Below are 65,960 nucleotides of genomic sequence, written 5' to 3' on the forward strand. Positions count from 1 at the left end.
ATCACTGTTGTAGATTTTCAAATGGATGGCCACATGAACAGGTATTCGGGGACTGAACATGCCTTATAACTACTGTTTTTTTGACTTTTTGAAAGAAGAAATCAGAAAGGCATGGTGTTTTGGGTAAGGTACTCTGTGGGGGAAAACAGGAAGGAGGACAGAATTTGAGACATAAATAAATTAATAAAATAAATAAATACAAAAATAAAGCAGAATTCAAACTATACAGGAAAATCGGATTTAATTGACAGGAAACAGTGTGGTTTTATATAGAAACCTAATTACTAAATTTTATATACTTTAATCAATCTAATGACTAATTCTCAAAAAATTAGAAAATTGAAAAAAAATGTTAAAAGTAACTTTGTAGGTTTACCAAATCATAGCAATAATGTTTCTAGAACTGTACACTTTCTATGCAATTATCCAAACCAGAAATCCAGTTGACATTTGGTTATTACATATCATATGTCATTCTATTCTGTGATAATTCATTACTTTTTTTATCTTCTGTGGCCACACCTTTGAAGATAAATAATAACTTTGCTAGAATATCTCTAAATTTGGATTTGCCTAGTGGTTTTTCTCTTTTAGGTTGAGATTATACGTACTTGACACAGATACCAAAAAGTGTTTCTTGCTTTGTTTAACGCAGTTAAACATTAGGAGGATGCCTGTCATCTTATCAACACCCAATTATCGAGCAATGAAATTATTTTAAATTATTTTCCTTTCATAATTAAAATATTTTAATATATTTTTCTTTTGTATTTCCTTTTAAAGTAATAGAAGTTAAAAGAGAATAACTTAATGCCTATGGAAATACTGTGTGTCTCTTCAATACTTTATGCATTGCTTTCAACTTCTCGTCATTTTTTTACCAACATTTTGACCTGAGTGGTCCTTACTGCATGTAAGTAGACTCAGAATAATGAGTCAGAGGAGAATATAATTATTGTCTTTCTGTTTGGGTGACTCATGCCTAAAACAATACTGTAGTTTTAGTGTCATGGTAATTTTTTAAAGACTTCCATATTTTCAGCACCCTTAAATGGAATTATATTTTTCTTTAATTATATTCATAAGACTCAATATTATAACTTTATACTATTTTATTTTCTTCTTAAATAGCTACCGGAATCTAATTATCTAACGCTAGCTAACTTTTATATTTGCATTCTGTCACTTGTAAACCCACAGAATGCTATATTTACATTTGAATTTGTGCAATAAAAATGATTCATGAGAAATCCTGAGGTTTCACAAAAAAAACCTTACTAAAGCTAAAAGCACACATTGCACCTGACATGATAATAGTAGGAGATTTCAACAACCCACCCTCGTTTTTGGAGAGATCTTGGAAACAGAAATTAAGCAGAGATGTAGAGGAAGTAATAGAAGTTATGAACCAAATGGATTTAACAGATATTTAAAGAACATTCCATCCTAAAATATAAGGATATACATTCTTTTCATAACCTCAGGGAACCTTCTTTAAAATTATACACATAATCGGCCCCTCAACAAACCTTAACAGATTCAGGAAGATAGAAATAATCCCATGCATTCTATCAGATCACCACACACAAAGACTGGTCTTCAACAATAACGATAATAACAGAAAGCTCACATATACATTGAAGTTTAAAAATGCTTTACTCCATGACAACTTGGTCAAGGAAGAAATAAAGAAAGAATTAAAGATTTCTTAGAAATTAATGAAAATGAAGATACAACATTCCCAAACATATGTGACATAATGCAAGCAGAGCTAAGAGGAAAACTTATAGACCTAAGTGCTAGTGAAAAGAAACTGGAGAGAGCATATGTCAGGAGCTTGATAGCACATGTAAAAGCTCTAGAAAAAAAAGAACTAATTAAAGCCAAGACGGGTAGAAATCAGGAAATTATCAAACTCAGATCTGAAATCAAGGAAGTAGAAATGAAAGGACGATACAAAGAATCAACAAAACCAGGAGCTGTTTCTTTGAGAAAAACAATAAGATAGATAAACACTTAGCCAAACTTATCAGAGTTCAAAGAGAATGTATCCAAATAAAAAAATTAGAAATGAAAAGGGAGACATAACAGAATGTGAAGAAATATAAAAAAATCAGATTCTACTATAAAAAATCAGATTCTACTATAAAAGCCTATATTCAACAAAAGTGTAAAATATAGAGGAAATGGACAATTTTGTAGACAGATACCAGGTAACAAAGTTAAATCAGGAAGAAATAAACTATCTAATTAACTCCATAACTCCTGAAGAAATAGAAGCAGATATTAAAATCTCCCAACCAAACAAAGCCCAGATCAAGATGGGTTTAGTCCAGAATTCTATCAGACCTTCTTAGAAGATCTCATACTAATATTGTCCAAATTATTCCACAAAATTGGAGAGACTGAGCACTATCACATTCCTTATATGAATCCTCAATTACTCTTATACCAAAACCCCACAAAAAATCATCACAGAAAGAGGACTTCTGACCAATTTCCTTTATGAATATTGAAGAAATAATACTCAATAAAATTCTTGCAAACCAAATCTAAGAACACATAAAAAAAATCATCCAACAGGATCAAGTAGACTTGAACCCAGGGATGGAGGGATGGTTTAATATAGGAAAATTCATAAATGTAATCCATCATGTAAACATACTCAAAGATAAGGAGCACATGATCATTTCATTAGATGGTGAGAAAGCATTTGAAAAAAATTCAACAACCCTTGTGGATAAAAGTTCTGGAAAAATCACGAATTGAAGGCTCATTTAAAACATACTGTAAAAAATATACAGCAAACCTGTAGCTAACATCAAACTAAATGGAAAGAAACATAAACCAATCCAACTAAAATCAGGGACTAGACAAGCCTGCCCAACTCTCTTCCTACTTATTCAATACTGGACTCCATGTCATAGTCAGAGAAACCAGACAACAAAAGGGAGTCAAATGGATACAAATTGGAAGGGAAGATTTCAAAATATCACTATTTGCAGATGATAGGATAGTATATACTTAAGTAATCCCAAAAGTTCCACCAGAGAACTTCTTAACCTGATAAATAACTTCAGCAAAGTGTCAGAATATAAAATTAACTCAAACATACCAGGACCCTTCCTCTCCTCAATGGATAAACAGGCTGAGAAAGAAAATAATGAAATCACATGCTCCACAAAAATTTCAAATAATATAAAATGTCTTGGTGTAAGTTTAACCAAGCAAGTAAATGATCTGTATGACAAGAAGTTCAAATGTCTGAAGAAAGAAACTGAGGAAGATCTCAGAAGATAGATAGAGCTTCCATGCTCATGGATTGACAGGATTAATATAGTAAAGAAGACCATTTTGCCAAATGCAATGTACACATTCAATGCAATCTCCACCAAAATTCCTACTCACTTCTTTAATAGAGATAGAAAGAGCAATTTGCAAATTCATTCAGAATAAGAAAAAGCCAGGATAGCTAAAACTATCCTCAACAATAAAAGAACTCCTGGGGGAATCATCACCCCTGGACCCAAGCAGTATTACAGAGCAATAGTGGTAAAAACTACATGGTATTGGTACAGAGTCAGATGGATAGACCAGTGTAATAGAATTGAAGACCCAGAAATGAACCCACATACCTATCATTTGATATTTGGTAAAGGAGATAAAACCATCCAAAGGAAAAACATAGCATTTTCCAAAAATAGTGCTGGTTCAACTAGAAGTCATCATGTAGAAGAATGCAAATTATCCCATTTTTATGACCATGTACAAAGCTTAAGTACAAGTGAATCGAGGACCTACACATCAAACCAGATACACTCAAACTAACAGAAGAAAAGGTGGGGAAGAGTCTTGAACACATTGCCACTGGAGACAATTTGCTGAAAAATTAACATTAACTTATGCTCTAAGATCAAGAATTGACAAATAGGACCTCATAAACCAGCAAAATTTCTGTAAGCCAAAAGACACTGTGATTAGGAAAAAACTGTAACCAAAATATTGGGAAAACATTTTTTACCAATCCTATAACTGATAGTGTTAATATCCGAAATATACAATGAACTTCAGAAGTTAGACTCTAGAAAGCAAAAATATCCTATTAAAATGGGGTACAGTGAGTTAGAAAACATTCTCAGCTGAATGTTATCGAATGGCCAAGAAACAACTAAATAAATATTCAACTTACTTAGTCTTCAGGGAAATTCAAATCAAATCAATTCTGAGAATCCACCTTACACGAGTCAGAATGGCTAACATATAAATCTCAGGTGACAGCAGATGCTGGCAAGGATATGGAGGAAGAGTAAGACTCCTCCATTGTTGGTGGAATTGCAGACTGGTACAACCCTTTGGTAAATCAGTCTGAGGGTTCCTCAGAATATTTGACATTCCATGAACTTAGGACCCAGCTATACCTCTCTTGGGCATATACCCAAAAGATGGTCCAATGTACAACAGAGAAATATATTCAACTATGTTCATAGCAGTCTTATTTAAATTAGCCAGAATCTGGAAAGAACCCAGATGCCGTTCAACAGAGGAATGGATACAGAAATGTGGTGCATCTACACTACAGAATATTACTCAGCCATCAAAACAATGACTTCATGAAATTCATAGGCAAATTGAATGAACTAGAAAATATCATCCTGAGTGAGATTCTTCAATCACGAAAAACACACTTGGATGCTTTCATTGATTAGTAGATATTATCCAAAAACCTTGAATTACCCATCATGTAATATGCAGACCACATGAAACTCAAGAAGGATGAGTAAAATGCAGATTCTTCACTCCTTCTTTAAAAGGGGAACCAAAATTCCCATGGGAGGGGATAAGGAGGGAAAGTTTATAACAGAAACTGAAGGACCTGCCATTCAGAGCCTGGCCCATATATAGCCCATACATATAGAGCACCAAATGTAGATAAGATGGATGAAGCTAAGAAGTGCAGGCTGACAATGACTGGATATTGATCCCTCCTGAGAGACACAGCCAGAATATGTCAAATACAGAGGCAATGCATCACCAAACCACTGAACCAAGAATCAGACCCCAGTTGGAGGAATTAGAGAAAGGATTGAAAGTCCTGAAGGGATTTGCAACCCCATAATAATGACAATGCTAACTAACCTGAGCTTCCAGGGACCAAACCACAACAGAAAGACTATACATGGACTGTCCAATGGTTCCAACTGCATGTAGCAAAGGATGGTCTTGCTGAGAAACAATTGAATGAGAAACACTTTTTTCTGACAAGGTTGGAATACTAGTGTAGGGGAAAGTGGGGAGGTGTGGGGAGGCCGTGGGTGGAGATGTGTACTCCCTTATAGAAGGGTAGGGGGAAAGGTTAAGGGGCTTATGGACTGGAAACCTGGAAAAGGGAATAACATTCGAAATGTAAACAGGAAATATCCAACAAAGAGACAGAGAGAGAGAGAGAGAGAGAGAGAGAGAGAGAGAGAGAGGTGGAGGAGGAGGAGGAGGAAGAGGAGGAAGAAGAGGAGGAAGAGGAGGAAGAGGAGGAAGAGGAGGAAGAGGAGGAAGAGGAAGAAGAGGAAGAGGAAGAAGAGGAAGAAGAGGAGGAAGAGAAGGAAGCGGAAGAAGGAGGAGGAGGAGGGAGGAGGAGGAGGAGGGGGAGGAGGAAGAGGAGGAGGAGGAGGAATTGAAAGAGAAAGAAAAATAAACTTCCATTCTTCCCCATTCCCTCTCTTCCTCAGCTGTTGTTTAGGCAGTCATGTTAGTGAGATGCTATAAGTGTAATTTCTGGTGTTACTTTGAGACACCATCTCATAGTAAACTTTAGTCTCTTACAATCTTCTTGCCCCTCTTCTGTAATGTTCCTCAAACTTGAATCAAGTGACATTTTGTAGATAGAGCCATTGAGACTGGGCTTGAAATTTCTATCCTGCATTTTGAATGGCTGAGATTTTTACTGTGATCTTTGTTTCAGAGACTGTAATTAATTCTGTATATAAGGACACATGGCTTTGATTGTTTTTAGGTATGATACTGGCTTAAGTAAGTAAAGGGCAGTACATTCTCCCCCATAACCACAGGTTCAATAGCCTTATATATGTGGGTAAATTACCAGTACCATCCATGTTCATTGATCAGGACTTAAACAAAATTAGAGAGCTGTTGGCTATCATCAAGCTATTTTTGCCACTGCACTGCCCTTATGGTTATCCTGACATGTTGTTCATTTTGTTTGATTTTGGGGAAATATCATTTAACAATATAATCCTAAATCCTTTTAAGTCATTAAATGTCACAGATAGTTATTAGCTGTCATACTACGTAAAATTGGCATCAGGATTCTGATGATGAAATATTCTCTGTTTTATGCAAATGCAGAGTAATAGTGAACAAAGTTATGTACCAAACTTCATGCTTCAGGTAACTAATTGCATGTATTAAATTGTATCTAAGATAATTTCATATTACCTAGGTATCAAGTGCATAATAATTATGAGTAAATTATTAATTAAATATTAAAATAAGAATACTAGAGTTACCAAATGGACATGGAAAATAAAATATATTAGAATAATGAAATATATTTATTAAAAGCCAAATGATGAAAACATTGTGTATGTAAAAGCAGCCTGGAGCTATATATCACCTTAAAGTGTTATATTGTGTTCCAGTGAGGTGGTTTAGCAGATAAAATTTCATGCAATAAAGAACCAAGAAATTAATTTGATACCTACACGTAAATGTTTGGAAGACTCCTATATTTACTACATGACCAGAACACATAAAAGGTTACACATAATATTAATAATGAGACTAATGAGAACAATTATAATAGGAAAAAGAAAAAAACAAAACTCTAGGAACATTTTAAAGAATAATGTATTGACCTTAAAATAGAAAATTCAACACATTTTCTTAGTACATTAACTATTCAAAGAAAAACTAAAAGGCTTTTACTTCATTCTATATGAAAGCAAAAACACAGCAGATGGATTGTGTAAAGAAAGAGAGAACTGCAAATTGTAAAATTAATATAGTCATTCCAGAGGAAAGAAACAGACACTAACCCAACGTTCTGTAAGTAAACATTTGAAGGATTTAGTGCATAATAATAACATATTTAATCGGACACATCTTACGATGATAAAGAAAAGAAAGCTGCAAAAATAATGCCTGAATGTATTCATATCACTTAAAATGTGGCAAGATGTCTCAAATTCAAAGATACCCTAAAATACATCACACAATTATAAATAATTTGATTTTACTATGGAATAAGTAATGTAGTATTTGCTTAGTGTTTAAGAGCACTTACTGCTTTTAAGAGCAAACACGTTCATTTTCCAACATCGATCAAGCCACTTCCAATCTGCTGTGAAAGCAGCTCCAGGTTATCTGACATCTTCTGGTCTCACCAGGTGCCTGTGTTCATGTGCACAAATCTATACATAGACATTCACACATAACATACTATTAAAATAAAAAGATTCATATATGTATTTTCTGCACAAATTATGAATAGTAAGCCTCCTACATATGCAAACACAATTGTTGCAATGTAATAAGAAAGGAGAAAATTCGCAAATAGGATGAAGAGTAAATTTACCATTAATGCTTACACAGTTCAATAAGCAAAAACACTAAACATCACGATTGAAATGCAATGTAGATGTTAAAAAGAATCTAGCATTTGAATTTATGAGTGAAAATATTTATAATATATTTATTATATATAATATATATATTATATATATATATATTCCTAATTGCCTTTCAGAGTTTAGCTAATTAATATAAAGTGATCATGTTCAGAGTTCAATTCCTGGCTGTCAGGACCAAAGCCCATGGATTTTAGATCTTGATGTCCTAGGATTTTAAATATTAATGACATAATTGATGGCAATGCACAACCCTAAAAGTCTTACCATATAAGTCACAAAGACACTATAATATATGCTGGGCATCAGGTTAGAACTTTTATGTTTAAATGTATTCAGAGTTTCAAAAAGTGAAATGGTTGAGATTAAGAAAGGCCATTTTTCGGTTTGCTTTTATATCTCCAGTGTGCAGTTTGATTTTGGTGGATCATTACACAGTTTTTCACTTTATTTTATTTGAACAGGTGATATAAGTTAACTGTACAGATTAATGAGCCTCAGTTTGATATATCCATAATGGAGACAGCATGCACTGACTAATGTAACTACCTTCTTACACTGACTTTTTTTTGCAATTTACTACAAATTAGGATACTCTATTCTACTTTTAGGGAAAAATGACTTACATAGAATATAAAAATCCATAATATATTTTCAGAACTTTTTTTTATTTTGGAATTTTTATTTATTATTCACACATGTATATAATGTACCTTGATCACACCAATCATTAACTTGGTTCTTCTCTCTCTCTGGATAAATTCCCTTTCTAGCTTCATGTTCTTTATATTTTCCTGTTTTATTTTCTTTATAATCCATTGGTTCACTGAGTACTGCCTGCTGGGATCTTCCCTAATTCATTGTCTTAATTGTGTACAAGACTTGTGCATTCTACTGTAGATGCAGTGAGTCCATAATTCCAATAACTGTGTCATAACTAGATGTCATGATTACATCCTCTCTCCTCAAGTTCTGTCTTCTCCTTTTCTGCAATGTTTCCCCAGCCTTATGCTCAGCTTTCTTCTTCTCACGGTCTTAGCACTTATACCAGTTACACAGAACTACAGTAATTGCTGCCCAGTACACCTATACATTTCTCTGACCACAGGCCATAAAAGCAGTAATGTATGGACAAAAACAATGAGAATTGGAACGCAGTTTGACAACATGGCCATTTAGCAAAACAGGAGTAGTAGGATCCTCTCTGTGACCATGTGAGCCATGTGAAAACTGTTAATGTTTATAACATGACATCTGACTTTCCTTCTATAGAAGAGGCTTCAAATTCAAACAAACAGCAGTTGCCCACTTTCATAAGATTTAGATAATTGTCTTCATACTTCTGAACTTTCAACTTTCAAAATGAAGTCTAGTTTCATCAATATCCATGCCAATGATAAAATTTTGCTATTTGATGATTAAATAAAGGTCTAGTGCCTATGTAATTTATTTTTCCAATTTTGTAACATGGATATTGTGAACAGTGAGAAGGTAAAGACATTTATGGAGTTATAACTGGAATAGACAGATTCCATCAGGTACATATTCCTTCGGTGGTACTGTTGAATCACAAATAATTTCACTGACATTTGTATTTGTACTTCAACAAAGATTTGTGGGTTTAGTATTTAGTATTTTTCATGTAATTTTTGATAATTACTGTGCCATTATTTTAAGCATTTATTCAAATATATAGCATATTTAATTCCATTACTTTATTTCTGATGAATAAGGTATTTTGTGTCTTATAGATATGATCCATGTCATATAAAGAGCCAGTAAAGTTTTCTGTTCTCCATCGTTATTAACCTAGTATCTCTTTATGACACTAAATTGTGTAGATATGCCATATTTCCTGTATCCATTCCTCTGTAGAAACGCTTCTGGGTTCTTTGCACCTTCTGGCTATAATAAATGAGGCTGCTATGAACATAGTGGAGCATGTGTCTTTGTTATATGTTGGGGCATCTTTTGGGTATATGCCCAAGCGAGGAGTAGCTGGGACTTCAGATAACTCAATGTCCAATTTTCTGAGGAACCTCAAGACTGATTTTCAGAATGGTTGTACCAGTCTGCAATCCCACCAACAATGGAGGGGTGTTCCTTTTTCTCCACATCCTCACCAGCATGTGGCCTGATTTTGCTGTCACATGAGTTTTTGATCTTAGCCTTTCTGATTGGTGTGAGGTGAAATCTCAAGATTGTTTTGGTTTGCATTTCCCTTATGACTATAGATGTTGAACAGTTCTTTAAGTGTTTCACTGCCATTCGATTGTGAATTCTTTGTTTGGCTCTGAACCCCATTTTTCAATATGGTTATTTGTCTCCCTGTAGTCTAACTTCATGATTTCTTTGTATATTTTGGATATTGGCGCTCTATCTGTTTTAGGATTGGTAAAGATCTTTTCCCAATCTGTTGGTTGCCACTTTGTCCTAACAACAGTGTCCTCTGCCGTACAGAAAGTCTGGAGTTTTGTGAGTTCGCATTTGTTGATTCTTGATCTTAGAGCATGAGCCATTCCTGTTTTGTTAAGGAAATTTTCTCCACTGGCCATGTGTTCTAGATGCTTTCCCACTTTTTCTTTTGTTAGTATGCGTTTACCTGGTTTGATGTGGAGGTCCTTGATCCAGTTGTACTTCAGCTTTCTACAGGGCAGTAAGAATGGATGCATTTGCCTTCTTCTACATGCTGACCTCCAGTTGAACCAGCACCATTTGCTGAAAATGCTCTTTTTTTCCCATTGTATGGTTTTGTCTCCTTTCTCAAAAATTAAGTGACCAAGGGTGTATGGGTTCATTTCTGGGTCTTCAGTTCTATTCCACTGGTTTATTTGCTGATTCTGTCTCAATATCATACAGTTTTTTTTTTTTTATCACCGTTGCTCTGTAATACTTCTTAAGTACAGGAATTGTGATTCCTAGGGAAGTCCTTTTATTGTTGGGGACAGTTTTAGCTATTATGTGTTTTTTGTTATTCAAAATGAATTTATGAATTGTTCTGTCTAACTCTATGAAGAATTGGATTTGAATTTTGATGGGGTTGGAATGAATCTGTAGGTTGCTCTTGGTGCAATGGCCGTTTCTACTATATTAATCCTGCCAGTCCATGGAAATAGGAGATCTTTCCATCTTCTGAAATCTCCTTCAGTTTCCTCAGAGACTTGAGGTTCTGCTCATATGCTCATATTTTTTACTTGCTTGGATAAAGTCACCCCGAGATATTTTATATTATTTGGGGCTATTGTGAAGGGTGTCATATCCCTAGTTTCTTTCTCCGCTTGTTTAGGTTTTGTGCACAGTTATTTTTATACCCAGCCACTTTGCTGAAATTGTATATCAGGCTTAGTACTTCTTTTGTGAAACCTTTGGTGTCACTAAGTATACTATCATATCATCTACATACAGTGTTATTTTGACTTCTTCCTTTCCAAACTATATCCCTTTGACTTCCTTCAGTGTCTGATTGCTGTGGCTAAGATGTCTAGAACTATATTGAATAAGTTTTGTGAGAGTGGGTAGCCTTGTCCATTCCCTGATTACAGTGTGATTGCTTTAAGTTTCTTTACACTTAGTTTAATGTTAGCTACGTATTTGCTGTATATGTTTAGGTGTGGGCCTTAAATTCCTGTACTTTCCAGGACTTTTATTATGAAGTGATGTTGAATTTTGTCAAATTTTTTCCCAGCATCTAATGAAAGGATCATGTGGTTTTCATCTTTGAGTTTGTTAATATAGTGGATTACGTTGTTGGTTTTCTGTACATTAAAGCATCCCTGCAAGCCTGGGATGATTCCTACTTAATCATAATGGATGATTGTTTAAAGTGTTGTAGGACTAGGTTTGCAAGAATTTCATTGAGTATTTTTGTGCTGATATTGATAAGGGATATTGGTCTGAAATTTTCTTTCTTTGTTGGCTCTTTCTGTGTTTTAGTTATAAGAGTAATTGTGGCTTCATTAAAGCAACTTGATAGTACTCCATCTGTTTCAATTTTATGGAATGGTTTGGACAGGATTGTTTTGAAATTTTCAATGAATTTGGATGGATATATGCACTAAGCCCATCTGTTCCTGGACTCTTTTTGGTTGGGAGAGTTTTGATGATTGCTTGTATAACTTTGGGAGTTATGGGTTGTTTAAATGGTTTAACATTTCCTGATTTAGTTTTTGTCTCTTGTATTTGTCTAGAAAATTGTACGCTTTCTCCAGATCTTCAAGTTTTGTTGAACATAGGTTTTTGTTATACAATGATTTCTTTTAATTTTTTTAATTTTTTAATTTCCTCTGATTCTGCTGTTTTGTCTCCCTTTTTTTTTTCCTTTTTTTCCGAAGCTGGGGAACGAACCCAGGGCCTTGCGCTTTCTAGGCAAGCGTTCTACCACTGAGCTAAATCCCCAACCCCCTTGTCTTACTTTTTAATATTTGATTTTGTTAATTTTACACACTCTCTGTATCCACTGGTGAGTCTGGCTATGGGTTAATGTATCTTGTTGATTTTCTCACAGAACCAGGTATTGGTTGTGTTGATTCTTTGTATAGTCCCTTTTTTCTACTTGGTAGAATTCAGCTCTGAGTTTGATTATTTCCTGCCTACTACTAGTCCTGCAGTTATTTGCTTCTTTTTGTTCTATATGATTTAGGTTTGCTCTCAAGCTGCTGATGTATGCTCTCTCCTATTTCTTTCTGCAGGCACTCAGAGCTATGAGTTTTTGTCTTAGCACAGCTTTCACTGTGTTCCAAGAGTTTTGGGTATGTTGTACCTTCATTTTCATTGAATTCTAAGAACTCTTTAATTTTTTCCTTGACCAAGTTATCATTGAGTAGAGCATTGTTCAACTTCCATGTATATGTGGGTGTTCTTTCCTAATTGTTATTGAAGAACAGCCTTAGCCCATGGTGGTGTGAAAGATGCCTTGGATTATTTCTATCTTTCTGTGTCATTTGTTGACTGCTTTTTGACTGATTGTATGATCAATGTTGGAGAATGTGCCAAGAGATGGTGAGAAGGAGGTATATCCTTTTGTTTTAGGATAGAATGTTCTCTAAATATCTGTTAAGTCCATTTGGTTTATATCTTCTGTTAGTCTGTCTATGACTCTTTTTAATTTCTGTTTCTGTTATCTGTCTAGTGATGAGAATAGGGAGTTGAAATCTACTGCTATTATTGTTTGAGGTGCAATATTTTCTTTGAGCTTTAGTAAGGTTACTTTTTTGTATGTAGGTACCCCTGTATTTGGAGCATAGATATTTATAATTTCAAGTTCATTTTGGTGGATTTTTCCTTTGATGATTATGAAGTGTCCTTCCTTATGATTTGTGATGACTTTTGGATGAAAGTGGATTTTATATGATATTAGAATGGCTACTCCCACTTGCTTCTTCAGCTTTGCTTGAAAAGTTTTTAACAAGCCTTTTAGTCTGTGGTAGTGTCTATCTTTGTTTCTGAAATGAGTTTCCTGTAGTGCAAAACGTGGGGTCCTCATTACATATCCAGAGTGTCAGTCTGTGTTTTTTTAGTGGGGAATTTAGTCCATTGATATTGAGAGATCTTAAGGAATAGTGATGATAACTTTGTCTTATTTTCATAACTGGAGGTTAGTTTATGTTTGTGTGCTTCTCTTCTCTTTGTTTTGTTGTGAAAAGATTAATTTCTTGCTTTATCTATGATTTTACTTGCCTCCTTATTTTGGGGTTTTCCAGTTAATGTCCTTTGTATGACTGGATATGTAGAAAGATATTGTGTAAATTTGGTTTAATCATGGAATATCTTGGTTTCTCCATCAACGTTAGTAGAGAGTTTTGCTGGATACAGTAGTGTGGGCTGGCATTTTTGTTACCTTAATGTCTGTATGACATCTGTCCAGGATCTTTTGGCTTTCATAGTCTCTTTTGAGAATTCTGGTGTAATTCTGATACGTTTGCCTTTATATGTTACTTGACCTTTTCCCTTACTGCTTTTAATATTTTTATTTGTTTTTCACATTTGGTGTTTTGATTATTATGTGATGGGAGGATTTCCTTTTCTGGTCCAATCTATTTGGAGTTCTGTAGGCTTTGAATATGTTTATGGGCATCTCTTTCTTTAGATTATAAAAGTTTTATTCTATACTTTTGTTGAAGATATTACTGTCCCTAGATTTGGCAGTCTTCACCCTCTTCTATATCTGTTAAGCTTAGGTTTGATCTTCTCATTGTGTCCTGGATTTCCTGTATGTTTTGGGCTAGGTGCTTTTCAGTTTTACATTATATTTGACAGTTGTGTCAATAATTTCTATGCAAACTTCTGCTCCTTAGATTATGTCTTCTATATCTTTTATCCTGTTGGTGATTCTCACATCTATGACTCCTGGTCTCTTTACTAGGTTTTTCATTTCCAGGGTTGTCTTCCTTTGTGCTTCCTTAATTGTTTCTATTTCCATTTTTAATTCCTGGGTGGTTTTGTTCATTTCATTTTCATGTTTTGCTGTTCTTCCCGTAGTTCTTTAAGGTAGTTTTGTGTCTCTCTTTATGGGATTCTACTTGTTTACTTCTGTATTTTCTGTTGTCCTGTATTTTCTTAAGGGAGTTATTTATGACCTTCCTAACATCCTCCTTCGTCATGATAAAATGTGAATTTAAAACTAGATCTTCCTTTTCTGGTGTGTTTAGATATCCAGTGTGTGTTTTGTTGGGAGAAAGGGGTTCTGATGACTCCAAGTAGTCATGATTTCTGTTGCTTGTGATTCTGTGCTTGCCTCTAGCCATCAGGTTGTCTCTGGAGTTAGATTGGCTTGTTCTTTCTGACAGTGGCTTGACTGTCTTGTAGGCTCATGTGTCCGTACTGCTGTAGACTTGTTTTCCTGTTTTCTTGTACCTAGTTATGAGAACAGTGTATTCTGATCTAGGCATGTAATTGCTCTTTTCCACTGACTTTCAGCTGTCCCTGTGGGCTAGAACCAGAGCGAAATTCCCATACTTCTCCTAGGTCCCTCTGTTGGGGGAGGGGGAACAGATGGCACAAGATGTTTTCCTCTTGAGTCAGGATTATGGGCAGAGAGTAGTCTGCTCTGGTTTCCCAGGAGTGTCTGCTTCTCTGAAGGTCTAGTTGCCCCAACTTCAGGATTTGGGTACAGGGATCTGTTTGACCAGTTCTGTTCAGTTTTGGCACTGTCTGGAACATGGTGCTCCAGTAGCTTTACTCCTCCTATATTCCTGTGTCCAGAAGCACTATGCAGTTTTGTCTTGGGACAGAGACCTGGGCAATGCTGGGCAGAAGTAGGAGTCTCTGTGCCTACATTAAAGAGCCAGCTAAAAACTGGAAATGCTTATTCCCAGAGGAGTTCTGCCTTTGCGTATCCTGAGTCCACCAGTCAGCTCACCTCGAGCAGAAATGTTGAATTCACCTCTTGTCTCAGGCCTGAGCTCACTTTTTGTGCTGACTTTCAGCTTACCATGAGGGCTGCAACCAGAAATGTCCTTCCCCTACTGCTCCTAGGTACCTATGCAGAAGAGGCCCAGATGGAGCTAGGTTTTTTTTTTCTTGAGTCATAATGTGAGCAGAGATCTCAGAGGTTTCTGCCCCTCTGATGGTCTTAGCAGGGCACAGAGCTATGTCCACTCACAAAGAAACTCAAGATATCCCCACTCTCCAACAAAGTGCCTTATGCAATCTGCTTTGGGTAAAATGAGTTTGAAACCTGTTTCTGCTGACAAAGGGGTTTTCAGAACTTCCATATCAAACCAAAAGGGCCTTCAAAGTCCTCCACTATTAAAAATGGGCTTAAATCATCACTATGGTCAAAGGGGACAAAATAAAGTCAAAATTCCGCAAACTGAATCTCATAACACACATACCAGCCCAAGTAAGACAAAACTTTCTTCCTGTACACCATTAGATTAAGGACCATTTACAGTTTCAGAAGGGGTTCTTGAGAGTTCCACACCCATGCAAGATGTGGTAGAAAATTTTGAGTCTACCCAAGTGACTCTTGGGCCTTCTGCACATAAATATTGTGATCTTGCACCCTCACCATCTCCCCCAGTGGTTCCTATGTCCCTATACATCAGAAGTTACTCAAATATCCTCTATCACACAAAAGGACCCCCTGACTTGTCATAAGCACAAAAACAACCAAGTTTATCACAAGACACAGTCAATGAGCCATGCAGGCTCCATATTTGTACAATTTCCAGAGAAGATAAAACATCCCTTTCCCCCTCAGGGGACTCTAGGTTGTTCTGTCCTGAAAGGAGAGGCTCCAAAATTTTCCACATATACATCAGAGATGCTAGAATTTCCCAAATCTGAGCAGGATTCTCTGAGTAGTACTCTATCTCATAAAGAGACTGTGGGAAAAGAAACATCTACAAAAGTAGTTCTAACCACAGCCACATCTTTAGAGATGGCTTATGGATGTGACACATGTACAAAAGATGTTCTAGGACATATTCCATCTGTAGAGAAGGTTATGGATACAACCATATGTGAATGAGGAGTGGGAAAACATGATATGCAAACACCAGTGTCTGTAGCATCCTTGATATCTGAGGAAAGAGATTCCTTGGACTCCATTTGTGCAAAAGAATGCATATGACCTGAGCAAACTTCACAGGAGGCTATAGGAACTTCTTTATCTCCTCAAGATCAGCCATTTTCCCCAACTACAGAAGATGCTACACACTCTTCCAAATGTGCACAAATGGTTGTGAGTCCTACTTTATACCCACAAGCAGACCCAGAACATCTGCCAAATACCTCAAAGGCTTTGGATTTTACTATATCTTCTGAAGGGGCCTTGGAACCTGCTTTGCCTATCAAGCAACCTAGTAAACCTGACACTTCTATTCAAAAGTCTGTTTTCACTTCTCCAGCCAAAGAATTTTTTTTGGAACTTCCACAGTTACACAACAATATCTAGAAACATCCTTATCTGCTCATGAGTCTCTCAGACCTCTCACATTTGTCTAGGATGCTCTAGGAGAGGTCACATCTTCAGAAGTAGTTCTAATACCTTCCCCCCATTATGACGTTACATTCAGGATTTCCACACATATACACTGTACATTAAGACCTTCCTCATCTGAGAAGGATGTCTTAGGATCTACTGCATCTGATCAGCATGCTTTACAACTATCCCCATCTACCCAAGTAGATTTATTTACATTTCCACTCTGGGGAGAAATAGTCGACATTCTCCCTCTACCACAGTAGACCACAGGCACCCAGTTTCTAGAAACAAAGTCTTATGATTTGATTATTCTGATGCAGTCTTGAGAAATTTCTCCTAAAGGAAGACAGTTTCAACCTTCCCCCTTCTGCCAAAAGGGATCTAGTGCCATCTTCTGCTGCCAAAGAGACAACAAAAGCTACAACTATTCCTCAGGTGAGACCCACACCTTCTCCATCTGTCCAAAGGGACCTGGAATTTTCCAAAAATGACCAAGGAATTGTGGAAAGTTGCCATTCCTTACAAGGGCATGCTGGCCATTCCATATTGTCCCAAGATGCTCAAGTAACTCCTTTTTCTACCAAAAAGGCATGTTCCTCGTCTTCCCAGGGTTTCAGGGAATTTCTTCACCCCTCTATAGTGTCATCTCCACGAGGAATAAATAGAGAAAGTGTGCTATAATAAAACAAAGAACACTACTCAGGTATTAAAAATGCGGAGACCAAGAACACTGTAGGCAAAGAGATGGAACTGGAAAATAGTGAATTAACAGAGATTGAAAAGGTCCTATCATGGGATGTAATTAGGGACATTTGGATGTTAGCCACAAAGTTCAGAATACCCACAATTAAAATCCTTCATCACATGCATGGTAACATGAAAGAAAACCAATTGTGGATGCTTGCAACAAACTTAGAAGGAGGAGGGAAAATGGGACCTAGCTACAGGTACAGAAGGATAGACAAAGTCGGGGGAGCAGCACCAATGAAAAGACAGAAGAGAGAAATCCAGAGGAAAAGTGGAATAAATAACAATAATCATCAATGATGGGTGGTGAACTTGGGTATTCCCAGGGAATACCCGATTTCAATAATCCAAAAGGCTCCCATACACCTACTGGGATGATGTTAGTTGAAATACAAAGCAGCAAAGAGGTAGAACGACTGCAGACTGCCCCTTGTAGCTAAACATGACCCTATTGAAGGGATGGTGCTGCCACACAGCTCAAAATTTTAACGTATAAATATCCAAGGCTTAAAAAATGTAAAAAAAAAAAAAAGACCAGAGAATGAAGAAAGGCCCTTCAGAGACCACCACACCATAAGAATCATTTCATCCACAGACCGTAAATCCTCGCACTATTCCTGATGTCAAGATGTGCTTGCAGATTAGACCCTAATATGTCTGTCCTCTGAGGGGCTCTGCCATCACCTGACTGAGACAGATGGTGGTACAGCTAAACATTTGAAAGAAAATGACAGGGGCTGGAGAGATGGCTCAGCGGTTAAGAGCACCCGACTGCTCTTTCAGAGGTCATGAGTTCAATTCCCAGCAACCACATGGTGGCTCACAACCATCTGTAAAGAGATCTGATGCCCTCTTCTGGTGTATCTGAAGACAGCTACAGTGTACTTATATATAATAAATAAATAAATCTAAAAAAAAAAAGAAAGAAAATGACAGCCACATAAGATGACTTAGTTGAATGCCTAAAGGATGATCTTAAAGGGATTGGAAACCAATATGAAAAACAACAGTATCAATTAAGTTTACCTTTCAGAGTCTCAGGAAATTTACCAACAAGAGTATACTTGGCCAGTACATGGATACTGCTATGTAGACAGTAAAGCATAGGGAGAAGACAACTGCCTCATCTGCCATCTCTGGAAAGGAAGGCAATTGGTTTTGTGGAAATATCATACCCCAGAGAAGGAGGGTGTTAGATGGCTAAAGTGAAGTGGCCATGTAGATGGAGGAGCACCATCATAGAAACAAAGAGAATCGGAAAGGCTTGGAGGATTCAAGACAGAAAGAAGAGTTTGGGAAATGACTTTGAAATGTAAACAAATACATAGATTATTTTACACTTCCAATGTTTATAATATAAGATATGTATGTTTCCAACAATATAAGATATGTATGTTAACATCTCTCTCCTTAATGACTATACAGTCAGTATTTGTAACATAGGTTTACTAAAAGTTGAAATCCAAAATTGTTGTGACTTATTATTCGAATTTCACATAGATAAACCCATTCAATATTTTATCTTCTGCCCTTGTAACTATAGCAAATGTTTAATTACTTGATAAAAATTTTAAAAAATTTTTTTCTACTCCATTAGTTTTCCATTCAATGCCTCAAATGTCTCTCAATTTAACTGTATGTACTACATTCCCGTCATTGTTGCTCTTTTCCCTGTCTCTTCACATTTGATATTCCTGTTCCTGACTGTGTCTTTCAGCAATACATAAGTACACTTGCACTTCTCAAAATAAGGACGGTCTGGTTCCTACTAGACACTTACACAAAACTGATCATACAGATACACAGTTTAGAGAATTAACATTTAGATTAAAGTGAATATATAACTCATTTTTCCATTTGATCTGGATTAACTCATCTAGGATGGCATTCACAAGGGGAATTCTGATTTCTTTTCATTGATATTGGGTTTAAAATACTTGTGCATTATATACTTCCTACCTTGGATTAGTCTGGCATACCACACACAGCACAGAACAAATCAATTAATTGTAGGATATGTGCATGTATGTGTCTAGGTCATTCCACAGTAACTCGTGGTACATGCTTTAGAAGCAAATCTGTTCAAGGATAGCCTGAACTCCTTTGTTTTGCATGTTTCTTTAACATATCAAATCACTTCAAATTGCACCAATTATTTATACCTCTGGGGTACAGATTAAATTCATTTTTTCTACAATTAATCTCTCCATAGGGATTAAGAGCTGGTTGATAAATAATTTTTGGAGTCTTTAGAATAGAATTTTGCCCCAAAACTCATTAAGTATTTATTGTTCTGCAAATTCAAACCTACCTGGTATTTTGGAAATTTGAGTTTCATGGTCAGACCTCGTCAGCTAAATGCACTTCATCCATTGTTGGCAAGTTCAGGCTATGCTTCCTGATTGACATGTCTGTTGAGACTACCTAGTTGTACAGTCATGTGATAACCAAGTGAGTTCTCATATAGCTTTCTCAATATTCAATTTACCTGATCAGAATCTATGAAGTGAAGAATCAATCATTTTGTGCTGAATGTAGGTTGCCAAACTGCCTCTGGATAATTTTTGAATAGCATCTTGTACATATGCCTGTGCTTTTTAGGTGGTTTCTCATTATCTATTAACACTCCACATAGCTCCGCAGCACTATATTATTGTAAGTTTCCAAGCCAAGTGATTTCTTGTTCTGTATTAGAATCATGTGGGAGTATCTAGATCAATCAGTGTAATCCTAAGGGATTCTCCTTGGTATATTATCATCTACAGATGGTGTAATATCTACAACGTTTGATACTCAGCCTTTGATACATCTTCCATCACCTGTGTAAAAGAAAATTATTTGCAACAGAGGAATCCTGTAATATTTAGGCTACTACATGAATCCCTTGGCTAAAATATGGCTATACATGCTTATTCATGCCTAAAAGACCCTTGGGGAGACCCAACTGGCTAAAAATGTCAATTACTACTCAGATGTCCACTATGTGTACAGTCTGAGGAAGAGTCACTTCAGTTCATGTTTGGAACTGAAGAATACTCAGCCATTTTCCAAACGGAAAAATAAAAACAAGTTACTTAAATAAGGATTGAGAGAATGCTTTTATCTAGGTAGAACATTAATTTTAGCCTTACATACAAATGTGTGATGTGCAGTATTTTCAACACTGTATTTCAGAAGGAATTATATACTTTTGGGTATGGTCTCTCGGACTAGCATATGATATCAATATAGTTTGCTGTGACAGATTTTCAAGTACATATGAAATGTGAGGACTCCAACAGAGTAACTCTAGCTCAAACATATATCCTTCATGTTATTTGTGACCCACACTGGGAACACTTACTAAATGTATCAGAGTTCTGACTCATTTTAGTATTTTTTTTTTTGGTCTCATGCTAACTTTTGATGCTTCCTTTCTCCAATAGAACAGTTAGTCAATGAGTCTGTATACCAGATATCAGCTGCATTATCAAGCGTTGGTTGCAATTTCCCTCTGCTGAATTCACAGCCACGAGGAAGTGTTTCTTATGAGATGGCCTTGATCTCTACAATGTAGATTATTGTTGTCTGTGTCTTTCTCTGACTCTCTCAGTTCTCTTAAGGGTCCTACCAGGGAAGAAATGGCAATGATAGTGAGAAGTGATCTTTGTGGACCCGAGGATAGACAAAATCCACCAAAGTTACCTTTCATGTGATAAGAAAATAGTGGACAGTGTTTATATTCAACTTAGTCAATGAAATGCTCTCCCTTTATACCTTGTATAAACTGGACTGGCTTGTTAGCTATGCCTGTTTACCCAGCTTGCCCAGTTTTCAGGCTGAGAAGAGGAGAATTTTTTCTCAGCAAGGCATCAGGTGGTGGACCAACATCTTACTCTTGCTCACTGTTACCCAGTTCCTCCAACGTAGCAGCTTCTTCCAAAAGTATCTCCATTGTCCATAGTATGCCTGACTTCAAGTCTGAAGCTATGAGCCCAGTCAACAAGAAAATTTCCATAGCTAAGAAAAAGTAAAATTTTTCTTTATTTAGTGCTGAGGTGGAGGGGCAGATATTATTGTGACTTTCCTTATTGTAAGTTCTTGAAACAGGAAGGGGAAGAGCACTGGAGGAGGGTTAATTTTGATCTACTTAGGGTTTCTTAATTATAATAGTAGTAATAATACTAATACTACTACTACTAATAATAATAATAATAATAATAATAATAATAATAAGAAGAAGAAGAAGAAGAAGAAGAAGAAGAAGAAGAAGAAGAAGGAGAAGAAGAAGAAAGATGAGGAGGAGGAGAAGGAGAAGGAGAAGGAGAAGGAGAAGAAGAAGAAGAAGAAGAAGAAGAAGAAGAAGAAGAAGAAGAAGAAGAAGAAGAAGAAGAAGAAGTAGAAGTAGAAGTAGAAGAAGAAGAAGGAGAAGAGGAAGGAGAAATATTTTAGGCTGGGAAGATTATTCAGCAATTAAGAGTACTGCCTGTTTTTTTCCAAAGGTCATGAGTTCAATTCCAGGTGTACACATCATGGCATACAATCATCTATAATGTCATCTGATGCCCTCTTCTGGTGTGTCTGACAGGTACAGTATACTGTTAAAAATAAAATAAAATAAATCTTTAAAATAAATAAAAATCAAAAGTTTTCTTATCTAAGTCTAAGTTACTATGCTTCTGTAGCTTAGCAGCTTTCTGTGTTCCTCTGAGGACAGAAAATGCATCTCTTTCTATTACAATCCAGGATGAGAGCTCACACATTGCTTGCCATATCTCGACTGTTATTCAAACACACCTTCTTCTTTTCTGAGAAATGAAATAGCTTCCCATTACACTCCTATCCTACCTTCAAGTTCTGCTTTTGAGAGGTGCATCAGAAAAATGAGTTTGTGCATAAGGATGCTGGCGTTGCAGTTGCTTCTGATGTGAGAATACTGGGGTTAATGCAGAGGGGTCAAGACGGTCAACAAATGACTGAATGTAATGACTATCTTTTGTTCAAATTCTGTGGATGCAATGGGTCAGTATTCCAGGAAGTTACCCAACTCACAGGTTTTCTTCTCGAGCTCAATAGTCAGTTTCTCCAACTTCTTAATGTGCTGTACTTGCTCAATGATGGTGGAAGGTTGGCATGATACCTTCCCAGCAAACCCTATAGATAAACACAAGGGAACATGAATATTAATGGCCCAGTCACAGGAGAGACCATGCTTTGTCCCCCAACAAAGCATGAGGAAAGGGGAAATCTACAGACACTTTGAAGCACTGAAAGAGTAAGAAAGCTCTTTTCAAGATGGACCTATAAGCTACTCTCCTACCTACAACCATGATTCCTAGACATATGCAGGTAAGTTCTGTAGTCCATACTGTTTAGGACCACAAAGCCCTAAACATGTATGTTCAAGAAAAATGAGTCTGAGATTTTGATACATGTCCAGGGCAGTATCTCTCTCTTCTTATCACAACATGTCAATGACATGTACAGGAATCCTGTGAAGATGAAGTCCAATACTCTACCCTGAGTGGCGAAGCTTTATCTATGTGGCTCCTATTGGATATCTTTCTCATTCGGAGTGAAAATAAGGAACTCTTAGCAAACCAACAGCATGCTTGTCAATTACTGGTGGTCTGCCCAACATTCATCAGATATTCTTGATGCTTGGTCCCTTCTTTTAGAATCTAGAGGTTTCAGACCACAAGTCCTGCTCCTAAGAGGTCTGACCCAAGCACAGCTTCTCTAGGAAGCTTCCCAGCAGTGGCTCAGGGCTTACTATCTCTGCTTTACACCAGATTATTTATTTTGCACTTTTATAACAAGAAAGAAGTCCTAATTTTTTTGTCTCTCTCTCATCTCACCATGCATTCTGTTTTCCCTGTAAATAACTTGATAATCCTAAAAAACATGTCTGTGTGTAAACCAATATGCACTAACTAAATACCACAAGGGCAGCTTCTGTTTCCATAACACTAGTGATATCACAGAGAATACCACAGAATTTCAGGTATACAATAGTGTATCCAGAGGAGTGTCCCCTTCAACATCACATAACTACACATTAACTAGATCTTCTCCAAATCAACATGCCAAGTTGCCCTTTCCAGTACCTTTGCCTGAGACACAAGCGAAGACTTTCCATCACTCTCCCTTCTAAAATGGAGATAGGACTGATTTATTGAATTCTTTCCCACCATCATGTACAGATATTGAAGCCTAAATTTTCAAACAAAGCCCAGAATTTGTCTTCCCCACCTTATGTTGCAGGCTGAAAATGACAAGGAAGAAAGGAAGTTGAGAACTTAGGTCAGGATGATTTTCGTTGATGCAACGATTCTACACAGTTAATCCCTCTAAGAGGACATCTTCTGGAGCTAAATGATCATTTTTTCCAATTTCCTCATCCATTGCTCCTCCTAACTAATGCTGGAGAGTTGGGATTATGCCTTCTTTGTAGAGTTGGCACATAGATAAAAACAAGTAACCAAAAAATTTGGAAAGATCCACAGAGTAGTACAGTTTGGGTGGGGGAGTAAAAAACTAGGAATAATTGTGTAAATTTGGACAAAAACATTGTTCAGAGCCTCAAAAATAACATGTTTTAGACATGGGGCTGTTTATGATGTGAGCAGCAGTTCACAGGTCAGGCTACAGGTGCATTGGTTAACATAGGTGCAATTTGAGACCTCAAAAACAGTCAGAGAAAGCATGGTGGGTCAACCTGGAATGAGCAATTAAGAAGTCATGCTATACTATGGAGAGTTATTATATGAAGGAAAGATACAGACAGAGACAAAGACAGACAGACAGACAGACAGACAGACAGACACACACACACACACACACACACACACACACACACACCAAAACAAAGCATCAGTCATGGGGACAAATATGTTGTAGATCAATGATAAGGAGCTTCAACAAGGGAAGAAAAGTCAAATTCTTCTGTTGGGTGCCACATGTGACAACGTCTATACTCCTGAAAGTGTGTCACTACTACATTTCTGGACAGCATCCATTAGAAACCTACAGACAGGGAATGGTAAAGTAAGCTTAGAGTCTAGGTATTATTAAACTATACATGTTTATTAGAGCCCCATGTAACCTTTGTCATGATCCTGGCAGTCCCAGCAAAGGGAAGCAAGCCCATGGTCAGCCTGCCATGCACTTCTTGGATCTCTGAAAATTTACCTTCCATACATGCTTATTGGGCCCTAAGCTTGTTGGGAGTTGTTGAATATTCTGCATCTTCACAGGTGTTTAAGTTCTAGTCTAGTAGAGTTGGATGTCAACTCTATTTCTAATTGTGGTTCTCCAGAGGACACCTAGTTCAGATCACACTAGGGTTTATAAGATAAGGAAGTGCTTAAACTGGCAAGAAATATGTTATCATTAGTAAAGACTGTTCTAGGATAGAGGAAAAAATATGACAGAGACGCAGAGAGACACACACACACACAGAGAATGAAAGAATATGCCTTATGTACATGAAGCCAGAAAAGAATTTGTGAATCTAGAAGACAAGGTTTGAAGGACTACCTGTAAATCCCAGTAACTAAGAAAGAACCTTGGAGCCAGTTTTGATATTGAGGCTTCATACAGCTTGGCCTTTACCAATGTGAGACACTACATTTCCATGAGCAAATCCTTAGCCTGGAGAACGTAGTTATGGTGGCCCAGAAAAAAAGCAAAACAAAACAAAACAAAACACAGAATTGTCCCCTTTGTCTGTTTCTCATTACTCTGATCTCCCATGTCAGAAGAGGCTGAGTGGCCTTCCACATACCCTCACATGCAGCTCACAAGGAACAGCACCTATCTTCATCAGTACTTCATCTGAGCCTACCCTTGGCCTTTGGATGGTACTCAGGAGCTGAACTGACAGGTTACATATTCCTAGCTGGGTGTCAAAGTTCAGACATGAAAATCCCACTCTGTGATTGTCAACAGTTCCATGTATCCATTGGGATGGCAGTGTCACAATGGCTGCACCTGTCTTTTCATGCCTTTCACATGCTTTATGTGACCGAGTTGAAAGTCTCTCTCAGAAGTATTTACAGATCCACAGGATGCAGCTTGGCTTCAAAGGCCACATGTCTGACTACAGAAGCCACGTAAACAATGTCACAGTTCACAGCTATAATGTAGACATGTCAAGGTATTTCCTCTAAGTTTTGCTTTGAAGCATATTCTTTTTTTTTTCTTTATTAACTTGAGTATTTCTTATTTACATTTCAATTGTTATTGCCTTTCCCGGTTTCTGGGCCAACATCTCCCTAACCCCACTCTCTAACCCCTAAGCCCATTGTATATGGTTGTTCCCATCCCCATTCTCCCCCCATTACCGCCCTTGCCCCAAAAATCACGTTCACTGGGGATTCAATGTTAGCAGGACTAAGGGATTGCCCTTCCACTGGTGCTCCTACTAGGCTATTCATTGTTCCCTATGAGGTTGGAGCCCACGATCAGTCCATGTATAATCTTTAGGGAGTGGCTTAGTCCCTGGAACCTCTAGTTCCTTCGCATTGTTGTTCATATGGGTTCTCAAGCCCCTTCAAGTACTTCCAGTCCTGTCTCTGTTTCCTTCAACGGGGGTCCCGTTGTCAGTTCAATGGTTTGCTGCTGGCATTCCCCTATGTATTTGCTGTATTCTGGCTGTTTCTCTCAGGTGAAATCTACATCCAGTTCCTGTCAGCCTGCCCTTACTTGTCAAGCGTATTCTTTTATTACAGATAATGCTAATCTTTCTAGAAGGCCACATTGTGGGAGACCATTTGGATTATGCCCCATCCACAGTTTATAGATTTTTTACAGAGAATTCTTTCAGTGAAAATGGTTTCTGTAAATTGCATACAAACTAACCATTTAAGGACACAAACACACACACATAGACACAAAAGGTACACAGATACACACAGACAAACACAGACACAAACAGACACACAGTGTGCAGGGATGATAGAGATGTGTATGTTAAAAAAAGTTAGGATAGTGTATCGATAATATAAAATATGAAGGGTTACACTAAAATCTAAGACACTAGGATGGAGGATGGGAAGCAATTGTGAGGTGTGCTTTCCCACAACTTGGACACATGAAAAAATGAAGTATGAGACATCAGAACTGCATTGTCAAACAAAGACAAGAAACATACACAATCAATTGAATGCAAATACAGCTCATCTTGTTGATCTCTAATGGAAGAGTTCAGGTGTTTCCCACACCTCTCCAGCATAGTATTTCATTGCAGTCCAATGCTAGAACACCAAAGGATATTCAAGAACATATAAGGAGATGAAGCCAGAATGTCAGCATTCCCAGAGATCAGTTGAGCAGGGAGTTCTGTTTTCCTATGTCTACCTTAGCTATGCTTCAGAAAACCAAGGAGACAGTCTCCTCAAGCATATCCACATCTGTACTGGGTGTAATTTGTCTTCAGAACATCTTTGGCTGTAGTTACAGAAGCCAGGATGAAAACTACAAACTATGTCAGCATAAAGTTGATGTGCATATGGCCAGGATCACTGCTAAGTCTCTCTAGACCTACGAGTGTAGATAGACATGCCTTATAGGAATAGAACATGGTTGTTTAGTTCCCCCAATTACTGTTCAGGACACGTACAGAAGTCAGGAAGGAACCAGTCCCTCTTCTGTTTCACTAATTGATATTTCTTCAATATAGTAGAAAACTGTCTGCCAAAGACACTGTCATTAGGACAAAACAGAAGGAAACAGATTGGGAAAAGGTCTACACCAATCCTACATCTGACAGAGGGCTATTACCTAGTACATACAAAGAACTCAAGAAATTACGCTTAAGAGAGACAAATAACCCTATTAAAATTGTGGTACAGAACTAAGTAAAGATTTCTCAACTGAGGAATATCAAATATCTGAGAAGCATCTAAATAAATGTTGATCATATTTAGTCATCAAGGAAATGTAAATGAAAACAACCCTGAGATTCCACCTCACACATGTAAGAATGGCTAAAATAAAAACTCTGGAGAGAACAGATGTTGATAAGAATGTCAAGTGAGAGGAAAGCTCCATCTTTGTTGGTGGCATAACGAACTGGTTAAACCACTCTGGAAATCAGTCTGAAGATTCTTCAGAAAATTGGAAATTTCATTACTTGAGGACCCAGATATACCTCTCCTGGGTATATAACCAAAAGATGCTCCAACATACAAAAAAGACATATCCTCAAATATGTTCATAGCTGCCTTATTTATAATACCCAGGAGCTAGAAGAAACCCTAATGGAATTCATCAGAGGAATGGATACAGAAAATATGGTACATCTACAAAATGGTGTACTACTAGGGTATCAAAACCAATGATCTCAAAAAAGACATAGACAAATGGAATGAACTAGAAAATATCACACTGATTGAGGTAACAAATTACAGAAAAACACATATGGTATGAAACCATCGAAAGTGAATATTGGCAAAAAAAGCTCAAGTTACCCAAGATGCAGTCCACAGACAACTGGAAGCTCAAGAAAAGAACACACAAAATGTTCATGCTTCACTCCTTTTTAAAAGGTGGAACAATACTATCTATGAATTTAGAGGAGAGACTGACGGAATCCCATTCAGATTATGCCGTACATGTGGCAGAAATACATATACATCAGTCACCAAAATAGATAAGATTGATGAAGCTAAGAAGTGAATGCTGACAGGAACTGTATATAGATCTTCCATGTGAGACACAGCTAGAGCATATCAAATACAGAAGTGCATTCTAGTGGCAAATCAGTGAACTGAAAACGGACAGTAATGGGGGTTGTAGAAGAGGCGGGGTGCCAGTTTGGGATCTTATGGTCAAGAAATTGGGAAGGGAAATAAGATTTGAAATGTACATATAAAATATCCAATTAGAAAAAATGAATAAAATTTGCTTAAAATTAAAAAATGAAAGAAATAAAAGAGAAGATAACTGCCATGTAATAACAGCTATTGACTCAGAAATCTAAAGGTCATTTTCAGGGAATGATAGAAAAAGTAATACTAGTGGAATGCCCGAGATAATGAAATCTCAACTAGAATCACTTCTCTCTCCCAGATAACGGTGCCAGACACAAACTGCACTATATGAATCCAAAGAATGGAGGAGTTTACTTTGAGGGGATGACACAACACTTGTCTTTCCCTTCTTCCTTATTTCCTTTTTCTTCTTGACCAAAAGAAGAAAGGCCATGAGCTCTCAGGAAACAACTATGCCCTGCTGAACACTTGGCTTTTGGAATAAAGAATTAATGATATAAATTCTCTGACTTACAGGAACCAAACAACAGGGAAGTCCATATGTTTCTGAGAGGCTCCAAGCTCCTTATTCCCATATGTGGTAGTGTCAAATCAAGGCTATCTCTTCAGAGATCCCACTCAATCACTACTAAGGTCTCTTTGTGCTATCCCAAGTATCACATATTTCTTCCTTTTTGGTTATACCAAGACAGAAGTCCAGCATTCTTTTCCCCATCACTGATATCGTCATCCTCTTTATTCTTCCTCCCTGTTTATTTGAATTAGAGGCCAATTAGTATACCCCAGATGTACTGCAGGAATATCTGAGAGGCAGTTGCAGGCACGACAACACTTGTGACATCACAGAAGAAGACAGGGACCTCCAGGTTACAAGAGATATTTCAGGGAGGGACTAATGATGACGTCACTGAGACCTGCCATGGCCTAATACCTAAACAGTTTTCCTTACACTGATCAGATTTGGAGTGCCATTTCCAGGTATGTCTCCTGTGACACAGTGGAAACCTTTACATACTCCATCTCTTTAAAGCTAGAGAAATCTCTTGCTTCATTAGTGGTTACATGTTCTGAATGGAGAAAGGTAGTCAGGGTTTGGCATGGGTAGAAAAGATTTAGAAATATGGATTGGAGGAGATTCTTCTAGATAATAATTAATTCCCAAGTTCATTCCTGTGAACATATAGTTCAATTTTCTAAGTTTTCTCTGTTTCCCAAAGGCCAGTATTCTCCCTACAAATATTTAATTGAATGAATATTGTATTTCACATTCTTATTGTACATTCCTTGATAGGGGACTTTATAAATATTCCTTAATGTGTACTCAAAAATTCTGTTTTATAATTCCATTTATTGCAATGATTTTGTCAACACAGTTGGCCCAGCTACAAAGTCAATATAACAGTGTAAATATTTTGTACCGACTTCAAATGATAAACTCCCAAATTCTTATTCAAAATAGTTTTGGTGCATATATATATATATATATATATATATATATATATATATATATGTGTGTGTGTGTGTGTGTGTGTGTGTGTGTGTGTGTGTGTGTGCGCCACAGGTCCAGCAGACTCTGAATGGCCATTCCTTCAGTCTCTGAAAAACAATGCCTCCCTACCCCTCTTATGGATATTTTATTTACCATTTTAAGGAAGGACTGAAACATCTGAATTTTGGTCCTCTGTCTTGAGTTTCATGTGGTCTGTGCATTGTATCATAGTTAATTAGAGAATTTGGGCTGATATCCAATTATCAATGAGTGCAAACTTTGTGTGTTTTTCTGTTATTGGGTAACCTCATTCAGGATGATATTTTCTAGTTCTATCCACTTCCCTATGAATTTCATGCACTCATTGTTTTTGATAGCTGAGTAGTAGTCCATTGTGTGAATATAGGTCATTTCTCTATCCATTCCTCTGGTGAAGGTCACCTGGCTGTGGAAGAAAGGTCAACCTGAAACATCTCTGGCTTTCCAGCATGCAGATGTTTTCACAATTTCTAAATCACATCAGTCACCGAAAATTACCAGGGGAAAAATCTCTGACAGAGGGATGGCAGCCATTACTGGAGAAGGAAATGGCTTTGATGTCCCTTAGAACAATCTGCTCATGCCATGGCCATTCAGTCAACCCAAGCATCATGGGATTAGGAGATGTAGATTTAGAGATTGAATGTTTTAAGTTTCCTTGGGAAAATTTACCCTGCTCACCATGGTTCACTGTTATCAGGAAATATTTGGAATGGTATACTATGCACCTATGAAAAATAAGGACATTGTGAAGCTGCGGTCAACTAGGTGGAACGAGTTGAGAAAACTGAAACTCCTCTTGGTGAGATCATTGAAGATCTTGAGAAAAAGGAACACTGGGCCTGGAACACTGAAGACACAGATGTCCATAGAAAATACAAGAGACATGACTGAGGAAAAAAACAGCTGTGTCTACTGGACTATGGAGCAATGGTTAGAGCCCATACAAGAGGAGATCTCTATTAACAGAAAATTTGATCCAGAAATACTGTTGAGGAAAGCTTGTTGGAATTTCCAAACCTAATGAGCCCATAAAGAAAACACACAATCTGGTTATTATAATTATAATCTATAAATGTGTATTGGGTAGATCTAACGTTATTATAACTTATTCCCAAACCATAAAACCCCTTGCTACATGTGCTTTCTCCAGGCCATATGGATTTTTTCCATCATTACTTCCTCCTCTTTTTCTTCAGCCTTCTCGCTTCTCCTCTTACTCTCTTCTGCATCTCTACATATCCCGACAGTCAAACCTCCAGTACCAACTTTCCCCTCTGGCTATCAGTAATAGGCTCTAGCATTTACTGACCATGTAAAATGGGAAGAAGGTTAATATGCGATTACCTGAGTCTATGATAGAGGCCTTGTCTGGGGGAAACCTCTTTTGAGGAAGCAGATAAATATCAGGATACAAATAGAATTTGCTGGGGGAAGAGCAAATCCGTATATGTTTAGCATATGTGTCCAGTGGATTCTGAGAAAATGGGAATATTCTTCCTAAAGACCCAGTTATACTACACCTGGCCTTATATCTGAAAAGACCTTTGCCATACAGCAAGGACATGTACTCCATCATTTTCCTAGTGGATTTCTTCATAGTGAACAGAAAATAGAAATAAGCCAGATGCCCCTAAAACAAATAATGGCTACAGATAATGTGGTTCATTTACACAATGGTATACTACACACATATGAAAAATAAGGATATTGAGAAGATAAAGTCAAGTAGATGGAATGAGAAAGTATTGTCCTGAATGAGGTAACTGAGACCCAAAATAACATGTACACATTCACTTAAAAGAGGGTGTTAGCCATAAAGTACAGAATTCACACACTATGATCTATGGAACCAAAGAGGCTAAGCACGAAGAAAGACCTAAGAAAATGCGTGAATTTCACTCAGAATAATGAATAAAATAATGACAGGAGGCAGATGGAAGGAAAGAATTGAGTGGCTGAGGGGATGGGAAGGGAAATGGGGTTTGAGGATCATTTCTTGGTAGAGACGGGCAAGAGGGGCAGAGGGCCAAGTGAATATACTGATTCAGTGACTGTCCAGGGTGGGTACTATCTGTATGATTTGCCAGCAATCTGTGATTTGTGAGGCTACCCTGGCTTCCTTGACGGTGACTTTAGCTGAGACTTGTTACAGTGGGGATACAGATTCTTAAATGGCCACTTTCAGTAGCCACAGAGGACCCAAGTTGGATGGATAAGTACCCAAACCCACCCCCAAAATTTTGACCCAGAAATCGCCCCCTCTATAAGAAACACAGGGACAGAGATGGAACAGGAAATGAGGGAATGGCCAAAGGATAAGTGGCCGGATGTGAGACTTTTCCCCTGGGCAATCAGCAAAACTGACATTATTCACGGTCCTTTCTTGTGTTGCAGATGGGAGGGTAGCGTTATTGTCCTCTGCAACGCTCCACCAAGCAGCCGACTGACACAGAAGCAGAGGCACAGGGCTTGATATCAGATGGAGCTCAGTGAGTCTCACTGAAAAGCTGAGGGAAGGACTGAGAGAGGCAGAGTTGCACAATGGTCTTCACGTGGGTTCACTAAACCCGTCACCTGTCTGTGGATCCTGTTCTCCTACCCGGGCTGCGTTTTCAAGAGCTGGTAGGAGACGATGAATCTATTCCTGCAGAGACTTGATGTGCCAGGGGAGAGGGTGTACCCAGAGGGGTCCTCCACTCTCTCAGAGAAGAAGGGGAGAGGTTAGAAGGAGGGACTGTAAATGGTGGGAGACTGAAGGAGTGTGGTGCCAGGTCAGCATTCAGAATGTTACCTGATAAATAGATACAATCATTCTGGCAAGGAGGGTACCGGGAACATGACCTAACAGGATCAGGGTGTGACATCATTGGGGTGGGGCATGACATCATGGGGTGGGGCATGACATCATTAGGGCGGGGACATCACATAATGGGATCTAGAATTGACATCATTGCATGGGGCATGACATCATGAAGCTTAAGAGAAAATATATGAAACTGTAAAAAAAAAAAAAAAAAAAAAAAAAACAGCTCGAGAGGGAACTGAGACCTAGAGACACAAACATGGCTGGCGTTTACCTATGCATGGTATCAGCTGTGCGATAAATCTCATTCCATCTACAATCTACAAATGCAGAGAGGACATAGGAAACAAGAACGCCCGTGAGGGGGAAAGCATCGACCTCTCTGAAAGGAAATCTGGAACAGATTCTGTGAGTGTTTGAGGGCGACTGAGGACAGGAGCAGAGGGTCGGTGGGGATGACGGAGAGATAGCTCAGTGCAGAGAGAACCGGCCAGAATTAGGGGACATACGGGTTAATGCAGAAAGTCGATGGACTGGTTAATTCATGGCATCTAGAGGGCGACCTTCCTGAGGATTTAATCTGATGGAGAAAGTAGAGTCCGAAACTGAAATCCTTTGAACTCGAGCAAGCAAGACCTCAGGGGTGGGGATGGGGCACATTCAGTGGAGTCGATTTCTGAGGAGGTCAAACGGAGATCCCTGAACCACAGACTGAGGCTGGGACAGAGATTAAAGAAGGTCAACCAAAGGAGGTCTCCATCAATGTAAATGCACCCGAAAAGCACGTCCTGGTCTCCAAGGTTTGTGTAGCCCTTTTTCACCCTGAGTAAGATATACGCACACCGCAAATCACCTAATACCTCCGAAAAGAACTGTGACACTGAATTCCTTGGAGGAACCCCTAACTCACTTGCAGGCAGACCAAGATTCTGCTGACTGACAGTTTCCTGGGCCCACTTCATCCTTTCACACCTGGTGTGCACCTGGACACTCTAAGAAACAGAGATCAGAGATGTGTTTGTGTGTGTTTGTGTGTGTGTCTGAGTGTGTGTTTCTTTGTGTGTCTGTGTGCTTGTGTGTCGGTGTGCATGTGTGTGTGTGCGCATGTTGTGTGCGTGGTGTGTGTGTGTGTGTGTGTGTGTGTGTGTGTGTTAGTCATGTATAAGCTAACCATCCTCACACAGACTGTCTGGATTGGTTTTCTTTTTGGAAGGTTGATGGATCTTTCTCTTTTCCTAAGAAAAGGCCACTCTGGTTCTCAACTCACTCTTGAAGCCGTGACAGGGTGAGTGATTATTATGTGTGAGGTAATTTGATTTCATGGATATAATATCCCTTGAAAAACAGGGCTCAACATTTACTTTCCTTAGTCTGTGATACCTCGAGGGTATTATTATTATTATTATTATTATTATTATTATTATTATTCCAGGATTATTCCTTTATATTATTGTCTGTGTTGTTACCAGTGTGCTAAAGTTCACTGATGGCAGAAAGAAAGATTTTTTTTTCACGGGGATCCCATTGGACGGCCATGTTTTGTTGTTGGAACTGAAAGTTTTATTTACATGCTCACAAGAGCAAATAAATGCAAGTACGGAAAGTTCCTTGGTCCTCTACATGAGAGTGACATCCTCACGTAGTCCTCTGATCTACTTGAGAAACAGAGAATTTAGATGGGCAATGAAATGGATGCTGACCAAAGACCCACATAGGGAGAAATACAGTTTTTCACAGTGTTTCAGGCTTTCGGGATCGGTAGACATTACACAACCGTCTTATCATTTATAGAGGAATACTCAGAATTATTAAATAACAGAAAAAAGAAAATTTTAAAAACATATTTATGCTGGCTAATTTAAATTCCTGTTTTTGCCTCTGGAATATTATATATTCTCTTTCAGGTTCTTCTTGAAATTATGAAGAAGTGAAAATCGGTATGGGTTTATCTGATTACATTCTTTAACTTGAGTATTTCTTATTTACATTTCGACTGTTATTCCCCTTCCCGGTTTCCAGACCAACATCCCCCTAACCCTACCCTGTCCCCTTCTTTGGGTGTTCCCTTCCTCATCCTCCCCACATTAGAGCCCTCCCTCCAACAATCAAGTACACTGGGGGTTCAGCCTTTGCAGGACCAAGGGCTACCCTTCCTCTGGTGCTCTTACTAGGATATTCATTGCTACCTATGTGGTTGGAGCCCAGGTCAGACCATGTATAGTCTTTGGGTAGTGGCTTAGTCCCTGGAAGCTCTGGTTGGTTGGCATTGTTGTTCAAATGGGGTCCAGAGCCCCTTCCAGTCCTTTCTCTGATTCCTTCAGTGGTTTGCTCCTGGCATTTGCCTATGTATTTGCTGTATTCTGACTGTGTCTCTCAGGAGATATCTACATCTGACTCCTGTCGGCAAGCAGCTCTTTACTTCATCCACGTATCTAGTTTGGTGGCTGAATATGTATGGGCCACATGTGGCTCAGGCTCTGAATGGGCATTCCTACTGCCTCTGTTCTAATCTTTGCCTCCCTATTAACTCCCAAGGGCATTCTTGTTCCCCTTTTAAAGAAGGACTGAAGCATTCACATTTTGATCATCTGTCTTAAGTTTCATGTGTTCTGTGCATCTAGGGTAATTCGACAAGGTGGACTAATAGCCACTCATCAATGAGTGCATACCTTATGTGTTTTTCTGTCATTGGTTTACCTCACTCAGGATGATATTTTCCATTCCATCCATTTGCTTATGAACTTCATAAAGTCATTGCTCTTGATAGTTGAGTAATATTCCTTTGGGTAGACGTACCACATTTCTGCATTCATTCCTACGTTGAAGGGCATTTGGGTTCTTTCCAGCTTCTGGCTATTATGAATAAGAAATTCTGCACTAAAAACATCTCGACCCAGACTTTTTTCATTTGGGAGACCTTTAATGACTGCCTCTATTTCTTTAGGAGTTATGGGGATGTTTAAAAGGTTTATCTGTTCCTGATTTAATTTTGGCACCTGATATCTGTCTAGGAAATTGTCCATTTCCTGCAGATTTTTAAATTTTGTTGAATATAGGCTTTTGTAGTAAGATCTGATGTTTTTTTTTTATTTCCTCTGATTTTGTAGTTATGTCTCCCTTTTCATTTCTGACTTTGTTAATTTGGACACACTCTCTGTGTCCTCTCGTTAGTCTGGCTAAGGGTTTATCTATCTTGTTGATTTTTCAAAGAACCAACCTTTGGTTCTGTTGATTCTTTCTATGATTATCATTGATTCTACTTGGTTGATTTCAGCTCTGAGTTTGATCATTTCTTGCCTTTTACTCTTCCTGGGTGTATTTCCTTCTTTTTGTTCTAGACTTTTTAGGTGTGCTGTCAAGATGCTGACATATTCTCTTTCCTGTTTCTTTCTGCAGGCACTCAGCACTATGAGTTTTCCCCTTAGAACAGGTTTCATTGTGTCCCATAAATTTGGGTACGCTGTACCTTCATTTTCATTAAATTCTAAGAAGTCTGTAATTTCTTTATTTTTTTTTTCCTTTACCAGGTTATCACTGAGTAGAGCATTGTTTAACTTCCACGTATATGTGGGCGTTCTTCCCTTATTGTCATTGAAGACCAGCTTTATCCCGTGGTGGACTGATATGATGCATGGGATTATTTCTATCTTTCTGTATCTGTTGAGGCCTGTTTTATGACCAATTATATGGCCAATTTTGGAGAAAGTGCCATGAGGTGGTGAGAAGAATGTATATCCTTTTGATTTAGGATAGAATCTTCTATAATTATCTGTTAAGTCCATTTGGTTCATGACATCTCTTAGTCTATCTACATCTCTGTTTAGTTTCTGTTTTCCATGACCTGTCCATTGATGAGAGTGGGGAGTTGAAATCTCCTACTCTTATTGTGTTCGGTGCAGTGTGTGCTTTGAGATTTAGTAAGGTATCTTTTATGTATGTAGATCCCTGTTATGGGAACAGAGTTTTCTCCTTTCAGGTGGATAGTTTTCCTGTCCACTGGCTTTCAGCTGTCCCTGTGGGTAGGAATCAGAAGGACCTGCACCTACGTCTCCTATGTTCCTCTGTGGGAGGGGGGGATGCACAGATGGCACAAGGTGTTTTCCTGTTGAGTCAGGAATCTGGGCAGAGAATTGTCTCCTCTGGTTTCCCAGGAGTGTTCTATTCCCCCCACCATCAGCTTTTGGGTGCAGGGAGCTGTTTGATCAGGTCAATTCGGATCCAGGCACAGTCTGGAACATGGTGGTCCTGCAGTTTTACTCCGCTATATTCCTGGGTCCAGAAGCACTATGCTGTTTTGTCTTGGGCCAGAGATGTGTATAACGGTGGGCAGACCTGGAAGCCTCGGTTTCTTGTAGGCTCAGTATTGTCCACACTCCTGGGTGATCAGCATTCTGTCTCTGCATCTAGGAGCAGGGAGCTCTGGGCTGGGATCACGAGGTTCAGTAGCCAGCTAGAAACTGGAAGTTCCTGGTCCCAGAGGATTTCTGCCTTTGCTTGTCCTGAGTCGACCAGTCAGGTCACTTAGAGCAGAAAAGTTTGATTCACCTCTGGTCTCAGGTCTGATGTCGCTCCTCGGGTTGATTTTCAGGTTTCTATGAGAGCCGCAAGCAGAAATGTCCTGCCCCTACTGTTCCTAACTCCCTATGCACAGGAGGCCCAGATGGAATTAGGTGGTTTTTTCTTGAGTCAGGAATGTGAGAAGAGTTTTTCACATCAGTTCTCCAGTCTTTCCAATTCTCCTCCAAAATTTGTTGGAGAAGACCCCTCTGATCAAGGGGAGGTACAACAGGCCCCATCAAACAAAGATGGCTGCAAAATTTCTGTGTTCATATAAGAAATGGAACTATTATTTCAATGATTTTTCTTGAAAAACATAAAATGCTATAGTCTCCTGACCCTTGCCTTTCATACATAACTAAAATGCTTTAATCTTTGACTTATACCAGCATCTAGAAGCTCTCTCACTCTTTTGAGTTAAGCCTCCTGTAACTTTCTACCTCATTTCCTTCTTTTTTAATTGAATATTTTATGTATTTACATTTCAAATTTTATACCCTTTTCTGGTTCCCGTCTCTTCCATCCACCCTCCCCCTGCTTCTTTGAGATTGCTACCAATCCTGCCTGCATATTCACACCTCAACATTCTGGCATCCCCTACACTAGAAAAAACAGACTTTATAGGACAAGGCATTTCCTCCTATTGATGCCAGACAATGCCATCCTCTTCTATATATGTGGCTGGAGCCATGGATCCCTACCTGTGAACTCTTTGATTTGTAGTTTAGTCCCTCAATTCCTTCTTCTGTAACTGGACAAGAGCTCATTATGATTCACTGCTGTCAGTGCTGTCCTTGCAGCAGGAATACAATGGTTAGAGAGCCTGGACCTCAGGAAGCTGAATGTTCACACAAATGACTAAAAACTTGTACCGACTGAAAAAAAAAATAGCGTGCAAATATTTTCAACATATTGCACAATGAACACTTACCATGGGATTCAATGCAGTTTCAAAATATTATCGCCAAGTTTACTTTTTGCCCAGCTCCATGAGTGAGTGGGTCATCATTGATTTTAGATTATTTATTTAGTGTTGAATATTGAGAGCCTCCGACAAAGTTCTTCCAGTGAATCTTTATTCACACTCATAGTTCTTTGTTTTTTTTATTGTTTGTTTGTTTGTTTTCTTTGGTTTGGTTTGAAATAAAAAATATACAGCAGAAAAGTTAGCTCTTTGCTATTATTGGTATAGTGCACAGCATGTCTGGTGTGTGTCTGTTACTCCCTCTCTAACCCAGCTTTATTTGAATTTATGAAGCTGAGATGCCATGGATTTTGCACACAGGAACCATCTTTGTTCTCCCTCCACCAGACCTCAAACCTCCTGTTTCTTGCCACTACTTATGATAATTTTATATTCACTGATACATACAGAACCAGAGAATCCCAGCCATTTTGTAGTAACTTGGTATCCTCAGGGTCCTGTCATGCAGCATACATCAAATGCCTGAGTAATATTCCACTCCAAGGAAAGCCCACAGCTGATAACTCTTCAAATTATACTTTATTTTTTTCAACATATCTATGTTTGATGATGACTCTTAAAAGCTTTACCCTCCTTTTTAGCCCTCCACCCACACAAGGCAAAAGAAAGAATGGGGGGCTTTGATGGGTGTGCTGGTGGCCCTGCTTAGAAAGGTTCACTGGAGGGGTTGGGGATTTAGCTCAGCAGTAGAGCACTTGCCTAGCGAGCACAAGGCCCTGGGTTCGGTCCCCAGCTCCAAAGAAAAAGAAAAAAGAAAAAAAAAAGAAAGAAAGGTTCACTGGAGCAACTCCCATCTGTGTTGTCTGGAAAGCAGAATATCAGTTCACAGTTTAGCAGAGGCAGTCTGTTCCAATAGAAAGTATTTCATGAATACACTAGTAGTCCAGTTTTGTAGAGTTGTCATAACAAACAGGAAATAACAGCAGTTGCACAACATACTAGAAACAACCAGGCTTCTGTCAGTAATCTGGAAAGAGAGAAGTTATATGCTGTGCCGCTCTCAGGGAATTGAAGATCAGCAGAGACTCAGGAGTCAGAAACATTGCTGCTGCTGCTTTAAGTGTTTGCCATAGTCTGTATAGTCAACTTTTCCTTGAAAAATATAAGGTATTTGAAACTTTTGCTGCTGCTACAAATATATTACTGTAGCTGAGTAATTCTGTACATGATTTTCTCCTCAGTGGGATAGAGATCATTCCAATCATTTACAGCTATTGCAGCTAATGTTGAAATGGGTAATCCAATATGTGATCAGATGAGAAAAATTAAGACAGAGTACATGCTTTGACCATGTTTCCTATAAAAAAGTTTAAAAACACTTACAACTTATGAGCTGTAATGGTACTACAAACCCTTAAAACCACCTCAATAGCAGTTACTTATTCTTACTCTTGTATGAAATAAAATACAGTTAGTTAACAAAAGGTGACAACAAGGTGCTTGTGAATATGTAAGCCTAATGCTGCCTTTGGTTAAGATGATAATTATCAAAACTATGATTTCAAGCAAATTTACAAAAAAAGTGTGTAAGACATGGAGCTCATCTGTTAATTTTCCTGTTCTGTTTGGCCAAAAGCACACACCATCTAGTTGTAGGGATAAGTCAGTTTTATATTGTAGAACCTCAACCTAAGTATACATGTTTTTTCAAACATCTACTAGCAGGGTTACATTCTTTCACTTTTTTTTTCACTTTTCATCTCTAAATTTCCTTTTCCAAACAATGATCCCAGGGTTGTAGGAAGTTGTGTAATGGGTTTTAATTATTTTCTCGTTCTATTTTTTTTTTATTCCAGAGGTGAGAACCAAACCCAGGGCCTTGTGCTTGCTAGGCAAGCACTCTACCACTGAGCTAAATCCCCAATCCTCTAGTTCTATGTTAAATGTAAAGATATAGAAGGGAATATGTGAGTGGATAAACAATTTGTAATTGTATCTTATTAATATATTTCCCTTAGATTTTATTTTGTTTTATATTTACTGACAAAATAGTTACAATTTATTGAACTTGGTGACTCAAGGCATCAAGTATAATACAGTTTTAAAAATGACTTGGAGCAATATATTATGTGAACTTGAATTTTAACTCCATTACATCTTATTTTAAAGAGGAAATTTTCACACTGTTGTTTCTAGTATTTAAAAAAAAAGAAGTGGACTGATAACTAAATGAATTCTTGGAGGATCAAAATGATATATATATATATATATATATATATATATATATATATATATAGGAAGAAAATTGTTTGTGCAGATTATATACTTAATAAACAATGATATTTGATTATATATTCAGTAGATGGTGAAGCCCTTGAAGGAAAGCAGAAACTACAAATATATTTTTATAAGTCAATTCTCTATATATGTACTGGAAACATAATAAGGAATCACTTATTTTTGGAGTAAGTGTATGAGTGAATTAGAGAAGCAAAGGACATCATATCAATCCCCAAGTACATGGAAGTCAGATCGCTAAACAATCATCATGTTAAACAAGAAAAAATGATTACAGAGTCATTTAGAAATAACAACATTTTTCTCTTCTTTGGCTAAACCATATATGTCATGCCTAGGCAAATTCTTCTAAAAGCAAGGTCTTTACTTTGAAAAAGCATGTATGTATATATGTATATTTGCATATATGTCTGTATATGTATGTGTACATCAGGACATATGTATATATCATATACATATGTGTATGTGTATATACATAAATGTGTATGTTGACACAGATAAACATATGTATATATATATATATATATGTGTATATGTATATATAGATATATTTGTTTGTATGTGTGTATGTACATGTATATACATATAAATATGTAACATAAAAACGAACTCTATTTTCTAATTTTATGAAACTTTATTGCTAAATGCATTAGCACTCAAGAATTTTAAAAGCTGCTCTATAAATTTGATTCATTTTAAAATCACAGTTCAGAAAATAGATTCAATGTAGGTGATTATTATACTATCAAATTTCATTATCTATTTGATAAAAACACAAAGACTTAATTTAGTAATGTCACTGTACATATGTTTTAGCATGTGACATATCTCATTAGTTTTTCCAGCATGTTATATAATTTCAGGATTCAAGACCTATGTAAGGTAGAAAATATAACAAATGGATTGCTATATGTGATAGATCAGAGCAATAGATAGATAGATAGATAGATAGATAGATAGATAGAAAACTAGATACATACATACATATATACATACATACATACATAGTTACAAAGATGAAAGATCACAGATGAAAAGTAGACAAATATCACATACTCAGAATCATCGATCATGAAATAACTAGTATTAAAATATGAAAATATCTTCCTATATGAAGCAAATTTTAAATGTGAATTACGTTCATATTTTAATACCTAAAGGGAGATTTATCAGCCATAATATTTAAAATAAAATGTCTATTTGAAATACCCTCTCAGGTAATTAAGAGACATTAAATACTTAACTTCCTTTACATTAATCTGTTAAATTATCCCATCATCTTGTCTTTGTTACTTAAATGCAAAACATCAAACTTTGTCTCCAAGTTCAAATCTTCGTTACTTTCCACCCTGCTCTGCATTCTACCTCAAATCCTATCACAATGTTTAAGTCTCTAACAAATCCTCATGTGCTCTCATGAAAATTAATCATGATCCATCTTTTTTATCTTTACTACCATTGTTCTCTTACAGATAACTATTATTTCTCTGTCACCAATGTGATCACTATCCCCTTCTCTCTTTCAAGTACCATTTTCAACATCAACCATTTTATAGTTTCTCTTTATTTGAGAAAATAAAATGATCTATTTTCCCCTAATAAATTATGTACCAAGAGTTTTTTTTTCCATTGAAACTTTAGACAAGAAAAACAAAGTTGTTACAAAGTTCTAGTTCTACTCAGACCTAAAACAGAAACCTGGCTATGTGACAGGAATCATAGGAAGAACACTTCTGGAAGAGAACGCAGAGTTGTAGAAGAAGACCTTGTGCAGGGAAGTGCTTCATTCAATTGTAAACAAAAATTGTAAAAGACCTGAACTTTCATATTGAGTGAAAGTTGTTGAAGAATATACACAAGTGATTCTGAGTGGGTTACAGAAACAGGTTAATTTATAAATACATGGTAAATACTAGAAAAATGGCATCAAATTGTAAAAGAGCAGAAAAGGAAATGAAGTTAAAAGTTGGTACAGGTTTCAATATGGATGTTGGTAATTTGAACATGCTGAACATTATTGGTCGATTTAATGGGATGAATGCCTCAGATACATTAACAATATTGCATGACCCTATAGCGAAATTACACAGTGTGAAAACATTAACAATAACCTTTGACAAAAATCTGTTCATGTATGGGTATATTCTTTAATATTTCTTTTTGAAAACATTCATTTAATTAAATAAAATTCAATAAAGAACCGAAGATAACCCTTTTCATCTCTGACATATCCAATCTCTAAACAGGGGTATAGTGGATGAAACTTCATACAGCATTTGCCTACTCCAGGTATTATTAATTTAAAATAATAAGCAGAGGAGTGTATCATATTTGTGGGCATTGGTTACTAAGGCCCAATTATCTCCTCAGAAGATTACCATTAAAAGAAATCTAACATAACTTTGATTCCATTAAATATTTAAAATCTTAAATACTAAGCTTGCTTATCATTTTCACCGCAGAGGACACCATATGTAATTACATCATTTTTACATGTCAATATGAGTCACTATACCATTCTGATTTTGATACATACCAAGCTTAACAAAGAGGAGACAGTACGATTTACAGCAATCCTTACATTTCTCCTATGGTGCACTACATGTGGTCCATATTACAATCGATTAAATTAATAGTTTAAGTAAATGATAATGGCATGTCAATGTAGATTTTGATATTTCATACAATAAAAAAATCAAGATACAATAAATAATTACTTACAGAATTTACTTTTACAGGGAGACAGTAGGTTAATAATACCTTATAATATCCACCCTAATTCATATTGAGTCAGTGCTGGAATATGTGTAACAACGTTTGTAAAAAGAATAAGTACTTTTCTGTATCTTTTTAACAGCAATTGGACATAGTCAATAAAGAAGTATCAGATAAATGTAGAAATAATTCAAAAACTTTTTAAAATTATAGTGAAAGATATTTCTAGAACACCTGAGTTCATTTCTGAGGCTCCATATAACTAGCTAATATAGTGCAGAGCACTTGTATTCCATGTGTATAAACAATATTCATTTCCATAGGAAATAAATGTTTTAAAATCTCAAAAGCTATATTTATTTAAGAGTAAGATTTTTGACGTTTAAGATTACAATTTTCCCATTTTTATTAAATTTGGTATTTACTATTTACATTTCATATTTTATTCCTTTCTGTGGTTCCAGGCCATCAGCCCGAACCTCTCCTTCTCCCCTTCTATAATGTGGTTGTACCCTCCACATCCATTCCTATCCTTAAAGCACCCGACCGTACTTTCCCCTACATGAAGGGTCCAATCTTATTAGGACCAAGAGCTTCACAATGGTGTCCCAAAAAGGCTATTCACTGCTACATATGGAGTTGGGTTGTGATTTAGTACCTGAAAGATCTAGTTTGCTGGCAGTATTTTCTTTGAGGTTGTAAGTCCCTTAGCCTCTTCAGTCCTTCCTTTAATTCCTCCAAAGGATGCCCTATGCTTAGTTCAGTGATTTGCTGTTGGCATTTGTCTCTGTGTTTCACATGCTGTAGCTGTGTCTCTCAGGAGGGATCTATATACAGTTCCTGCCAGCATGCACTTCTTAGCTTCATCAATCTTTTCAAGTTTGTGTGTATGTATATATATATATGGGGGAACATGTCCAGCAGACTCTGAATGGCCATTCCTTCAGTCTCCTAAAAACAATGCCTACCTACACCTATTATTTATATTTCAGTTACTCTAAATATAAGGAAGGAGTGAATCATCTGCATTTTGGCCCTCCTTGCGTTTCATGTGTTCGGTGCTTTGTATGTTAGGTAATTTGAGCATTTGGGCTAATATCGACCTATCAGTGAATCCATACTTTGTGTGTTTTCTGTGATTGGGAAACATCACACCAGATGATTATTTTCTAGGTCCATCTATTTGACTATGAATTTCATGTACTCATTGTTTTTGATAGCTGAGTAGTAGTACTTTGTGTAAATATATGCCATTTTCTGTATCCATTCCTCTGGTGAAGGGCATCTGGGTTCTTTACAGCTTCTGAATATTATGAATAAGGCTGATATGAACATAGTGTAACATGTATGTTTGTTGTATGTTGGATCATCTTTTGGGTATATGCCCAGGGGAGGTATAGCTGGGTCCTCAGGCAGTGCAATGTCTAATTTCTGAGGAAACTCAGGACAGATTTTCAAAGAGGTTGTACTAGTTTGCAATCCCAACAACAATGGAGGAATGTTCCTCTTTCTCCACATCCTCTCCAGCATCTGCTATCACCTGAGTTTTTGATCTTAGCCATTCTGACTGATGTGAGGTGGAATCTCAGGGTTGTTTTGATTTGCATTTACCTGATGACTAAGTATGTTGTACATAACAGAAAGCATTTTAAGAAAGGATGCTACCTAACTGTTGGTCTGGATATAGCTGAGTGCCAATTGATCCATTTCTATCTCTTTCTTAAAAGTTCGCGTCCAAGTGTATCAAGGAAATCTATATAAAACCATATATGCAGAAACCAACAGAAGGGAAAATGTCAGAAAGTGCCTAAAACACATTTGCCAGGAGAAAGTTTACAGAACAAAATACCAAAGGTTCAGGCTCTTAGATCACCAGTCAATAATGAAATTTAAACAATCTTAAAATTTTTGTTAACGCAAAGTTCACTGCCAATAGGATAAAACAGAAATCTACACATTTGGAAAAGATTTTAACCAACCCCATATCTGGTAAAGTGCCATAATAATAAATATAGAAATAATTCAGAAAGTTAAACTCCCACACAACAAAGTAACCCAACTTTTAAACTGGGTTAGAGAGCTAAAACAAGAATTCTGAACTGATGTATCTCAGTAGCTGAGAAACATATCAAGAAATCTTCAAAATCCTTAGTTATCAGAAAAATACAAACTGAAATGAACTTGAGAGTCTACATTACACCAATCAGTGTGACTAAGACAAAAAACTAATGCAGTAGCAGAGTAGGCTATGATGTAGAGAAAATGGAACACTCCTCCACTGCTGGTGGGATTTGTATATGTATAGCCACTTTGGATATCAATGTGGAGGTTCAGAGAATATTGCAAATAGCATTGCCTGAAGACCCGGCTTTACCAATCACTTCAACGCAAATACTCAAATATGATCCACATATAACAGTGACAAGTGGTTGAACATGTTCAGGGCAGCCTTACTTATATAAGTCAAATGCTGCAAACAGTCATGATATACGTCAACTCAACTTAGGAATAAATACAGAAAGTGTGCTCTATTTAAACAAAGAAATACTACTCGGTATTAAAAATGAGGAAACCAAGAACTTTGTAGGCAAAGGGATGGACCTGGAAATTAGTGAAGAAACAGAGATCGAAAAGGACATAACATGGGATGTACTTAGTGAGAAGTGGATGTTAGCCGAAAAGATCAGTATACCCAATACACAAATCATTTATCACAAGGAAGTTAAAATGTTAGAAGGCCATACTGCAGATTCTTGCAACCGACTTAGAATTGAGAGCAAAATGATAATAAAAGAGAGAGGAGTGGAGGGACCTTGCTAGAAGTAGGAAGGGTGGAGAAAATGGGGAGTGTAGAAACAATATAAAGACAAAAGAGAAATCTACAGGAACTTGGAATAAATAACAATAAGCATCAGTAGTGGGTGTTGAACTTGGGCATTTCCAGGAAAGTCACAGATGCCAGGGATGCAAGAGGGTTCCATAAATTTACTGGGACTATGGTAGTTGAAATAGTAAGCAGCAAAGAGATAGAACCACAAGAGACTACCTCCTGTAGCTAGACATGCCCACCTGTGAAGAGAAGGTGATGCCCACACATTTCAAAATCTTTAACTTATAAATGTCCAAAATGAAAAAAAAATGCAAAGAAAAAAAAGGAGCAGAGACTGAAGGAAAGGCAATCCAGAGACCACCAGACTAGAAGAACAATTTCATCCACAGACTCCAAATCCTCCGATGACTCCTGATATCAAGATGTGCTTGCAGATGAGACCCTAATATGTCTGTCATCTGAGGGGCTCTGCCATTACCAGATGGTGACAGATTCACATACACATAACCATTTGACAGAAACTTAGAGCCAGAAAAGCATGGCTAGTGGATTGCCTGAAGGATCTGAAGGGGATTGGAACCCAATATGAAGAACAACACTATCAATAAAGTATACCCTTCAGAGTCTCAGGAAATTTAGCACAAACAAGTGTATATTTGTGCCAGTAGATGGCTTCTGCTACATAGATTGTAGAGCATATGGAGAAGACTACTGCCTCATCTTCCATTTCTGGGAAGGGAGTCAATTGGTTCTGTGGAGATGCCATATCCCAGAGAAGGGGGATGGTAGAGGACTAGAGTGGAAGTGGGCATGTAGATGGGGGAGCACCACCTTAGAAACTAAGAAGATCAGAATGGCTTGTGTGATTCAAGAAAGAAAGGCCAATTGGGGAAATGACATTTGAAATGTAAACAAAGGAATAGATTATTGTATACATATAATATTTATAATATAATATATTCATGTTTCCAACAGAGACATTCACATCTCATTCCTTAAGGACTATACAAAAGGTTTGCTCAAAGGTAAAATCCATATTTTGGGATATACTTATTATTGAAAAATTACATAGATAAACCCAATGCATATTTTATCTTCTGTCCCTCTACCTATAATAAATCTTTATTAACTTTGATAAAAATAAAAAAAGTGTTTCTACTCCATTACTGACAACTGACAGAAAGAGAGGAAGACTGAGTATTACATACTAATTTACACCGATACACACATATTCTCAATAAAATCCGTGCGAACAGATTCAAGAAGACACTAAAAATAAAAATATATACACATATATGTCAAATCTACTTCTAATATGATCTTTGTGATAGGATGTTGCATCTTTAACTCAGAACTTTAATCAAGATCTATTCTTATTTTTATATTTTTAGTCATCTGCAGATACATCTTTTTTAGGAATGAATCCTTCGCACTGGAGACCAGAGAAGAGACCTGCAGTTGCATTATTAATAAACATCAAAGCAAAATATAAAAGTCTGAATGGAATAAATATTTTAGGACAGTGTTTTGCAAGCAAATTCTTTCATAGACAGTCTTTGAAGAGCTCTGAAATTTTGCATTTCATATTTGACTTTTCTGGGACTCTGACTAGAATCAACTCACAACTGTTTGGGATTTTCTTGGCAATTAACCAGTTTGTGAACAGAGCTGAATTTATCATATGCTCTTCCATCTACATTAATATTGCTACAGTGAGGAACAACTATGGTAAAACTCTTCATCTGATTTTTCAAACAGCATCCTCATACCACTGCGGACTTTTGTGCTTGTGGAGGGAAAGGTTGAGAACACCATTTGAAAGTTGGAAATGCTGAAGTGGGAAAGGCCTGTGTGTGGATCATACACAACTTCAGAATATCCATTGTTTTAATAGTCACTAGGAAGTGGACTTCTGCAAAATGACTTCAGCAGAAAATCATGGTAGAAAAACGGTAATTGATTCACTGGAAATATAGATGCACTGGATTGTTCAACATGGGCTTAGAGGTAGAGACATGTGAGCACATAAAGTATGGAGAATCAATCCTGTGTGATGTTAAGTTTCCCTACCCCATGGTTTCATGCAAACAGCATTATATTTAAGCACTGAGGAATAGAATAAAAGTCAATTTTTTGAAAATCCAAGTCACAAAAAGTACTGTCCTCCTCCATGATGCACATAAACTCTCAGGTGCACTGGCCTTCACATGCCTGGATGACAGCTGTCAGCATGGGATTTACTGCCATCCTTTTCATAACAGCAGAGCTCCAATCTGCTTCAGCCACGTCATCAGCTCCCCATTCTGATGGAGGGAGACTAGTTCACTGAGTATGCCTATGAAATCTTTGATTAGCTTAAAGACCTAGGAACTATTTTCACTCCAGTGAGCTGTTATAAGTAATCTTGAATTGAGTTGGTATTGTTAGTGGCTGTGATGTCTACAAATCCCAGAAGACCATGTTTCAAAGGGAGTTGATTGAGAATTTCTTGGGTATTTTTGCAATACTGGTAGGTGGGCTCGATGAATAGGAACATCTTCCCAGACTGGGTCTTGCAGTTCCCATACTCCTGAGCCATGTTGTGAGGCTGCAGTTTCCCTGAAAGGAACGTTCTATTGAAAAATGGTAATCTCAATGTATTCTGAACAATGCATTACATTGAAGACCATAGAAAACATGGAAGAAAGAAACTTTTACTTTTTCTAGCTTACACTCACATTCCTACCAAACCCTCACATACCATAGAACCTGCTTACTGAGGATTTAATCATATAATAATGAACAGATGAGACATCCAGGCTTGTGGACTTATCAACTACTGGATTCTTGGACTTTACAAATATCCATCCATTGTTAAATTATGTGGACCACAGCCTGTGATCATTGTGATAAATCCCTTTTCTCTGTACAAAGAGATTCATCCTCTACTCTCTGTTAGGGAACAGCGGCTTCTACACCAGGAATCTAGAGAAGACCTTTTACAGCAGTTTGTGTCTAGTAAGTGTTTCAGCTCAGTTACAAATTACCAATGGCCACATTCCCTTAGCATGATTTTCATATGATGCTTTGATACAGTGCTTCTTATTTCCTAGAGTTCTTGGCAACAGAATTCAAATAGCAAAAGTAACCTATCAATGAAATCCACAGTAATATATTTGCATGAGTGCATTGGAAAGAATTATTATAGGATAAACAAGAATTGGAAAACTAGATTTCCTTCCTTCTGTAGATCAAGACCAGGAAACCACAACTACAAAAAATCTGAGACAAGTTGTCTGAAATTTGTTCTTTTCTTCAATCATGGGGCTCATGGGGAAGGAACTCAGGTCTCAAGAGTTGGCACAAATTTCCTTAATTTCTGAGCCAGGTCAACTGCTGAATACCTCATTCATGAACCTGAAGAAACTCAGTATCCATACTGCTATAATGTGTATATATCTATGTATCATTCATAGGATGGACACGTTTGGCTGTTGCTTTGAAAGCAACAGTCTGGAAAGACACAGAATTTATTCTTTCACACATTAATTCTCAGGCTGATGGTTGGTCTCAAAAGTTCATTCCATGAGTTATTTTACAAAAATCATTCACTGATCTGAAAGAAACACTTTTTAAATGTTGGGATGTCTTCTAAAACAATATCAACAATCCTTCTCCATACCCAGTTTTGAACTGAATCATTCTCCAAAGATCTGTTGACTGTGCTGAAGGATGCATCCCCCCAGACTAGATTGAATCCTGCTCTTAGCACTGCATTTATGATACATAAGCATGATTTCCTTACCACTTTCAACCCCAGGAGATTTTTTTCAATTCTTAATTTAATCTGATGAGTCTAATCTACATCATAACACAGGATGAGATTGACAGTTCTGCTCCAACCCTTGCAATAAGCGATGCTAAGGTTTGATTGTGCATCTACTAATGCCCTCATGGATGACTGGCAGTTTAGACAATAAGCATTCCTATTCCTTATATGTATTTCTTTTTTTTTTCTAGAAGGAAGGGAAATGGAAAGGAGGAGAGAGGAGAGGAAGGGAGAGGAGAGGTGGGGGGGAGAAAGGGGAGGGGAGAGGATGGGAGTGGAGGGGCCATTTATGTATTTCTGTAGTTCTCACAAACCTTCTTTCTTTGAATGAGTTTGTTCAAGTTCAACTAATGCAGTACAAAAGGAAGGACAAAAGTCATGGGCAGGTTCTGGAGAGATAGCTCATCCATTTTTTCAAATTTCCTTAACATAGGACCAAAAGGATAACCCAGTTCCAAGTGGAATTCACTAACCTTGACTGGATTCTGGGGTAATTGCATGTATGTGGTGCATAGCACTTACATCAAATGAAAAATTATGTATAAAAGAAATAATAGCGCTCTCTGCTCCCAAACCTCATGGGAGAGAGACCTCACCGCCTGGTCAGGTGAGCCCTCCTGAGGCTGCAGAGTGGAAGAGACCACCAACACTGCCCACCCCTGGCCACATCCCTGGCCCAAGAGGAAACTGTATACTGACTCTGGCTTCCCGTGGGTGAGGGCCCAGGAGCGACAGGACCCCTGTGCCTGAAGGGACAGACCGGATAAACAGTTCTCTGCACGCAAATCCCATGGGAGGGAGAGCTAGACCTACAGAGAGGCAGACACACCTGGGAAACCAGAAGAGACTGCATTCTGCACACATCTTGACACCAGAGGAAAACACCAAATGCCATCTGGAACCTTGGTGCACGGAGGCTCCCAGAAAAGGGGGCGCAGATCTTCCTGGTTGCTGCCGCTGCAGAGAGTTCATAGGCAGCACTCCACGAGCAAACTTGAGCCTCGGAACCACAGGTAAGACCAACTTTTCTGCTGCAAGTGACGTGCCTGGTGAACACCAGACACAGACCCACAGGATCAGCTGAAGGACTATAGATAGGAATAACTACACGCCCGAAAGCAGAACACTCTGTCCCCATAACTGGCTGAAAGAGAACAGGAAAACAGGTCTACAGCACTCCTGATACACAGGCTTATAGGGCAGTCTAGCCACTGTCAGAAATTAGCAGAACAAAGTAACACTAGAGATAATCTGATGGCGAGAGGCAAGCACAGGAACCCAGGCAACAGAAACAAAGACTACATGGCATCATCGGAGCCAAATTCTCACACCAAAGCAAACATGGAATATCCAAACACACCAGAAAAGCAAGATCTAGTTTCAAAATCATATTTCATCATTATGATGGAGGACTTCAAGAAAGATGTGAAGAACTCCCTTAGAGAACAAGTAGAAGCCTACAGAGAGGTAGCACAAAAATCCCTGAAAGAATTGCAGGAAAACACAATCAAACAGTTGAAGGAATTAAAAATGGAAATAGAAGCAATTAAGAAAGAACACATGGAACATAGACATAGAAACAACCCTGGACATAGAAAACCAAAAGAAGAGACAAGGAGCTGTAGATACAAGCTTCACCAACAGAATACAAGAGATGGAAGAGAGAATCTCAGGAGCAGAAGATTCCATATAAATCATTGACTCAACTGTCAAAGATAATGTAAAGCGGAAAAAGCTACTGGTCCAAAACACACAGGAAATCCAGGACCCAATGAGAGGATCAAACCTAAGGTTAATAGGTATAGAAGAGAGTAAAGACTCCCAGATCAAAAGACCAGTAAATATCTTCAACAAAATCATAGAAGAAAACTTCCCTAACCTAAAAAAAGATATTGCCATAGGCATACAAGAATCCTACAGGACTCCAAATAGATTGGACCAGAAAAGAAACACGTCCCGTCACATAATACTCAAAAAACCAAACACACAAAATAAAGAAATAATATTAAAAGCAGTAAGGGAAGAAGGTCAAGTAACATATAAAGGCAGACCTATCAAAATCACACTAGACTTCTCGCCAGAAACTATGAAAGCCAGAAGATCCTGGACAGATGTCATATGGACAATAAGAGTATACAAATGCCAGCCCAGGTTACTGTATCCAGCAAAACTCTCAATTAACATAGATGGAGAAATCAAGATATTCCATGACAAAACCAAATTTGCACAATATCTTTCTACAAATCCAGCACTACAAAGGATAATAAATGGTAAAGCCTAACATAAAGAGGCAAGCTATACCTTAGAAGAAACAAGAAACTAATCCACTTGGCAATAAAACAAAGAGAAGAAAAGCACACAAACATATCCTCACATACAAATATGAATATAACAGGAAGCAATAATCACTATTCCTTAATATCTCTCAACATCAGTGACCTCAACTCCCCAATAAAAAGACATAGATTAACAAACTGGATACGCAACGAGGACCCTGCATTCTGCTGCCTACAGGAAACACACTTCAGAGAAAAAGACAGACACTACCTCAGAGTGAAAGGCTGGAAAACAACTTTCCAAGCAAATGGTCAGAAGAAGTAAGCTGGAGTAGCCATTCTAATATCAAATAAAATCAATTTTCAACTAAAAGTCATCAAAATAGATAAGGAAGGACACTTCATATTCATCAAAGGAAAAATCCACTAAGATGAACTCTCAATCCTAAATATCTATGCCCCAGATACAAGGGCACCTACATATGTAAACAAAACCTTACTAAAGCTCAAAACACACATTGCACCTCACACAATAATAGTAGGAGACTTAACCACCCCACTCTCATCAATGGACACATCATGGAAAGATAAATTAAATAGAGACGTAGACAAACTAAGAGAATTCATGAGCCAAATGGACTTAACAGATATTTATAGAACTTTCTACCACAAAGCAAAAGGATATACCTTCTTCTCAGCTCCTCATGGTACTTTCTCCAAAATTGACCATATAGTTGGTCAAAAAATGGGCCTCAACAGGAACAGAAAAATAGAAATAATCCCATGCGTGCTATCGGACCACCACGGCCTAAAACTGGTCTTCAATAACAATAAGGGAAGAATGCCCACATATACTTGGAAAGTGAACAATGCTCTACTCAATGATAACCTGGTGAAGGAAGAAATAAAGAAAGAAATTAAAGACTTATTAGAATTTAATGAAAATGAAGGTACAACATACTCAAACTTATGGGACACAATGAAAGCTGTGCTAAGAGGAAAACTCATAGCGCTGAGTGCCTGCAGAAAGAAACAGGAAAGAGCATATGTCAGCAGCTTGACAGCACACCTAAAAGCTCTAGAACAAAAAGAAGCAAATACACCCAGGAGGAGTAGAAGTCAGGAAATAATCAAACTCAGAGCTGAAATCAACCAAGTAGAAACAAAAAGGACTATAGAAAGAATCAACAGAACCAAAAGCTGGTTCTTTGAGAAAATCAACATAATAGATAAACCCTTAGTCAGACTAACGAGAGGACACAGAGAGTGTGTCCAAATTAACAAAATCAGAAATGAAAAGGGAGACATAACTACAGATTCAGAGGAAATTCAAAAAATCATCAGATCTTACTTTAAAAACCTATATTCAACAAAACTTGAAAATCTTCAGGAAATGGACAATTTCCTAGACAGATACCAGGTATCGAAGTTAAATCAGGAACAGATAAACCAGTTAAACAACCCCATAACTCCTAAGGAAATAGAAGCAGCCATTAAAGGTCTCCCAACCAAAAAGAGCCCAGGTCCAGACAGGTTTAGTGCAGAATTCTATCAAATCTTCATAGAAGACCTCATACCAATATTATCCAAACTATTCCACAAAATTGAAACAGATGGATCACTCCCGAATTCCTTCTACGAAGCCACAATTACTCTTATACCTAAACCACACAAAGACCCAACAAAGAAAGAGAACTTCAGACCAATTTCCCTTACGAATATTGAGGCAAAAATACTCAATAAAATTCTGGCAAACTGAATCCAAGAGCACATCAAAACAATCATCCACCATGATCAAGTAGGCTTCATCCCAGGCATGCAGGGATGGTTTAATATACAGAAAACCGTCAATGTGATCCATTATATAAACAAACTAAAGGAACAAAACCACATGATCATTTCATTAGATGCTGAAAAAGCATTTGACAAAATTCAACACCCCTTCATGATAAATGTCCTGGAAAAAATAGGAATTCAAGGCCCATACCTAAACATAGTAAAAGCCATATACAGCAAACCAGTTGCTAACATTAAATTAAATGGAGAGAAACTTGAAGCAATCCCACTAAAATCAGGGACTAGACAAGGCTGCCCACTCTCTCACTTCTTATTCAATATAGTTCTTGAAGTTCTAGCCAGAGCAATCAGACAACAAAAGGAGGTCAAGAGGATACAGATGGGAAAAGAAGAAGTCAAAATATCACTATTTGCAGATGATATGATAGTATATTTAAGTGATCTGAAAAGTTCCAAGAGAGAACTACTAAAGCTGATAAACAACTTCAGCAAATTGGCTGGGTATAAAAATTAACTCAAATAAATCAGTAGCCTTCCTCTACACAAAAGAGAAACAAGCTGAGAAAGAAATTAGGGAAACGACACCCTTCATAATAGACCCAAATAATATAAAGTACCTCGGTGTGACTTTAACCAAGCAAGTAAAAGATCTGTACAATAAGAACTTCAAGACACTGAGGAAAGAAATTGAAGAAGACCTCAGAAGATGGAAAGATATTCCATGCTCATGGATTGGCAGGATTAATATAGTAAAAATGGCCATTTTACCAAAAGCAATCTACAGATTCAATGCAGTCCCCATCAAAATACCAATCCATTTCTTCAAAGAGTTAGACAGAACAATTTGAAAATTCATCTGGAATAACAAAAATCCAAGAATAGTTAAAATTATTCTCAACAATAAAAGGACTTTAGGTTTAATCACTATCCCTGAACTCAAGCAGTATAACAGAGCTATAGTGATAACAACTGCAGGCTATTGGTACAGAGACAGACAGATAGACCAATGGAACAGAATTGAAGACACAGAAATGAACCCACACACTTATGGGCACTTGATTTTTGACAAATGAGCCAAAACCATCCAATGGAAAAAAGAGCATTTTCAGCAAATGGTGCTGGTTCAACTGCAGGTCAACATGTAGAAGAATGCAGAGCGATCCATGCTTATCACCCTGTACAAAGCTTAAGTCCAAGTGGATCAAGGACTCCACATCAAACCAGATACACTCAAACTAACAGAGGAAGAAGTGGGGAAGAATCTCGAACACATGGGCACTGGAAAAAAATTTCCTGAACAAAACACCAATGGCTTATGCTCTAAGATCAAGAATCGACACATGGGATCTCATAAAGCTGCAAAGCTTCTGTAAGGCAAAGGACACTGTGGTTAGGACAAAACGGCAACCAACAGATTGGGAAAAGATCTTTACCAATCCTACAACAGAGAGAGGCCATATATCCAAAATATACAAAGAACTCAAGAAGTTAGACCGCAGGGAGACAAATAATCCTATTAAAAAAATGGGGTTCAGAGCTAAACAAAGAATTCACAGCTGAGGAATGCCGAATGGCTGAGAAACACCTAAAGAAATGTTCAACATCTTTAGTCATAAGGGAAATGCAAATCAAAACAACCCTGAGATTTCACCTCACACCAGTGAGAATGGCTAAGATCAAAAACTCAGGTGACAGCAGATGCTGACAAGGATCCGAAGAGAGTGGAACACTCATCCATTTTTGGTTGGATTGCAGACATGAACAATCATTCTGGAAATCAGTCTGGATTTCCTCAGAAAATTGGACACTGTACTGCCTGAGGATCCAGCTATACCTCTCTTGGGCATATACCCAAAAGATGCCCCAACATATAAAAAAGAGACGTGCTCCACTAAGTTCATCGCGGCCTTATTTATAATAGCCAGAAGCTGGAAAGGATCCAGATGCCCTTCAACAGAGGAATGGACACAGAAAAGGGGGTACATCTACACAATGGAATATTACTCAGCTATCAAAAACAATGACCTTATGAAATTCGTAGGCAAATGGTAGGAACTGGAAAATATCTTCGTGAGTGAGGTAACCCAATCACAGAAAAACACACATGGTATGCACTCATTGATAAGTGGCTATTAGCCCAAATGCTTGAATTACCCTAGATGACTAGAACAAATGAAACTCAAGACGGATGATCAGAATGTGAATGTTTCAGTCCTTCTTTAAATGGGAAACAAGAATACCCTTGGCAGGGAATAGAGGCAATGATTAAAACAGACACAGAAGGAACACCCATTCAGAGCTTCCCCCACATGTGGCCCATGCATATACAGCCACCCAATTAGACAAGATGGACGAAGCAAAGTATTTCAGGCCGACAGGAGCCGGATGTAGATCTCTCTTGAGAGACACAGCCAGAATACGGCAAACACATAGGCCTATGCCAGCAGAAAACCACTGAATTGAGATTAGGACCCCCGTTGAAGGAATCAGAGAAAGAACTGGAAGAGCTTGAAGGGGCTCGAGACTCCATATATACAACAATGCCAATCAACCAGAGCTTCCAGGGACTAAGCCACTACCTAAAGACTATACATGGACTGACCCTGGACTCTGACCTCATAGGTAGCAATGAATATCCTAGTAAGAGCACCGGAGGAAGAAGAAGCCCTGGGTCCTGCTAAGACTGAACCCCCAGTGAACTAGATTGTTGGGGGGAGGGCGACAAGGGGGGGTGGGTGGGGACGGGAACACCCATAAAGAAGGGGAGAAAGGAAGGGGATGTTACCTGGAAACCGGGAAAGGGAATATCACTCGAAATGTATATAAGAGGGCTTGAGAGATGGCTCAGTGGTTAAGAACACCCGACTGTTCTTCCAGAGGTCATGAGTTCAATTCCCAGCAACCACATGGTGGCTCACAACCATCTGTAAAGAGATCCGATGCCCTCTTCTGGTGTATCTGAAGACAGCTACAGTGTACTTATATATAATAAATAAAATAAATCTTAAAAAAAAAAGAAAGAAATGTATATAAGAAATACTCAAGTTAATAAAAAAAGAAATAATAGCAATAATAATGGTAATGATAATAATCTGAACCAAACAACTATCCAAAATAGGCACCAAATACATATTCAAGGCCAACAACATAAAAACTAAGTATAAAAAAGATTTTTAAGATCATGGAATTCATTATCTCTTCTATGTGGTTCGCACTGAGACTATATCTCAATAAAGCAGAGACAGAATACGTCAGATATTCCGGAGTTTAATTTCCAATACATTGGTGAATGTTTTCATTTTCTGGTAGTCATTAGACAAATACTGTTGATTTTCTCATTAATTTGTTCTATGAGATCATTCCTAAAGTACTATGTTTTAGGAGTAGCTAAATATATGACCACAAGGATAGAGTATGGATACCTTTTCCATCATGAAATTGGTATACAGATTAGGCCACACTAGACACATCGAAAGGCCAATCCACATGTGTACCTCTGGCTTACTGGGAACAATTGTGAATCCCAAGACCCTGCAAATTTTAGTCATCTATCTCTACATATGGTTTCTGGGATTACAGGGTGCAACACGACACAAGAAAAAACTTGTTTCTTATGAGTTGAAAAACACATTTTATTCTGAAAAATATATATTAATTTTTTTTTCAAAAAGGGTTTAATGATACAATCATAACCCAATGTGCATGATGTTATCAAAACTGCAAATTCACCAAAAGAACAAAAATTTATTAAGAATGAATAACAAAACTTCCAACCAAACCAACAGTACTAATACCTGAAGCAAACACAACTCAAACCAAAAACAAAACACAGTAATTAAGCTAAGCAGAATTCTCCAGCTGAAGGTTTATCACCACAGTCGTACCCTGCGGCTGGCCTTGGGAACATAGTGGAAAGGCAGTCAGTCACCAATTGTAATACATTTTAACAGGTGAATCTAGCTATGCCTTTTTGAGGCCTTTACAGGTCACAGTCTTCCAAAGCTAATATGAGACTTGTATAGAATTTGGTTTCTAGACTTTGAAATTCTCTTGATGGATTTCCAACAATAAACTAGAAAATCCCTCATAACAAGAACAAATTAATCCTCTCAGACTCCTCCTGGATGCTCAAAAACTCTTGATGTGCTTCAACATTTCTTTAAACCCTCCCATGTTCATGTGGCATGAAGGGAATTCCAGTGTCTGAATGGAAACTCACTTCCCTTTCCTACCTAGGCTACAGCATTTACTTAGCTCAAATGTTTACACTCCTAAGGAGATAAACATTTCAAAAATTCATCCTCTCAGTGTGTACCACTAAATATATAGCATATAATTTCTACCATTCCAAGTCTTCCTTATCCATATTTCCTGAAGCCCTTAGCTTTCTTCATTTTAGTAACAGGTTCTGTACCCAGCAGTCCTTGGTTACATGCAATGTTTGTCCTTGGCTTTGAACCAGCTGCTCAGTCTTAGGTACAGGACCTTACCCAAGCACAAGTTTCTCCATTTTGAATTAAGTTGTTGCTAATACGATTTCTGAGGTTTTTCAACTTGAAGAAATCTCCAAACTCTTACTGTCCCTACAGTTATGTTTAGGAATGACGTGGTTCAATACTGCAATCATGAGACCTGAGCAATTGCAGTTTCATAGAATCAAAATTAAATCACTATACATCTCTGAAATGCTGTTTCAACGTGGATTAAGTAGTTACTGTTTTCAAGTCATCCCTCTTAAACTTTAAAATGTAAGCATGACTCATGCACAGAATGCTTTCTCAAGAAAGGAGGAGGAATTCTAAATTTTTCATTGAGTTTGGGTTTAACTTACTTGTGGAGAATACTCTTCATATCTTGGATAATTCCAGCATGCCACACACAGCACAGAAGAAGTCAATTATTTGTGGGTTTTGTGTGTGTGTGTGTGTGTGTGTGTGTGTGTTTGTGTGTGTTTGTGTGTGTTTGTGTGTGTTTGTGTGTGTGTTTGTGTGTATGTGTGTATGTGTCTATCTGTGTGTTTATGTGTGTGCATGTGCCTGTGTGTATAGTGTCTAGGTCACTCCACAGAAAATCATGCTACGTTTTGGAGAAGCACACTTATTCAATGATACCATGGCCTCCTCAGTTTTGTATGCCTCTTTAGCATACCTAATCACTTCAAATTACACCATTTACCTATACCTCTGGGGCAAAGACTAAATTCATAATATCCACCAATCTCCATAGGGATTCAGAGCTGATTGATAAATAATTTTTGGAGTCTTTAGATTCAAATTTTGTCCCAAAACTCATTAAGTATTTATTGTCCTCAAAACTCAAATCTCAGTGGTATTTTCGACTTTTGAGTTTCATGCCCAAACCTCATTCACTACATGCACTCCCTCCATTGTTGACAAGTTCAAGCTATGCTTTCCGAATGTCATGTTTGCTGTGACTACCTAGTTATACAGACATGTGATAGGCAAGTGAGTTCTAATATATGCCCTTTCAAGGATCTTTGCCTGAGACACAAAGGAAGACTTTCTATCACTATCCTTCTAACCCAGAGATATCACTGATCTATTGTATTTTTTACCACCTTCATGCATGAATAGTGAAGAGTCAATTCTCAAACACAGCCCACAAATGGTCCTCACCACCTTAGGTAGCACACTCAAAATGACAAAGAAGAAAATAAACTAAGAACATAGTTCAGAATGCTTGTCAGTGATGCGATGATTCGACACAGTTAATCCATCTCAGGGACATCTTCTGTAGATAAATGAACAATTTCTCCTATTTCTTCATCTATTCCTCCTGATTAGTAATATTGGAGGGTTGGGATGATATCTTCCCAGTAGGCCAGGAACATAGATAAATACAATTAAGCAAAGACTTGGGGAAGATCCACAAACTACAACAGTTTGAATAGGGGAGTAAATAATACAGAAAAGTTTTAAATTCTGATAAAAACTTCCCTCAGAGGCTCAAAAATAGCTTTTTTTTTAGCCGTGAGGGTGGTTATGATGTGATCAATGGTACACAGTTGTGGTTACAGGTGCACTTATTAACATAGGTGTAATTTGAGTCATCAAAAGCAAACACTCAGAGAAAGCATGATGGGTCAATCTTGGAATGAGCAATTAAGAAGTGAAACTGAAGTATAGAGAGGTATCATCTGGAAGAAACAGACTGACAGAGACAAAGACAGAAAGACAGACAGACAGACAGATACACACACAAACACACACACACAGACACTCACACACAAAACAAAGCAGAAGTCATAGGGAAAAATATGTTGTAGATCATTGGCAAGGAGCTTCAGCCAGGGAAGAAAAATCAAATTCTTCATTTGGGGGCCACATGTGACAACTTCTATACTCCTGAAAGGCAGTCACTACTACATTTATATACGACATCCATTAGGAAAATACAGACAGGGAAGTGTAACATAAGGGAAGAGACTAGCTATTGTTACACGATGCATGTTTATTAAAGCCCCATTTTACCTTTCTCCAGATGCTGGTAGTCCCTGTAATGAGAAGCCATGGTCATCCTGGCATGCATTTCTTTTATCTCTGAAAATTTTCCTTCCATACATGATCCTTGGCCCCTAGGCTTGTTGGGAGCTGTTGATATTCTACATCTTCTCAGTGGTTAAAGTTCTAGTCTAGTAGATTTGGACAACAGTTATATTTTTAATTGTGGTTCTGCAATAGACAGCAATTTCAGATCACACTGGAGTTTATGAGAGAATAAAGTGCATGAACTGAAATGAAATATATTATCATTAGTAAAGATTGTTGTAGGAAAGCTGAAAAACAGGAAAGAGAGGCAGACAGAAGGAGAAAGAGAGATGAGACTGAAAGACAGAGAAAGACACATACACAGAGAGACAGAGTGTAAAAATATGCCTTGTGTATATGAAGCCAGAAAATAATTTGTGAATCTAGGAGACAAGACATAAATGACTGCCTGTAAATCCCAGTAACTAAAAAAGAAGCCTGGAACCACTTGTGCTATTGAGATCATACAAGATTGGTATATACCAATGTGAGACACTAGACTTCCATGTGCAAATCCTTAGCCTAGAAAATGTAGTTATGGTTGTCCAGAAAACAAAACAAAACAAAACACAGATTTGTCCTCTCTGTCCCCATTCATTACTCTGATCTCCAATGTCACAAGAGGATAAATGGTCTTCCACTTACCCTGAAAATTAGCTCACAATGAATAGCAGCTATCTTCAACATTCCATCATCTGAGCCTACCCTTGTCTTGTGGATGGTACTCAGGAAGCTAACTGACAGGTTAACCTTTGCCTAGCTGGGTGTCAAATTTCAGACATGATACCACAACCTGTGATTGTCAACACTTCCATGTTTCTAATGGGAGGACAGTGTCACAATGGCCTGATACTCTCTTGTCACACTTTTTTTTTTATTAACTTGAGTATTTCTTATATACATTTCAAATGTTATTCCCTTTCCCGGTTTCCGGGCAAACATCCCGCTCCCCCCTCCCCTTCCTTATGGGTGTTCCCCTCCCGACCCTCCCCCCATTGCCGCCCTCCCCCCATAGTCTAGTTCACAGGGGGTTCAGTCTTAGCAGGACCCAGGGCTTCCCCTTCCACTGGTGCTCTTACTAGGATATTCATTGCTACCTATGAGGTCAGAGTCCAGGGTCAGTCCATGTATAGTCTTTAGGTAGTGGCTTAGTCCCTGGAAGCTCTGGTTGCTTAGCATTGTTGTACATATGGGGTCCCGAGCCCCTTCAAGTTCTTCCAGTATGTTCTCTGTTTCCTTCAATAGGGGACCTATTCTCAGTTCAGTGGTTTGCTGCTGGCATTTGCCTCTGTATTTGCTGTATTCTGGCTGTGTCTCTCAGGAGCGATCTACATCCGGCTCCTGTCGGTCTGCAATTCTTTGCTTCATCCATCTTGTCTAATTGGGTGGCTGTATATGTATGGGCCACATGTGGGGCAGGCTCTGAATGGGTGTTCCTTCAGTCTCTGTTTTAATCTTTGCCTCTCCCTTCCCTGCCAAGGGTATTCTTTTTCCTCATTTAAAGAAGGAGTGAAGCATTCACATTTTGATCATCCGTCTTGAGTTTCATTTGTTCTACGGATCTAGGTTATTCAAGCATTTGGGCTAATAACCACTTATCAATGAGTGCATACCATGTGTGTCTTTCTGTGATTGGGTTAGCTCACTCAGGATGATATTTTCCAGTTCCAACCATTTGCCTACGAATTTCATAAACTCATTGTTTTTGATAGCTGAGTAATATTCCATTGTGTAGATGTACCACATTTTCTGTATCCATTCCTCTGTTGAAGGGCATCTGGGTTCTTTCCAGCTTCTGGCTATTATAAATAAGGCTGCGATGAACATAGTGGAGCACGTGTCTCTTTTATATGTTGAGGCATCTTTTGGGTATATGCCCAAGAGAGGTATAGCTGGATCCTCAGGCAGTTCAATGTCCAATTTTCTGAGGAACCTCCAGACTGATTTCCAGAATGGTTTTACCAGTCTGCAATCCCACCAACAATGGAGGAGTGTTCCTCTTTCTCCGAATCCTCGCCAGCATCTGCTGTCCCCTGAGTTTTTGATCTTAGCTATTCTCACTGGTGTGAGGTGAAATCTCAGGGTTGTTTTGATTTGCATTTCCCTTATGACTAAAGATGTTGAACATTTCTTTAGGTGTTTCTCAGCCATTCGGCATTCCTCAGCTGTGAATTCTTTGTTTAGCTCTGAACCCCATTTTTTAATAGGGTTATTTGTTTCCCTGCGGTCTAACTTCTTGAGTTCTTTGTATATTTTGGATATAAGGCCTCTATCTGTTGTAGGATTGGTAAAGATCTTTCCCAATCTGTTGGTTGCCGTTTTGTCCTAACCACAGTGTCCTTTGCCTTACAGAAGCTTTGCAGTTTTATGAGATCCCATTTGTCGATTCTTGATCTTAGAGCATAAGCCACTGGTGTTTTGTTCAGGAATTTTTTTCCAGTGCCCATGTGTTCCAGATGCTTCCCTAGCTTTTCTTCTATTAGTTTGAGTGTGTCTGGTTTGATGTGGAGGTCCTTGATCCACTTGGACTTAAGCTTTGTACAGGGTGATAAGCATTGATCGATCTGCATTCTTCTACATGTTGACCTCCAGTTGAACCAGCACCATTTGCTGAAAATGCTATCTTTTTTCCATTTGATCTTTTGGCTCCTTTGTCAAAAATCAAGTGACCATAGGTGTGTTGGTTCATTTCTGGGTCTTCAATTCTATTCCATTGGTCTATCTGTCTGTCTCTGTACCAATACCATGCAGTTTTTATCACTATTGCTCTGTAATACTGCTTGAGTTCAGGGATAGTGATTCCCCCTGAAGTCCTTTTATTGTTGAGGATAGCTTTAGCTATCCTGGGTTTTTTGTTATTCCAGATGAATTTGCAAATTGTTCTGTCTACCTCTTTGAAGAATTTGATTGGTATTTTAATGGGGATTGAATTGATTCTGTAGATTGCTTTTGGTAAAATGTCCATTTTTACTATATTAATCCTGCCAATCCATGAGCATGGGAGATCTTTCCATCTTCTGAGGTCTTCTTAAATTTCTTTCCTCAGTGTCTTGAAGTTCTTATTGTACAGATCTTTTACTTGCTTGATTAAAGTCACACCGAGGTACTTTATATTATTTGGGTCCATTATGAAGGGTGTCGTTTCCCTATTTCTTCCTCGGCTTCTTTCTCTTTTGTATAGAGGAAGGCTACTGATTTATTTGAGTTAATTTTATACCCAGCCACTTTGCTGAAGTTGTTTATCAGCTTTAGTAGTTCTCTGGTGGAACTTTTGGTATCACTTAAATATACTATCATGTCATCTGCAAATAGTGATATTTTGACCTCTTCTTTTCCGATCTGTATCCCCTTGATCTCCTTTTGTTGTCTGATTGCTCTGGCTAGAACTTCAAGAACTATATTGAATAAGTAGGCAGAGAGTGGGCAGCCTTGTCTAGTCCCTGATTTTAGTGGGATTGCTTCAAGTTTCTCTCCATTTAGTGTAATGTTAGCAACTGGTTTGATGTCTATGGCTTTTACTATGTTTAGGTATGGGCCTTGAATTCCTATTCTTTCCAGGACTTTTATCATGAAGGGGTGTTAAATTTTGTCAAATGCTTTCTCAGCATGTAATGAAATAATCATGTGGTTCTGTTCTTTCAGTTTGTTTATATAATGGATCACCTTGATGGTTTTCCGTATATTAATCCATCCCTGCATGCCTGGGATGAAGCCTACTTGATCATGGTGGATGATTGTTTTGATGTGCACTTGAATTCGGTTTGCCAGAGTTTTATTGAATATTTTTCGTCGATATTCATACGGGAAATTGGTCTGAAGTTCTCTCTTTTTGTTGTGTCTTTGTGTGGTTTAGGTATAAGAGTAATTGTGGCTTCATAGAAGGAATTCGGTAGGGCTCCATCTGTTTCAATTTTGTTGAATAGTTTGGATAATATTGGTATGAGGTCTTCTATGAAGATTTGATAGAATTCTGCACTAAACCTGTCTGGACCTGGAATCTTTTTGGTTGGGAAACCTTTAATGACTGCTTCTATTTCCTTAGGAGTTATTGGGTTGTTTAACTGGTTTATCTGTTCCTGATTTAACTTCGATACCTGGTATCTGTCTAGGAAATTGTCCATTTCCTGAAGATTTTCAAGTTTTGTTGAATACAGGTTTTTATAGTAAGATCTGATGATTTTTTGAATTTCCTCTGAATCTGTATTTATGTCTCCCTTTTCATTTCTGATTTTGTTAATTTGGACACACTCTCTGTGTCCTCTCGTTAGTCTGGATAAGGGTTTATCTATCATGTTGATTTTCTCAAAGAACCAACTTTTGGTTCTGTTGATTCTTTCTATGGTCCTTTTTGTTTCTACTTGGTTGATTTCAGCTCTGAGTTTGATTATTTCCTGCCTCCTACTCCTCCTGGGTGTATTTGCTTCTTTTTGTTCTAGGGCTTTTAGGTGTGCTGTCAAGCTACTGACATATGCTCTTTCCTGTTTCTTTCTGCAGACACTCAGTGCTATGAGTTTTCCTCTTAGCACAGCTTTAATTGTGTCCCATAAGTTTGGGTATGTTGTACCTTCATTTTCATTAATTTTTAAAAGGTTTTATATCTTTCTTTATTTCTTCCTTGACCAGGTTATCATTGAGTAGAGCATTGTTCAATTTCCACGTATATGTGGGCATTGTTCGATTGTTATTGAAGACCAGATTTAGGCCGTGGTGGTCTGATAGCACGCATGGGATTATTTCTATCTTTCTGTACCTGTTGAGGCCCGTTTTTTGACCAATTATATGGTCAGTTTTGGAGAAAGTACCATGAGGTGCTGAGAAGAAGGTATATCCTTTTGCTTTAGGATAGAATGTTCTATAAATATCCGTTAAGTCCGTTTGGCTCATAACTTCTCTTAGTCTGTCGACATCACTGTTTAATTTCTGTTTCCATGATCTGTCCATTGATGAGAGTGGGGTGTTGAAATCTCCACTATTATTGTGTGAGGTGCAATGTGTGTTTTGAGCTTAATAAGGGTTCTTTTACATAAGTAGGTGCCCTTGTATTTGGGGCATAGATATTTAGGATTGAGAGTTCATCTTGGTGGATTTTTCCTTTGATGAATATGACGTGTCCTTCCTTATCTTTTTTGATGACTTTTAGTTGGAAATTGATTTTATTTGATATTAGAATGGCTACTCCAGCTTGCTTCTTCTGACCATTTGCTTGGAAAGTTGTTTTCCAGCCTTTCACTCTGAGGTAATGTCTGTCTTTGTCTCTGAGGTGTGTTTCATGTAGGCAGCAGAATGCAGGGTCCTCGTTGCGTATCCAGTTTGTTAATCTATGTCTTTTTATTGGGGAGTTGAGGCCATTGATATTGAGAGATATTAAGGAATAGTGATTATTGCTTCCCGTTATATTCATATTTGGGTGTGAGGTTATGTTTTTGTGCTTTTTTTCTCTTTGTTTTGTTGCCAAGATGATTAGTTTCTTGCTTCTTCTAGTGTATAGCTTGCCTCCTTATGTATGGCATTACCATTTATTTTCCTTTTTGTGCTGGATTTGTAGAAAGATATTGTGTAAACTTGGTTTTGCATGGAATATCTTGGTTTCTCCATCTATGTTAATTGAGAGTTTTGCAGGATACAGTAACCTGGGCTGGCATTTGTATACTCTTAGTGGCCGTATGGCATCTGTCCAGGATCTTCTGGCTTTCATAGTTTCTGGCGAGAAGTCTGGTGTGATTTTGATAGGTCTGCCTTTATATGTTACTTGACCTTTTTCCCTTACTGCTTTTAATATTCTTTCTTTATTTTGTGCGTTTTGTA

At 37.8% G+C, this 65,960-nt stretch overlaps 1 long non-coding RNA gene across 2 annotated transcripts; it reads left to right on the plus strand.

Annotated features, from left to right (window-relative positions):
* The first annotated feature begins 28,969 nt into the window (after positions 1-28,969).
* LOC134484688 (uncharacterized) lies at positions 28,970-48,550 on the plus strand. 2 transcript variants are annotated; one of them, XR_010062337.1, is made up of 5 exons: positions 28,970-29,045; positions 31,993-32,220; positions 33,615-33,686; positions 46,702-46,751; positions 47,118-48,550. It is a non-coding gene; the product is annotated as an uncharacterized LOC134484688 (long non-coding RNA). The 2 variants fall into 2 exon arrangements; XR_010062338.1 differs by lacking the exon at positions 46,702-46,751.
* The last annotated feature ends 17,410 nt before the right edge of the window (positions 48,551-65,960 follow it).

Source organism: Rattus norvegicus, assembly GCF_036323735.1.
Source record: "Rattus norvegicus strain BN/NHsdMcwi chromosome Y unlocalized genomic scaffold, GRCr8 chrY_unlocalized_3, whole genome shotgun sequence".
Lineage (NCBI taxonomy): Eukaryota > Metazoa > Chordata > Mammalia > Rodentia > Muridae > Rattus > Rattus norvegicus.